The sequence below is a fragment of the Anopheles marshallii genome, assembly GCF_943734725.1.
Source record: "Anopheles marshallii chromosome X unlocalized genomic scaffold, idAnoMarsDA_429_01 X_unloc_1, whole genome shotgun sequence".
NCBI classification, from domain to species: Eukaryota; Metazoa; Arthropoda; class Insecta; order Diptera; family Culicidae; genus Anopheles; species Anopheles marshallii.
The window spans coordinates 490,283-562,371 of NW_026525668.1; the positions used below are offsets into that span (position 1 = coordinate 490,283).

Here is a 72,089-nt window from a genome sequence, read left to right on the forward strand (position 1 = left end):
GGACTCTTTGACGGATGGATGGCGAAAGAATACTTTTGACCATATCATTTTCAAGTAAGTTTGACAGTGATGCCAAACTGAACTATTTTACGTTTTGGTACGTATTACTTTTCAACACCCCAACTCGGGCTAAAACGTAAATTCAAAAATTTTGATTAATCGCATGAAACATACATTCCTAAGCCAGTGTATAATTTACACTGACGGTAATAATTTCCACAACTAATCTCTTGGTAAAAGATTTTTATAGTCCCCCCCCATAGGGTTCGAAGCTACCCTGAAACGTTTCACGCACATCAAAGGGTGGTTCGGTCATGCGATGTGACAAATTAAATGTCAACATGGTTTGTTTACATTTACGTTTTAATAAATATCGGCGGTTTAAAGCGGAAATTTAAAAGCAACAGAGTGTATTACTTATGCAAATTTATTGCGTGCCACAAATTACGAGAGGTATTTTATTTTCAAATTGCATGCTCAATTAACGCGGCTTGTGGTGAAAATAAGTGACTCGTTTTTAACGCATGTAATGCATTTTCTTTCAGCATTGGGTGTAGCAATGTGTTTTATATCCGAGCACGGTCAAACCGAGAAAACCTGCTTGCGCAAAATGACTTGGCTAATGTTTATGCTAACATATCAGGAAGAGATATAGCTTCAGGTCACCGGCTGTTAGCCAACGCTCGACGACGGGATGCTGCTGAATCTGTGAAGAAATTAAACTGAAAAGTTCTGCGTGAAGGATCCTAGCGGTTGATGGTCACCAGACCAGCACCGATCGATCGATCGCTATTGTACTGCTGTAGAAATGCTCCTACCGCAATATCCGATGAGCCGGAAATAAGCCTTTGGAGTTCTTTAACGGATCCGTTCCGCTACAAGCCACATTCGTTTGGACAAATTAAGGTAAGTTAACACGGATAAGAGCTTTAGCCAAATTTTCCTTGCATCCGGTGAAGTTTACGTATAACGTTTTATTTTTTTAAATTTCGACGCACTAAACAGACACAGCACGCAGTTGTTTCAAAGAGAATGCATTGCGAATGAAGACAAGTGCGGCGGAAAATCGTCGCAGTTCTAACAATGCAGGACGACCATAATCAACTGTAGTCGGCTAACACTTTTGTAAGTTCAGTACATGGCCGTTCGATTTGAGATGCCAAAACCGAATTATAACAAGTTTCGATGCTCCTTTTCAGTGGAGGAAGCAAACATCATCAACAAACACCACCAGAACATTGAGATTTGCTAATATACCGTCCATGAAGCGCTCAAATGGCTGGGTTGCGTCGCACAATCCAAATTGTATCATCGTGAATTCGAAAATCCTGAACGGAGTAATACCGGCAACCTTGAAATGGACACTTTCTTCGACCGGAACGAAGTGGTATGTAAATCATGGGTATTTGCAACGGGTCTCGAGTTATTTTTAAGCGTTTTCCAGCGATTGATGGACCAGTGGTTTCAATGTGATGCAGCCTGATGATGTGGCCTAGCATTGGAAATTATTTACTTATCGTAATTCGATTACACACTTCCAGGTTAACGGATGATTCAGGCTAGGTTCAAATCTTGCCTGTTTCATATTCCGCATGCACAGGGGACATATACACAGAGTAACACTTATTTATACTCTATATGAAGACAGGTCTTTTCGCTTTAGATCGGTCCTCCGATGGCCGACAGGCATCTTATAGCTTGCGTCGGTGTTCCGCCATTTCGCATTGCTCCAAAAAACAGTTGCTGTTTGCTCCAAAAAGAAAACAAACTCGCAAAAAACAAATAATACTCCTTTGCTGTAGGAAACCGATGAAAAACTGTACGCTTGGTTGGAAAATCTTAGAAGGTGTTTTAAAAATTAGAAGTCATAAATGCACACTAATGGAAGAAAAAGTGATCGCAGTAGTGGTACAATGGTTCACGAAATTGAAGGATGTTTATTATTAGCGTAGTACTTGTTTTACTTTTTTTCTCTAAGTGTTCCAAAGCTACAATCTTACTGCTTTATGTTAGCACTAAGCTCTTACGACAATTACAGGTATTACAAATTACAAATATTACATGGCGTAACATCACATTTTTCCTGAAGTGTACCGAGTATCCTTTTTCATTTCATTTCATTCATTCATTTTTTATTCGATCTAGCCATTTGACAGCATAAGGATGTCCTGGGAAGTATCAAAATTGGTCTTGTCCTTAGGAGTGTAAATCAAAGTCAAAGGAAAAAAGGTAAGGAAACACGATTACTCGTTCGGAATGTTGAATAATACTAATTCTTTATTCATGGTTATACGTAGCCACGCGGGTGCGATGCAGGTTTAGCTGCGTCGATACTACTGATACGCTGATGGAGAAGAGCGGTCTCGAGCTTAATCCGATACGATGTACTGGTGCTGCAGATCTTCAACTTGATCTCGATTTCATCTCCATTATCACTTCGTTTATGAATGTCGAAGTATAGCTTTAAAACGGTAGGAAGCTGCTGCTATGTATTTATAGCGTGTAATGTGTTTAAACTATCAGCTACTGTTTGTCTGTAATGTATTGTATTGTATGGACTGTCTTTCCTTGGGATGAAGTTAATAATTAAGCTAAATCTTTAATTGCATTATCAAAAGACAATTTGTAACATGATAATTTGATTTGACCGTTTTTTACCATTTAAATGTTAATTTAACAATATTTGAATATATATTTAGCTTGTAGCTATCACTCTCGTGGCTTTGGTACAATGAAATTATTTTTGATACAATCCATAATTCGAATTTGCATTTTACATCCGAAATATTCTAAACTCACGCAATCTTCCATACCATCCTTGATGTAAATTTTTAATCAAAGAGCATGTGCAGAATACTATGCAGAGTATAATTTTGCAAATAACATTCATGATGACATGCATTGTAGCCCTGGGTATTCCATCCTTTAGTACTGTCTGGTATGGGAAACATTGTTAGATTTTAAGGATTGAATGAATTAATTTCAAACTCTACCGCTACATATGGTCCGTCATCGAATAATATGTCTGATATCTCTGGATTGTGCAAATATTGTTATATAAGCGTTTTTTTCTTCATATATCGTCTTGGTTGATAGTGTCACTTATCCGCCCAGTTACCTTGCTCTCTATCGATTGATAGTACATCGGAAATGCTGCGTCCGCGTGCGTGCTTACATACGTCTACTTTATGGGGATAGCAAACTAGTTCATATGATATGATATGATAGGATTGCAAAATTCTCATACTAGGACTGGTAGTTTCAAACGAACAGTATTGTATTAGGGTGTGCCAACAGGGCAAGCTAGGATCGGTTGTAATATGTTCAATTAGACTATGAAACTATGACAAAATATGAGAAGAAAATAAATTTAAAAAAAACATAAATTATTTCCCTTAATTTTCTGAACTAATGTCGCATCCCCAACCATAGGCCCGGCGGAGTTATTGATCTTTACTTTCAAATGTGATAGGTGAATCTCGTCGCTAGTTGTTCTTTGCTGCATATAATATATTCCGCAAGATGGAGTACTCAGATGTAATGTTGTGTTTTCAATATTTTATTACGCTTTTTTACGAAAAGCTACGAACAGCTGAAAGGCATTCCCATTGACAAGTGGTATTATCTTAAGCTTCATTCTTCCTATTGATAAACGCTATGTACCGTAAAAAACCCGTTTTGGCTAGACACAGCCCGTGTACTGCGGATGTCCACAATTTAAATACCTGGATGTTCAGTTTTTGTTTTGCCAACGCATGGAAATTCGTACCTCGTCAACCGATGAATGCTCTCGCGGAGAGCACGCGTGAGTGCTTGGTTGCATAACGCATCCAACAACAAGGTGTGGTACCGCTCCTTAATAGGATCAATACGCATCCGATTCGATGTTCGATTCGAACCAGATACCGCCTTTTGGAATTGTACGCTACCGGAATTGCTGTGCTGCTAACTTCTTGTTATCTGTAAGTATTTTTTAATTTGCAAATAAAAAACAACTTAAGGGAAATATACACGGTCCGTTGAATTTAATGATAACTGTGAAAATATATACAATTTGCGTTATTGGTCTACATTATAAGTACCTGCATAGCTATATGGCCTGGACGTCTTTCTAAAAGTAAAAAAGAATCTTCACAAGTAGGTAGGATTAAAATTTAAAAGTGTTGATAAACAAACAGATAAGACCATGGTACTTGTTTGAATATGTGTTGCAACCTGTGGAACTATTGAACTGTGCTTGAAGCCTGTAAAGAGCAGATAAATAGAAAAAGTACAAAAATAAAATCGTTTTCCCCCGATCCTGTTAGTATATGATGGCCGGTAGCACACATCATATTCCAGCCAGCACCACGAGGAGGTAGGATACGGAGTTCCAAGATAGCGGATGTATTACATGTAAACGCTAAGGCATGTAGAATACATTCGCTCTTGGCATTAGCTAGCCACCTTGAAGATAGTTGATGTATTAAAAATGTTTACGGAAGAGTAAATGAACAATTGATGGAAAACTTACCCATGTTCCTGTGTGACCGACGGTTGGATGGACGAGCACATTATCTGAAGAGAAATAGAAACATACAAATACAAACATCTCTCTAGCATTCGGTAATCAGATAATCGGCATAAAAGAAAACTTACCCAAAGTCCTGGACAGCTTTGATTGCGCGCAACACACTCAGGAAGCCGTTCTGGTCCGCCGCTTCATTTGGTACTCCCGTAGGTACGCGATAAGGGCTCCTCGGTTGGTGCCCTTAGATCTTAAAAAGGGCTTTACCCAACGCCACAGGTTTTCGATATTTTGTGTGTGCACAAAGCCATCGTCCGGATCCACGAAATTTTCGGAGTGATTGACCGCTACGTGAACATATCCGTACTGTTCGATGCCGTTGTAGGCCCTCCAACCATCAGTCACTAACGTTGTTCCCGGAGCCACATGCTGCACAATGATGCCATGCAATGTGCCAGCATCCCGTTGCTGCACCAGCTCCAGAAACACTTCCCGTGTCTCGCGGCAGATACCGCCGACCAACCAGACTTGGTTGCCTTCCGCGAAGCGTCCGCGGTTATACTTCCGCTTGGTGACGACAGATTCGTCAATCTCGACGGTCATTCCATCGCCACCAATTGGAGCCTGGTTAGTCTCGATGTATTCCGCGGATACTGCTCGAAGTATAGCGTACCATTTCGATATGGCACTTTTGCCGGCACTGCACTCCAATGCTGCGTCCGTCCGCTTCGCATCCCGCGACCACTCGAAGGTTATTTCTATCAGCTTCGATAGGGGTAGATGCGAGTTCTTGAATATACTGTCCGTACGGACAGTACACTCCCACCCGGTACAGCTGGTCGTCGGCTTGCATATCCATTTATACGAATTAGCTTTTTTGGTCGCTTTCATCTTCATGCGCCGGTTACACTTGTTGCACATTTGCTCCGACGGCAATATACCGGCTTCCTGCAACAATAGCACCAAACGCTGCTCATCCTCGGTGATTTTCTTCAATTCACTCAAACTTCGCACTGCACCCAAAGTTTCCATCGTTTTAGCTTCAAACTCGCTTGTTGGAAAATCTCGGTCTCGATCCGATATTGGTGTATGTAAGGGTTCATTCAATTATTACGTAACGCTGTTAGGAGGGGGAGGGGGTTCCTTCAAACGTTACGGTTTGTTACATTGGGGGAGGGGGGGGGGGGGGGGGGGTTCAATTTATATTACGTAACATAGAATAAGTTGTTCAGATGGCTAAATTATTGATGATTCTATTTTTCGTCATTCATCATTGCCACTGCTGCATAGTTTCGACCTTACTGGTTGGGTCTATTTTAGTTGTGTGATTTGTATTCGCACCTTTATACATTATACATTAAGTATAAATTCCTCTATAAATTTAGTCTCTGATTCTTCATTTAATATCATTATTGTTTGAATTTGTATTTGGAAAGAAGAATGGCGCCATTGTCTCGAGAATTGTCAGGCCTTGTTCTACCTCATGATCATTACGGAACGCATCATGATGAAAGACTTCGAACTATTGATTTGGAATTAGAGAAAAAGAATTTTAATTCTTTTCGAAAGAATTTTATGCAGGTGAAACGGCTACAGAAATATGGAACGATATAACATTCGATGGATTCCCCGTAGTTTCGGATTATATTGACCCAAGTTCCTCCGAGTTATCGTTTGATTCCATACTTGGCTGTGATGCAGAATGGTGTTCAGCACATGTACGCACTTCACAGTACTTTCAGCAGATAGTGAAATGTTCAAATCGCAAATGTTGCAGCACACCCAGAAGCAGCTATTTCGATATAATGCCAACGCAATTTATGTCTGCTCCGATTCGCATCAATCAAACTGCAGATGGGATTAAAGCCGAGTACCCAAGTTTGTCCAAAACGAGTGGATCGTTTGTTTCACTCTTCCTTAATAGCTCGATTAACACTGCAAAGATCCTACCTAAATCTCTTCCATCATACAAAGTGCTGCCATATGACCTATATTGCCCTTCATTACAAAAGGCGTTACAAAGCAGAGTTTGTAAAATTTGCGAAATATATTTTGCTTCACAAGTTTTGCTGAACCGTAACCAAATTTATTCCACAAAGGATCGGTTGTTAGAATCGTCGTCAGTGTCCAAACACGACGTAAATAAAAGTAAAAAGAAGGTGATTACGATCAAGGATCAGGAGGATATATGTTTGGGTTCCGATGATGAAGATTTGGGACATTTTTGCGTTACGTAATAATTGAACGGCCTCTAACTACTAGTTTGCGCGCCAATTGGCAAAGCAAGAAGGCATGACATTTGTCCGTTGAAATACAATGAAGACGATGGGCACACCTACCATCAATGAAACCCAATGTACCCACTGTACCCAATTGGCGCGCAAATTAGTAGTTACATACACCAATATCGGATCGAGACCGAGATTTTCCAACAAGCGAGTTTGAAGCTAAAACGATGGAAACTTTGGGTGCAGTGCGAAGTTTGAGTGAATTGAAGAAAATCACCGAGGATGAGCAGCGTTTGGTGCTATTGTTGCAGGAAGCCGGTATATTGCCGTCGGAGCAAATGTGCAACAAGTGTAACCGGCGCATGAAGATGAAAGCGACCAAAAAAGCTAATTCGTATAAATGGATATGCAAGCCGACGACCAGCTGTACCGGGTGGGAGTGTACTGTCCGTACGGACAGTATATTCAAGAACTCGCATCTACCCCTATCGTGAAATAGTTTTTCGGATGTAATAGAAGCTTGAGGCGACACGGACGACTTTCCTATCGAGAAGCGCAGAAACACGTGTGTATATTTTAGGTTAAGAGTTTGACATTTTTGTCTACAGTGTTTGCAAAGAAAACAGCTACACCATGTAGCTAACTGTCAGGTTGCATCCTGACACCCCTGCTCAACCGCTACAGTTAGCCAAACCAATGCTTGAGCAATGTCTACGAAAAACCGCTACTGGAAGACTCTTAGTCATCATATCCGCTTGTTGATCTGCAGATGGTATATACTTCAGACAGATTTTTCCTTCCCGTATCAAGTCTCGAAGATAATGGAATTTTACATCAACGTGTTTTAAGCGTCCAAAATCCTTCGACTCTTCAGCAATTCTTATGGACGACTGGTTGTCTTCGTAGAAACATATCGGCTCCTTAGGATCGTATCCTAAATCTCGCAACAGTCGTACCAACCACTGCTCATGACATGCAGCTACGCACAATGCTGCTAGTTCTGCCTCCGTCGATGAAAGAGAGACAACCTGTTGTTTTCGGGTAATCCAAGCAACAGTGCACCCAAAAACTTTGAACACTGCACCACTGATAGATCGCCTATCTACAGGATCATTTGCCCAGTCGGCGTCCGAAAACACTTCCATCGTCGCTGCCTCAGGGTTTCCACGAAACACTAAGCCAACATCCAAAGTTCCCTTGACGAAGCGCAAAATTCGCTTCAAGTAAGTCCAGTGTAAATCCGTTGGGCAACTTTGATATTGACTGCAAATATTAACAGCAGCTGCCAAATCTGGTCGTGTAGTCAACGTAGCGTATGTCAAGCAGCCAACCAACTCTCGATAGGGTTGATTCGTTCGATCCTTCTCTTCACCGCGAGGAAGCTTCAAGTGGGTTTCCATTGGAGTTGATGCCACCTTACAATTTTCCATTTTAAATCGCTGCAATAAGCTTTCCAAATATTGCTTCTGGCTGATCTTCATCACACAGTTTTTCAAGTCATGATCGATGTGCATACCAAGGAAGTATTTTACTTCCCCTGCATCAGTCATCTCGAACTCATGTGCCAAACAGTTCTTCACCGTCTCCACCAGCCGCAATGACGTACCAGCGATGATAATATCGTCCACATATATCAGCATGATCACCAATCCTCTATCAGTTTTCCAGATGTACATACATTGGTCGATCATACTCCTTTCAAATCTCAATCTAGATTTAACGAATGAATGAAAACGCTCATTCCATGCCCTTGATGCTTGCTTCAATCCGTACAAACACCTTTTTAGACGACATACCAAATCTGTTCCTGTTTCATAACCTTCTGGCTGACGCATATAAATCTCTTCCTGCAGTTCTCCATTTAAGAAGGCCGTTTTCACATCCATTTGATGTATAAGCATCTTCTCATGATTTGCCATTGCGAGCACAGTACGTATAGTGTCAAGTTTCGCAACAGGAGAATATGTCTCACTATAGTCAAAACCACGTCGTTGACTAAAACCACGGGCCACTAGACGTGCCTTGTACCGATCAGGTTGTCCGTTTATTCCTCTCTTGATTCGGAATACCCATTTGCTGGTGATGGCTGTACGACCCAAAGGTAATTTCGTCAAAACCCAGGTATTATTCCTTTCCAGCGAAAACATCTCATCCTGTACCGCAGCTTCCCATTTGGGCCAATCATTTCGATTTCTGGCTTCTGCCAAGGAGTTTGGTACGTTTTCCACATATGCCGTTGCACTTAATGCATATGCCGCAAACTCGACATCATAATCCTTATGCCATTCAGGAGGTTTGCGGTTTCTTTGCGGTCGTTGCTTCGCACTTGACTCCTCACTACTTTCTGGCTCAGCTTCAGTTTGATCACGGTAACCTCCCGATGCTGTTCCGCTTCCTTCAGAGAAACTCTCGAATTCGTCATCCGATTCTTCTTCAATTAATGTTTGAGGTTCATCATCATTTATCATTAACGACTCACAATTTTTATCATTTGGATCATTCTCAGCTGCAGGATACATAAAAGGTGCTTTTCGTTCAAAAACCGGTTCGTATCGCTTAGATTCATCAAATATGACGTCACGTACAACCACAATTCGCTGGGATCTTTCGTTCCATACACGGTATGCGTTATGGGAATATCCAACAAAAATTCCCTTCCATGACTTCGCGTCCATTTTCTTTCGGTGCTCCTTCGGAATGTGTACAAATACGCTACAACCAAATGTTCGTAAGTTAGTAATATCAGGTCTCTTACCTTCCCACATTTCGTATGGTGTAACACCAGATGGAATCGCACATGATGGGCTCCGATTCGTAAGATATGCTGCAGTTTGTATTGCCTGACCCCAAAATTTCTTGTCGATACCACTATCCTCCAGCATAGAACGTGCCTTTTCCACTAGAGTTCGATTCATACGTTCACTAACCCCGTTTTGTTCTGGAGTGTAGGGAACCGTCCACTCTACGTAGATGCCTCGTTGTTTGCAAAACCTCTCGAACATTTTGCTTCGATATTCTCCACCGTTGTCACAGCGAAGTCGACTTATTTTCTGCCCAAATTTTGCGGTTACTTGAGCTTCATATTCCTTGAACATATTGAATACTTCATCTTTTGATTCGATGAGAAACACCATTGTGAAATGCGACCAATCATCAATGAAGGTAACAAAATACTTCATACCACATATTCCAATTGGAGTTATTGGTCCACATACATCAGAATGGATCAGTTCCAGTACCCGTGACGATCTTTTTCCTTCGCGTATTGAAAACGGATTTCTAGTTTGCTTACCAAGCAAACACGGTTTACACATGAAATAATTCATGTCTTTGAAATCTTTCGAATCGCATGGCATTTTTACTCCTAATACCATTTGCTTACGAAAAAGATGTTCAAGGCTTTTACCGTTCAAGTGTCCATAGCGACGATGCCATAAATCCATATTTTCCGGTATACGACCATGTGTCAACATCACTTTGTTTCTGTCGAAATTCGATCTCCAGAACTTGAGCTCGTACAATTGTCCTTGTAGAGAACCACACGCTATGATGTCAGATCCACAATGAATTTTTACTTCTCCGTTCGAATACTCTACACGCATACCTGCCTTGTCCACACGCAATACCGAAAATAGGTTGCATCTCAGCTCAGGAACAAATAGTACATCGTGAATGGTATATGTAGCATATTTACCATTCTTAAGCGTTATTACTTTCACTGTACCGGTGTATTCTGCAACGATTGTTTCACCGTCCTTCGCAATTGCTATTTCGACTGGATTCTGCAACGGATGCAACTTTTCGAATAGCGTCTTGTCGTTTACCAGATGATCCGAGCATCCTGAATCGATATACCATCGTATACGATTCGACTCAATGGGAACTGTATTTCCCCTGCTCACACCCACGAAACTTACGCTTTTATTTGATCCACCACCATGGTTTTCTGCATCAGCGAAATTTGCTCTCGGTTTCGCATGTGCAAACATTCTTTTCTTATCTTGCCGATCTTTTAATATGGGACATTCAGTGCGTTTGTGCCCAAACTTTTTACAATAGAAACACTTCAGTTTATGTTTCTGGGCTTTTCCAGCAAACGCCATGGAATCGTTCTTCTCGCTCATTTCTCCATTATTTTCTCGCTTCAAACTCTCGCTGAGAAGACGAGCCTTTACAAAGTCCAGCGTCATTTGTTCCGGAGGCAGTGTTTCTATGACAGTCACTAGCTGTCCATATGAACTCGGCATGGTTTGCAACAGGTAAAACACAACCAAACTTTCTTGTAGTTTGATTCCGGTTGCTTCCAAATCATGCACCATCCGCTCGAACCCGAGTAGGTGCGCTTGGAGAGAACCTGACTCCACAAACTTCATCGCTGAAAGCTTTTTCATAATATAGAACTGGCCACATGTTCCTTGACGTGCGAAAAGGTTTTCCAAAGTGGTCCAAATCTCTCGCGGGGTCTGTTTACCTTTTATATACTCCAACTGTGAGTCGGCAATATTCCGCACCAAAACCGATTTGCATTTAGCATCCTTCTTTTTCCTCTTCTTCAGCTGGTCCTCCTTGGTTTTCTTTACCTCAGCCGAATCAGTAGCCAATACTTTGCATTCCAAAGCCTTTTCCGCTTCAACACGAATGCAATCAATCAGATCCAGCTCCTCCAGCAACACTTCCGTCCGGAAGCTCCAGTTGCTGAAATTCGTACCATCGAAAAGATACACTTTCTTTTCTTCTTCCATTGGATCAACAGTATTCAGGGAGACTACGATGAGAAAAAAAATAAACAGATGAACTAGGTTTGGGTTATACTGGGCCCATAACCTGAAATAGTTTTTCGGATGTAATAGAAGCTTGAGGCGACACGGACGACTTTCCTATCGAGAAGCGCAGAAACACGTGTGTATATTTTAGGTTAAGAGTTTGACATTTTTGTCTACAGTGTTTGCAAAGAAAACAGCTACACCATGTAGCTAACTGTCAGGTTGCATCCTGACATATCGAAGCTGATAGAAATAACCTTCGAGTGGTCGCGGGATGCGAAGCGGACGGACGCAGCATTGGAGTGCAGTGCCGGCAAAAGTGCCATATCGAAATGGTACGCTATACTTCGAGCAGTATCCGCGGAATACATCGAGACTAACCAGGCTCCAATTGGTGGCGATGGAATGACCGTCGAGATTGACGAATCTGTCGTCACCAAGCGGAAGTACAACCGCGGACGCTTCGCGGAAGGCAACCAAGTCTGGTTGGTCGGCGGTATCTGCCGCGAGACACGGGAAGTGTTTCTGGAGCTGGTGCAGCAACGGGATGCTGGCACATTGCATGGCATCATTGTGCAGCATGTGGCTCCGGGAACAACGTTAGTGACTGATGGTTGGAGGGCCTACAACGGCATCGAACAGTACGGATATGTTCACGTAGCGGTCAATCACTTCGAAAATTTCGTGGATCCGGACGATGGCTTTGTGCACACACAAAATATCGAAAACCTGTGGCGTTGGGTAAAGCCCTTTTTAAGATCTAAGGGCACCAACCGAGGAGCCCTTATCGCGTACCTACGGGAGTACCAAATGAAGCGGCGGAACCAGAACGGCTTCCTGAGTGTGTTGCGCGCAATCAAAGCTGTCCAGGACTTTGGGTAAGTTTTCTGTTAATGCCGATTATCTGATTACCGAATGCCAGAGAGATGTTTGTAATTTGTATGTTTCTATTTCTCTTCAGATAATGTGCTCATCCATCCAACCGTCGGTCACACAGGAACATGGGTAAGTTTTCCATCAATTGTTCATTTACTCTTCCGTAAACATTTTTAATACATCAACTATCTTCAAGGTGGCTAGCTAATGCCAAGAGCGAATGTATTCTACATGCCTTAGCGTTTACATGTAATACATCCGCTATCTTGGAACTCCGTATCCTACCTCCTCGTGGTGCTGGCTGGAATATGATGTGTGCTACCGGCCATCATATACTAACAGGATCGGGGAAAAACGATTTTATTTTTGTACTTTTTCTATTTATCTGCTCTTTACAGGCTTCAAGCACAGTTCAATAGTTCCACAGGTTGCAACACATATAACATATATATAATTATATAAATATATGGTAAAAGATTTTTATAGTCCCCCCCATAGGGTTCGAAGCTACCCTGAAACGTTTCACGCACATCAAAGGGTGGTTCGGTCATGCGATGTGACAAATTAAATGTCAACATGGTTTGTTTACATTTACGTTTTAATAAATATCGGCGGTTTAAAGCGGAAATTTAAAAGCAACAGAGTGTATTACTTATGAAAATTTATTGCGTGCCACAAATTACGAAAGGTATTTTATTTTCAAATTGCATGCTCAATTAACGCGGCTTGTGGTGAAAATAAGTGACTCGTTTTTAACGCATGTAATGCATTTTCTTTCAGCATTGGGTGTAGCAATGTGTTTTATATCCGAGCACGGTCAAACCGAGAAAACCTGCTTGCGCAAAATGACTTGGCTAATGTTTATGCTAACATATCAGGAAGAGATATAGCTTCAGGTCACCGGCTGTTAGCCAACGCTCGACGACGGGATGCTGCTGAATCTGTGAAGAAATTAAACTGAAAAGTTCTGCGTGAAGGATCCTAGCGGTTGATGGTCACCAGACCAGCACCGATCGATCGATCGCTATTGTACTGCTGTAGAAATGCCCCTACCGCGATATCCGATGAGCCGGAAATAAGCCTTTGGAGTTCTTTAACGGATCCGTTCCGCTACAAGCCACATTCGTTTGGACAAATTAAGGTAAGTTAACACGGATAAGAGCTTTAGCCAAATTTTCCTTGCATCCGGTGAAGTTTACGTATAACGTTTTATTTTTTAAAATTTCGACGCACTAAACAGACACAGCACGCAGTTGTTTCAAAGAGAATGCATTGCGAATGAAGACAAGTGCGGCGGAAAATCGTCGCAGTTCTAACAATGCAGGACGACCATAATCAACTGTAGTCGGCTAACACTTTTGTAAGTTCAGTACATGGCCGTTCGATTTGAGATGCCAAAACAGAATTATAACAAGTTTCGATGCTCATTTTCAGTGGAGGAAGCAAACATCATCAACAAACACCACCAGAACATTAAGATTTGCTAATATACCGTCCATGAAGCGCTCAAATGGCTGGGTTGCGTCGCACAATCCAAATTGTATCATCGTGAATTCGAAAATCCTGAACGGAGTAATACCGGCAACCTTGAAATGGACACTTTCTTCGACCGGAACGAAGTGGTATGTAAATCATGGGTATTTGCAACGGGTCTCGAGTTATTTTTAAGCGTTTTCCAGCGATTGATGGACCAGTGGTTTCAATGTGATGCAGCCTGATGATGTGGCCTAGCATTGGAAATTATTTACTTATCGTAATTCGATTACACACTTCCAGGTTAACGGATGATTCAGGCTAGGTTCAAATCTTGCCTGTTTCATATTCCGCATGCACAGGGGACATATACACAGAGTAACACTTATTTATACTCTATATGAAGACAGGTCTTTTCGCTTTAGATCGGTCCTCCGATGGCCGACAGGCATCTTATAGCTTGCGTCGGTGTTTCGCCATTTCGCATTGCTCAAAAAAACAGTTGCTGTTTGCTCCAAAAAGAAAACAAACTCGCAAAAAACATTTAATACTCCTTTACTGTAGGAAACTGATGAAAAACTGTACGCTTGGTTGGAAAATCTTAGAAGGTGTTTTAAAAATTAGAAGTCATAAATGCACACTAATGGAAGAAAAAGTGATCGCAGTAGTGGTACAATGGTTCACGAAATTGAAGGATGTTTATTATTAGCGTAGTACTTGTTTTACTTTTTTTCTCTAAGTGTTCCAAAGCTACAATCTTACTGCTTTATGTTAGCACTAAGCTCTTACGACAATTACAGGTATTACAAATTACAAATATTACATGGCGTAACATCACATTTTTCCTGAAGTGTACCGAGTATCCTTTTTCATTTCATTTCATTCATTCATTTTTTATTCGATCTAGCCATTTGATGAGCATAAGGATGTCCTGGGAAATATCAAAATTGGTCTTGTCCTTAGAAGTGTAAATCAAAGTCAAAGGAAAAAAGGTAAGGAAACACGATTACTCGTTCGGAATGTTGAATAATACTAATTCTTTATTCATGGTTATACGTAGCCACGCGGGTGCGATGCAGGTTTAGCTGCGTCGATACTACTGATACGCTGATGGAGAAGAGCGGTCTCGAGCTTAATCCGATACGATGTACTGGTGCTGCAGATCTTCAACTTGATCTCGATTTCATCTCCATTATCACTTCGTTTATGAATGTCGAAGTATAGCTTTAAAACGGTAGGAAGCTGCTGCTATGTATTTATAGCGTGTAATGTGTTTAAACTATCAGCTACTGTTTGTCTGTAATGTATTGTATTGTATGGACTGTCTTTCCTTGGGATGAAGTTAATAATTAAGCTAAATCTTTAATTGCATTATCAAAAGACAATTTGTAACATGATAATTTGATTTGACCGTTTTTTACCATTTAAATGTTAATTTAACAATATTTGAATATATATTTAGCTTGTAGCTATCACTCTCGTGGCTTTGGTACAATGAAATTATTTTTGATACAATCCATAATTCGAATTTGCATTTTACATCCGAAATATTCTAAACTCACGCAATCTTCCATACCATCCTTGATGTAAATTTTTAATCAAAGAGCATGTGCAGAATACTATGCAGAGTATAATTTTGCAAATAACATTCATGATGACATGCATTGTAGCCCTGGGTATTCCATCCTTTAGTACTGTCTGGTATGGGAAACATTGTTAGATTTTAAGGATTGAATGAATTAATTTCAAACTCTACCGCTACATATGGTCCGTCATCGAATAATATGTCTGATATCTCTGGATTGTGCAAATATTGTTATATAAGCGTTTTTTTCTTCATATATCGTCTTGGTTGATAGTGTCACTTATCCGCCCAGTTACCTTGCTCTCTATCGATTGATAGTACATCGGAAATGCTGCGTCCGCGTGCGTGCTTACATACGTCTACTTTATGGGGATAGCAAACTAGTTCATATGATATGATATGATAGGATTGCAAAATTCTCATACTAGGACTGGTAGTTTCAAACGAACAGTATTGTATTAGGGTGTGCCAACAGGGCAAGCTAGGATCGGTTGTAATATGTTCAATTAGACTATGAAACTATGACAAAATATGAGAAGAAAATAAATTTAAAAAAAACATAAATTATTTCCCTTAATTTTCTGAACTAATGTCGCATCCCCAACCATAGGCCCGGCGGAGTTATTGATCTGTATTGATTGTTGATGTTGATTGTTCTTTGCTGCATATAATATATTCCGCAAGATGGAGTACTCAGATGTAATGTTGTGTTTTCAATATTTTATTACGCTTTTTTACGAAAAGCTACGAACAGCTGAAAGGCATTCCCATTGACAAGTGGTATTATCTTAAGCTTCATTCTTCCTATTGATAAACGCTATGTACCGTAAAAAACCCGTTTTGGCTAGACACAGCCCGTGTACTGCGGATGTCCACAATTTAAATACCTGGATGTTCAGTTTTTGTTTTGCCAACGCATGGAAATTCGTACCTCGTCAACCGATGAATGCTCTCGCGGAGAGCACACGTGAGTGCTTGGTTGCATAACGCATCCAACAACAAGGTGTGGTACCGCTCCTTAATAGGATCAATACGCATCCGATTCGATGTTCGATTCGAACCAGATACCGCCTTTTGGAATTGTACGCTACCGGAATTGCTGTGCTGCTAACTTCTTGTTATCTGTAAGTATTTTTTAATTTGCAAATAAAAAAAGACTTAAGGGAAATATACACGGTCCGTTGAATTTAATGATAACTGTGAAAATATATACAATTTGCGTTATTGGTCTACATTATAAGTACCTGCATAGCTATATGGCCTGGACGTCTTTCTAAAAGTAAAAAAGAATCTTCACAAGTAGGTAGGATTAAAATTTAAAAGTGTTGATAAACAAACAGATAAGACCATGGTACTTGTTTGAATATGTGTTGCAACCTGTGGAACTATTGAACTGTGCTTGAAGCCTGTAAAGAGCAGATAAATAGAAAAAGTACAAAAATAAAATCGTTTTCCCCCGATCCTGTTAGTATATGATGGCCGGTAGCACACATCATATTCCAGCCAGCACCACGAGGAGGTAGGATACGGAGTTCCAAGATAGCGGATGTATTACATGTAAACGCTAAGGCATGTAGAATACATTCGCTCTTGGCATTAGCTAGCCACCTTGAAGATAGTTGATGTATTAAAAATGTTTACGGAAGAGTAAATGAACAATTGATGGAAAACTTACCCATGTTCCTGTGTGACCGACGGTTGGATGGACGAGCACATTATCTGAAGAGAAATAGAAACATACAAATACAAACATCTCTCTAGCATTCGGTAATCAGATAATCGGCATAAAAGAAAACTTACCCAAAGTCCTGGACAGCTTTGATTGCGCGCAACACACTCAGGAAGCCGTTCTGGTCCGCCGCTTCATTTGGTACTCCCGTAGGTACGCGATAAGGGCTCCTCGGTTGGTGCCCTTAGATCTTAAAAAGGGCTTTACCCAACGCCACAGGTTTTCGATATTTTGTGTGTGCACAAAGCCATCGTCCGGATCCACGAAATTTTCGGAGTGATTGACCGCTACGTGAACATATCCGTACTGTTCGATGCCGTTGTAGGCCCTCCAACCATCAGTCACTAACGTTGTTCCCGGAGCCACATGCTGCACAATGATGCCATGCAATGTGCCAGCATCCCGTTGCTGCACCAGCTCCAGAAACACTTCCCGTGTCTCGCGGCAGATACCGCCGACCAACCAGACTTGGTTGCCTTCCGCGAAGCGTCCGCGGTTATACTTCCGCTTGGTGACGACAGATTCGTCAATCTCGACGGTCATTCCATCGCCACCAATTGGAGCCTGGTTAGTCTCGATGTATTCCGCGGATACTGCTCGAAGTATAGCGTACCATTTCGATATGGCACTTTTGCCGGCACTGCACTCCAATGCTGCGTCCGTCCGCTTCGCATCCCGCGACCACTCGAAGGTTATTTCTATCAGCTTCGATAGGGGTAGATGCGAGTTCTTGAATATACTGTCCGTACGGACAGTACACTCCCACCCGGTACAGCTGGTCGTCGGCTTGCATATCCATTTATACGAATTAGCTTTTTTGGTCGCTTTCATCTTCATGCGCCGGTTACACTTGTTGCACATTTGCTCCGACGGCAATATACCGGCTTCCTGCAACAATAGCACCAAACGCTGCTCATCCTCGGTGATTTTCTTCAATTCACTCAAACTTCGCACTGCACCCAAAGTTTCCATCGTTTTAGCTTCAAACTCGCTTGTTGGAAAATCTCGGTCTCGATCCGATATTGGTGTATGTAAGGGTTCATTCAATTATTACGTAACGCTGTTAGGAGGGGGAGGGGGTTCCTTCAAACGTTACGGTTTGTTACATTGGGGGAGGGGGGGGGGGGGGGGGGGGTTCAATTTATATTACGTAACATAGAATAAGTTGTTCAGATGGCTAAATTATTGATGATTCTATTTTTCGTCATTCATCATTGCCACTGCTGCATAGTTTCGACCTTACTGGTTGGGTCTATTTTAGTTGTGTGATTTGTATTCGCACCTTTATACATTATACATTAAGTATAAATTCCTCTATAAATTTAGTCTCTGATTCTTCATTTAATATCATTATTGTTTGAATTTGTATTTGGAAAGAAGAATGGCGCCATTGTCTCGAGAATTGTCAGGCCTTGTTCTACCTCATGATCATTACGGAACGCATCATGATGAAAGACTTCGAACTATTGATTTGGAATTAGAGAAAAAGAATTTTAATTCTTTTCGAAAGAATTTTATGCAGGTGAAACGGCTACAGAAATATGGAACGATATAACATTCGATGGATTCCCCGTAGTTTCGGATTATATTGACCCAAGTTCCTCCGAGTTATCGTTTGATTCCATACTTGGCTGTGATGCAGAATGGTGTTCAGCACATGTACGCACTTCACAGTACTTTCAGCAGATAGTGAAATGTTCAAATCGCAAATGTTGCAGCACACCCAGAAGCAGCTATTTCGATATAATGCCAACGCAATTTATGTCTGCTCCGATTCGCATCAATCAAACTGCAGATGGGATTAAAGCCGAGTACCCAAGTTTGTCCAAAACGAGTGGATCGTTTGTTTCACTCTTCCTTAATAGCTCGATTAACACTGCAAAGATCCTACCTAAATCTCTTCCATCATACAAAGTGCTGCCATATGACCTATATTGCCCTTCATTACAAAAGGCGTTACAAAGCAGAGTTTGTAAAATTTGCGAAATATATTTTGCTTCACAAGTTTTGCTGAACCGTAACCAAATTTATTCCACAAAGGATCGGTTGTTAGAATCGTCGTCAGTGTCCAAACACGACGTAAATAAAAGTAAAAAGAAGGTGATTACGATCAAGGATCAGGAGGATATATGTTTGGGTTCCGATGATGAAGATTTGGGACATTTTTGCGTTACGTAATAATTGAACGGCCTCTAACTACTAGTTTGCGCGCCAATTGGCAAAGCAAGAAGGCATGACATTTGTCCGTTGAAATACAATGAAGACGATGGGCACACCTACCATCAATGAAACCCAATGTACCCACTGTACCCAATTGGCGCGCAAATTAGTAGTTACATACACCAATATCGGATCGAGACCGAGATTTTCCAACAAGCGAGTTTGAAGCTAAAACGATGGAAACTTTGGGTGCAGTGCGAAGTTTGAGTGAATTGAAGAAAATCACCGAGGATGAGCAGCGTTTGGTGCTATTGTTGCAGGAAGCCGGTATATTGCCGTCGGAGCAAATGTGCAACAAGTGTAACCGGCGCATGAAGATGAAAGCGACCAAAAAAGCTAATTCGTATAAATGGATATGCAAGCCGACGACCAGCTGTACCGGGTGGGAGTGTACTGTCCGTACGGACAGTATATTCAAGAACTCGCATCTACCCCTATCGAAGCTGATAGAAATAACCTTCGAGTGGTCGCGGGATGCGAAGCGGACGGACGCAGCATTGGAGTGCAGTGCCGGCAAAAGTGCCATATCGAAATGGTACGCTATACTTCGAGCAGTATCCGCGGAATACATCGAGACTAACCAGGCTCCAATTGGTGGCGATGGAATGACCGTCGAGATTGACGAATCTGTCGTCACCAAGCGGAAGTATAACCGCGGACGCTTCGCGGAAGGCAACCAAGTCTGGTTGGTCGGCGGTATCTGCCGCGAGACACGGGAAGTGTTTCTGGAGCTGGTGCAGCAACGGGATGCTGGCACATTGCATGGCATCATTGTGCAGCATGTGGCTCCGGGAACAACGTTAGTGACTGATGGTTGGAGGGCCTACAACGGCATCGAACAGTACGGATATGTTCACGTAGCGGTCAATCACTCCGAAAATTTCGTGGATCCGGACGATGGCTTTGTGCACACACAAAATATCGAAAACCTGTGGCGTTGGGTAAAGCCCTTTTTAAGATCTAAGGGCACCAACCGAGGAGCCCTTATCGCGTACCTACGGGAGTACCAAATGAAGCGGCGGAACCAGAACGGCTTCCTGAGTGTGTTGCGCGCAATCAAAGCTGTCCAGGACTTTGGGTAAGTTTTCTGTTAATGCCGATTATCTGATTACCGAATGCCAGAGAGATGTTTGTAATTTGTATGTTTCTATTTCTCTTCAGATAATGTGCTCATCCATCCAACCGTCGGTCACACAGGAACATGGGTAAGTTTTCCATCAATTGTTCATTTACTCTTCCGTAAACATTTTTAATACATCAACTATCTTCAAGGTGGCTAGCTAATGCCAAGAGCGAATGTATTCTACATGCCTTAGCGTTTACATGTAATACATCCGCTATCTTGGAACTCCGTATCCTACCTCCTCGTGGTGCTGGCTGGAATATGATGTGTGCTACCGGCCATCATATACTAACAGGATCGGGGGAAAACGATTTTATTTTTGTACTTTTTCTATTTATCTGCTCTTTACAGGCTTCAAGCACAGTTCAATAGTTCCACAGGTTGCAACACATATAACATATATATATATATATATATATATATATATATATATATATATATATATATATATATATATATATATATGTAGGATGATAGAAAAAGAAAGTTCATTTATTTTCAATTGTTCATCAGTTCTTACAACCTTCCCAGTGCAGTTCCCGAACTAGACTCCTCGTCCGCTATCCTCGCTAGCTTCCTTCTTACAACCGTGTTGCCAGCCTTAGCACCAACTGTCACCAACTGTCACCAAGCACAGGGTGATTCATTTCCTACACGGCCTTTCCTGACCTCACAATTCCCCTGAATTGGACCATGGTTTCAATTGAGAAAATGCCGTAGTAGTCGCTGTCGGTCCTTCATTACTATTGATTAATTTCCTTACTTCACATCGCTCATGCGGAAGAATCTTTACCACCTCATAAGGTCCAAAGTATTTATCTTTAACTTTTCTCCCTATCGCAAATTGAGTGACGGGTATCGCTACGAGATCATTCACTATATACTTTCGATTTGGCTTACGTCGTAAGTTATAGGTCTTATGATTTTCCTCTTGCATCTTAATGATGCCCTCACATGCTATCTTCCTAAGCGCTATGCGATCATTTTCAAATTCTGTTTGCGATTCCTGCTCCAAGATATTATGTATAACGACATCTGCTTTGGTCTTCATTTTTACACCTGTTAAAAGTTCAAATGGTGTCATTCGTATGGCACGCTGCCAACTGTTATTTATCGCTACTTGAACACTGCTAACATATTTGAACCATTCTTCTGGATTCTGAACCGTTAACTTTGTCAGAGCAGGTATGACAATCCTATGAATTCTCTCCACCTGTCCATTCCCGCGAGGAACACCAGTTACAATTCTATGTAATTCGATTTCATGTTCGGTACAATATTTTTCAAACAATGCAGACGTAAATGCCGCTCCACGATCACAAATTATTCGCCTCGGATCTCCAAAAACATCTGAAATAATTTTCATCTTCTTAACCACTTCTTCCGCGTTTGTGGTTTTTGTTGGAAATAACCATACGTACTTGGTAAATGCGTCTACTACAGAGAATATATAATTATAAGACTTGCGAGTCGAAGGAATTGGGCCTAAATGATCCATATGGAAAGTATCAAGGGGCAATTCTCCTTTTGGAATGGGATTTAGTAAACCTTCAGCCTTGCCACGCTTCCTCTCACTAACAATACATCGCACGCAATTATCAACACATTTCCTTATTTTGGCGTCTATATCATCAATATAGTAATCATCCGTCAGGCGTTCTTTAGTCTTTTTCACACTGAAATGACCTTGCTCGTGGGCTTCCCTAATGATACTGGATTCGATTTTTGTTGGTACAACAACCTTTTCTTTGCCTTGTTCGCTCTTGTACAATACACCACTAATAATCAGAAAATCTCCACTACCTTCACCAGAATTTATCGCATTTTTAATTGCCGATATTTTCGCATCTTCTTCTTGCGCATTGATAATTCTTTTGCTTACCGTGAGAGATATTCGAAGTACAGTCGCCCTAGATAATGCGTCTACATGTTTCATTTTATCAGCCGTTCTATGCTTAATTTCATAATCGAATTCTGATAACACAACGAACCATCTAGTTACCCTGGCATTTGGATTAGCCTTTGCCATCGATTGTTTGAATGCGATACAATCTGTTACGATAGTTACCTTGTGCCCTAACAAGTAACATCGGAACTTCTTCAACGATTCCACTACCGCTAATGCTTCCAAATCATATGAGTGATAGTTTCGCTCCGCACTATTCGTCACACGACTGTAGAAGTAACAGGGATGAAATAACCCATCCTCCATCGACCGCTGCATCAAGATCCCAGCCAGACCTTCCTTGCTGGCGTCTGTATGGACTTCGGTCTCTAAACCGGACTTGAAAATATTCAGCACTGGATATTGCGTCAACGCTGCTTTCAGGTCTTCAAACGCCGTTTCAGCTTCAGCGTTAAACACAAGCTCAGCATCCTTCTTCAGCATCACGGTCAACGGACGAGACCTTTTGGCAAAATCCGGCACAAATTTCCGGAAATAACTCGCCAATCCCAAAAATCGCTGCAACGCTTTGACGGTTCTTGGCTTCGGAAAATTTCGCACTTTCTCGATCTTTTCTTGGGACGGTTCGATCTTCCCTTCATACACAGAATAACCGAGGTATTCAACACGCCTCTTCAAGAAAGCACACTTTTTCCAATTAAACTGCAGATTAGCCTTCGCAGCTAGCTCCATCACACGTCGCAATTTGATTAGACCTTCGTCCTCGTTTCTTGAAGGAATAATAATGTCATCGATATACGATAAAATTTCGCCCGCGTCGATCAATTCTTTGAACACTGAGTTTATAAATCGGCAAAATGAACTGCCACTTGTACACAACCCGAACGGTGCTCTCAAGAATTCATATTGTCCTTCTGTTGTAACGAACGACGTATATTTACAACTATCCGCACTAAGTCTTACGTGGAAATATGAATTTGTTAAGTCGAGCGTAGTATACACACGTGCATCGGCTAATGCATCGATTTGGTCCTCAATATTCGGTGTCGGATACTTATCACGCTCAATCCTTTTGTTTACTTCGCGATAATCGACGCATACTCGATATTTACCACCTTTTTTGGGTACAACAACAACCGCACTGGAGTATGGACTAAAAGATGGTCGTACAATTCCATCTCTTATCCACTCACCCACTTGCTCCTTCACGATCTTTTTTTCAAACGGAGCTAAACGTCGAGGTCGCGCGCACACAACTTCATCATCAAGCAATTTGATTTTCATTTCGCCTACGGTTTTGTCGTTTCCAAAAGTTTTATCACTTTGTTTTGCGCTCTCATAGTCATCTACTATGGACAATACCTCTTTCTCAAATTTACCTGGAACGTCCAACGCTTCTTCCACGACACAATCAATGTGGTGAATCCATTGTTCGTCAACTTGCGCAACATCGTTATTTTTCGCAGAAATCTCTACCACACTATTTGAAATAATGTAGTCCACTGTGTTGAGGAAATCCATGCCGATCAATACTTGTGTGTCGATCGCTTTACTTAGAACCACCAGAAAGTCGATCTTTGTTCTCACATTGCCAACTTCTGCTTCAACAGATAATTCCCCCTTAACACACTGACGTTCTCCGCCGTATCCACGAAGAATTCTATTACTGTTCTTTATTTTTCTTTGAATTGTTTGCACCACGTCTTCACGCAATAATGTCACATCACTTCCCGTATCGATCATTCCATCGAATGTGTGCCCATCAATTTTCACAGAAACTGTCGGGTATCGACCAGTGATAATGTTCACGGCTGGTTTCAACTTCTTAGGGCAAGCTGTCGAAATGTGCCCCATGTCACCGCACGAATAACACTTCGTACTTTTATCCTTTCTAACATCTTTCTTAGGAACGCCTTCCGCCATTTTACAGTTCTTTCGAAAGTGATCCGTTCCACCACAATTATAACACTTTCTGTCTTTGTCTCTCGACGTTGCACTATCTTTGCCGTAGCGCACACTTGGCAACTGCGATTTCATCGCTTGATATTTTTTGAGAAGCACTTTGAGCTCAGCAAGGCTTCCTGCACCCATTAGACAGACTTTATTTCTTGGATCATCCACAATACCCTGAACAATATACTCACAAATCGATTCCTCGTCGACTTGTCCTCTCTTCGCTAGCGCTTGCATGGCATACACGTATTCAATGTATGATTCGTCTGCCTTCTTCTTCCTTTTACGCAACGCCTCGTGTACCTCTACACTCTTGGTTTCGTCACGAAACTCTGAGGCGAGCGCGTTTTTCAGCTGCTTCCAAGAATGCAGTCCACTAGCGCATGTTATAAACAATTTGGCTGGGCCTGTAAGGAGTCGCTTTGCATAGACTAACGTTTGCAATTCAGTCCAACCTAAAAGTTTTGCGTTTTCTTCGAGGTCAGAAATGAATTGGCCTACATCATGACCTTTTCCATCACCTCCGAATGTTGGTAATGCCTCCTTGACATCAGTGAAATTGAACGTAGCAGATCGCCACGTTTGCGCATCGACGAATTCACCCACACCGGTCGAGTTAAACAGACTTTGTTCCGTACCAATTTCCACCGGCTCACATTGGTTAGCTATTCGCGCAGCTAATTCCTCCTTTGTGCCAGAAGTCGGCAGGTTTTTGGCTTCGCACTGCTTCACTAACCCGATTCTAATGAATTGTTCCACAAGTTCTACTACCTTGTCGGATACATCCATCGTTCAATTTATTGTTAAACAGGAATAATCCACAACAAATACGCGATCCAACACTCATAAATCGCGCACACAGCACACACTGCGACAACTGGGCACACCAGGGAGCACACAGCAACCCAACACCACAGCTATTCTCTGGGAGCACACAGCAACCCAACACACACAGTTTTTGCTGGGAGCACACAGCAACCCACTAACACAGCTATTCTCTGGGAGCACACAGCAACCCAACACATACAGTTTTTGCTGGGAGCACACAGCAACCCAACACACGCAGTTTTTGCTGGGAGCACACAGCAACCCACTAACACAACGCACAAAGCGTAATCACTGCTCGATATCGGAAACTGCCTTTCCCGGACGAGCCCCCATGTAGGATGATAGAAAAAGAAAGTTCATTTATTTTCAATTGTTCATCAGTTCTTACAACCTTCCCAGTGCAGTTCCCGAACTAGACTCCTCGTCCGCTATCCTCGCTAGCTTCCTTCTTACAACCGTGTTGCCAGCCTTAGCACCAACTGTCACCAACTGTCACCAAGCACAGGGTGATTCATTTCCTACATATATATATATATATATATATATATATATATATATATATATATATATATATATATATATATATATAACATATATATATAACATATATATATATATATATATAACATATATATATATATAACATATAACACATCAAACAAGTACCATGGTCTTATCTGTTTGTTTATCAACACTTTTAAATTTTAATCCTACCTACTTGTGAAGATTCTTTTTTACTTTTAGAAAGACGTCCAGGCCATATAGCTATGCAGGTACTTATAATGAAGACCAATAACGCAAATTGTATATATTTTCACAGTTATCATTAAATTCAACGGACCGTGTATATTTCCCTTAAGTCTTTTTTTATTTGCAAATTAAAAAATACTTACAGATAACAAGAAGTTAGCAGCACAGCAATTCCGGTAGCGTACAATTCCAAAAGGCGGTATCTGGTTCGAATCGAACATCGAATCGGATGCGTATTGATCCTATTAAGGAGCGGTACCACACCTTGTTGTTGGATGCGTTATGCAACCAAGCACTCACGTGTGCTCTCCGCGAGAGCATTCATCGGTTGACGAGGTACGAATTTCCATGCGTTGGCAAAACAAAAACTGAACATCCAGGTATTTAAATTGTGGACGTCCGCAGTACGCGGGCTGTGTCTAGCCAAAACATACATAGCGGTACATAGCGTTTATCAATAGGAAGAATTAAGCTTAAGATAATACCACTTGTCAATGGGAATGCCTTTCAGCTGTTCGTAGCTTTTCGTAAAAAAGCGTAATAAAATATTGAAAACACAACATTACATCTGAGTACTCCATCTTGCGGAATATATTATATGCAGCAAAGAACAACTAGCGACGAGATTCACCTATCACATTTGAAAGTAAAGATCTATAACTCCGCCGGGCCTATGGTTGGGGATGCGACATTAGTTCAGAAAATTAAGGGAAATAATTTATGTTTTTTTTAAATTTATTTTCTTCTCATATTTTGTCATAGTTTCATAGTCTAATTGAACATATTACAACCGATCCTAGCTTGCCCTGTTGGCACACCCTAATACAATACTGTTCGTTTGAAACTACCAGTCCTAGTATGAGAATTTTGCAATCCTATCATATCATATCATATGAACTAGTTTGCTATCCCCATAAAGTAGACGTATGTAAGCACGCACGCGGACGCAGCATTTCCGATGTACTATCAATCGATAGAGAGCAAGGTAACTGGGCGGATAAGTGACACTATCAACCAAGACGATATATGAAGAAAAAAACGCTTATATAACAATATTTGCACAATCCAGAGATATCAGACATATTATTCGATGACGGACCATATGTAGCGGTAGAGTTTGAAATTAATTCATTCAATCCTTAAAATCTAACAATGTTTCCCATACCAGACAGTACTAAAGGATGGAATACCCAGGGCTACAATGCATGTCATCATGAATGTTATTTGCAAAATTATACTCTGCATAGTATTCTGCACATGCTCTTTGATTAAAAATTTACATCAAGGATGGTATGGAAGATTGCGTGAGTTTAGAATATTTCGGATGTAAAATGCAAATTCGAATTATGGATTGTATCAAAAATAATTTCATTGTACCAAAGCCACGAGAGTGATAGCTACAAGCTAAATATATATTCAAATATTGTTAAATTAACATTTAAATGGTAAAAAACGGTCAAATCAAATTATCATGTTACAAATTGTCTTTTGATAATGCAATTAAAGATTTAGCTTAATTATTAACTTCATCCCAAGGAAAGACAGTCCATACAATACAATACATTACAGACAAACAGTAGCTGATAGTTTAAACACATTACACGCTATAAATACATAGCAGCAGCTTCCTACCGTTTTAAAGCTATACTTCGACATTCATAAACGAAGTGATAATGGAGATGAAATCGAGATCAAGTTGAAGATCTGCAGCACCAGTACATCGTATCGGATTAAGCTCGAGACCGCTCTTCTCCATCAGCGTATCAGTAGTATCGACGCAGCTAAACCTGCATCGCACCCGCGTGGCTACGTATAACCATGAATAAAGAATTAGTATTATTCAACATTCCGAACGAGTAATCGTGTTTCCTTACCTTTTTTCCTTTGACTTTGATTTACACTTCTAAGGACAAGACCAATTTTGATATTTCCCAGGACATCCTTATGCTCATCAAATGGCTAGATCGAATAAAAAATGAATGAATGAAATGAAATGAAAAAGGATACTTGGTACACTTCAGGAAAAATGTGATGTTACGCCATGTAATATTTGTAATTTGTAATACCTGTAATTGTCGTAAGAGCTTAGTGCTAACATAAAGCAGTAAGATTGTAGCTTTGGAACACTTAGAGAAAAAAAGTAAAACAAGTACTACGCTAATAATAAACATCCTTCAATTTCGTGAACCATTGTACCACTACTGCGATCACTTTTTCTTCCATTAGTGTGCATTTATGACTTCTAATTTTTAAAACACCTTCTAAGATTTTCCAACCAAGCGTACAGTTTTTCATCAGTTTCCTACAGTAAAGGAGTATTAAATGTTTTTTGCGAGTTTGTTTTCTTTTTGGAGCAAACAGCAACTGTTTTTTTGAGCAATGCGAAATGGCGGAACACCGACGCAAGCTATAAGATGCCTGTCGGCCATCGGAGGACCGATCTAAAGCGAAAAGACCTGTCTTCATATAGAGTATAAATAAGTGTTACTCTGTGTATATGTCCCCTGTGCATGCGGAATATGAAACAGGCAAGATTTGAACCTAGCCTGAATCATCCGTTAACCTGGAAGTGTGTAATCGAATTACGATAAGTAAATAATTTCCAATGCTAGGCCACATCATCAGGCTGCATCACATTGAAACCACTGGTCCATCAATCGCTGGAAAACGCTTAAAAATAACTCGAGACCCGTTGCAAATACCCATGATTTACATACCACTTCGTTCCGGTCGAAGAAAGTGTCCATTTCAAGGTTGCCGGTATTACTCCGTTCAGGATTTTCGAATTCACGATGATACAATTTGGATTGTGCGACGCAACCCAGCCATTTGAGCGCTTCATGGACGGTATATTAGCAAATCTTAATGTTCTGGTGGTGTTTGTTGATGATGTTTGCTTCCTCCACTGAAAATGAGCATCGAAACTTGTTATAATTCTGTTTTGGCATCTCAAATCGAACGGCCATGTACTGAACTTACAAAAGTGTTAGCCGACTACAGTTGATTATGGTCGTCCTGCATTGTTAGAACTGCGACGATTTTCCGCCGCACTTGTCTTCATTCGCAATGCATTCTCTTTGAAACAACTGCGTGCTGTGTCTGTTTAGTGCGTCGAAATTTTAAAAAATAAAACGTTATACGTAAACTTCACCGGATGCAAGGAAAATTTGGCTAAAGCTCTTATCCGTGTTAACTTACCTTAATTTGTCCAAACGAATGTGGCTTGTAGCGGAACGGATCCGTTAAAGAACTCCAAAGGCTTATTTCCGGCTCATCGGATATTGCGGTAGGAGCATTTCTACAGCAGTACAATAGCGATCGATCGATCGGTGCTGGTCTGGTGACCATCAACCGCTAGGATCCTTCACGCAGAACTTTTCAGTTTAATTTCTTCACAGATTCAGCAGCATCCCGTCGTCGAGCGTTGGCTAACAGCCGGTGACCTGAAGCTATATCTCTTCCTGATATGTTAGCATAAACATTAGCCAAGTCATTTTGCGCAAGCAGGTTTTCTCGGTTTGACCGTGCTCGGATATAAAACACATTGCTACACCCAATGCTGAAAGAAAATGCATTACATGCGTTAAAAACGAGTCACTTATTTTCACCACAAGCCGCGTTAATTGAGCATGCAATTTGAAAATAAAATACCTCTCGTAATTTGTGGCACGCAATAAATTTGCATAAGTAATACACTCTGTTGCTTTTAAATTTCCGCTTTAAACCGCCGATATTTATTAAAACGTAAATGTAAACAAACCATGTTGACATTTAATTTGTCACATCGCATGACCGAACCACCCTTTGATGTGCGTGAAACGTTTCAGGGTAGCTTCGAACCCTATGGGGGGGGACTATAAAAATCTTTTACCAAATATATATATATATATATATATATATATATATATATATATATATATATATATATATATATATATATATATATATATATATATATATATATATATATTTATATATATATATATATATATATATATATATAACATATATATATATAACATATAACACATCAAACAAGTACCATGGTCTTATCTGTTTGTTTATCAACACTTTTAAATTTTACCTTTTTTTTTTATTTTTTTTAAATTTTTTTTTAAATTTTTAAATGAAGACCAATAACGCAAATTGTATATATTTTCACAGTTATCATTAAATTCAACGGACCGTGTACATTTCCCTTAAGTCTTTTTTTATTTGCAAATTAAAAAATATTTACAGATAACAAGAAGTTAGCAGCACAGCAATTCCGGTAGCGTACAATTCCAAAAGGCGGTATCTGGTTCGAATCGAACATCGAATCGGATGCGTATTGATCCTATTAAGGAGCGGTACCACACCTTGTTGTTGGATGCGTTATGCAACCAAGCACTCACGTGTGCTCTCCGCGAAAGCATTCATCGGTTGACGAGGTACGAATTTCCATGCGTTGGCAAAGCATAAACTGAACATCCAGGTATTTAAATTGTGGACGTCCGCAGTACACGGGCTGTGTCTAGCCAAAACGGGTTTTTTTTACGGTACATAGCGTTTATCAATAGGAAGAATGAAGCTTAAGATAATACCACTTGTCAATGGGAATGCCTTTCAGCTGTTCGTAGCTTTTCGTAAAAAAGCGTAATAAAATATTGAAAACACAACATTACATCTGAGTACTCCATCTTGCGGAATATATTATATGCAGCAAAGAACAATCAACATCAACAATCAATACAGATCAATAACTCCGCCGGGCCTATGGTTGGGGATGCGACATTAGTTCAGAAAATTAAGGGAAATAATTTATGTTTTTTTTAAATTTATTTTCTTCTCATATTTTGTCATAGTTTCATAGTCTAATTGAACATATTACAACCGATCCTAGCTTGCCCTGTTGGCACACCCTAATACAATACTGTTCGTTTGAAACTACCAGTCCTAGTATGAGAATTTTGCAATCCTATCATATCATATCATATGAACTAGTTTGCTATCCCCATAAAGTAGACGTATGTAAGCACGCACGCGGACGCAGCATTTCCGATGTACTATCAATCGATAGAGAGCAAGGTAACTGGGCGGATAAGTGACACTATCAACCAAGACGATATATGAAGAAAAAAACGCTTATATAACAATATTTGCACAATCCAGAGATATCAGACATATTATTCGATGACGGACCATATGTAGCGGTAGAGTTTGAAATTAAGACATTCAATCCTTAAAATCTAACAATGTTTCCCATACCAGACAGTACTAAAGGATGGAATACCCAGGGCTACAATGCATGTCATCATGAATGTTATTTGCAAAATTATACTCTGCATAGTATTCTGCACATGCTCTTTGATTAAAAATTTACATCAAGGATGGTATGGAAGATTGCGTGAGTTTAGAATATTTCGGATGTAAAATGCAAATTCGAATTATGGATTGTATCAAAAATAATTTCATTGTACCAAAGCCACGAGAGTGATAGCTACAAGCTAAATATATATTCAAATATTGTTAAATTAACATTTAAATGGTAAAAAACGGTCAAATCAAATTATCATGTTACAAATTGTCTTTTGATAATGCAATTAAAGATTTAGCTTAATTATTAACTTCATCCCAAGAAAAGACAGTCCATACAATACAATACATTACAGACAAACAGTAGCTGATAGTTTAAACACATTACACGCTATAAATACATAGCAGCAGCTTCCTACCGTTTTAAAGCTATACTTCGACATTCATAAACGAAGTGATAATGGAGATGAAATCGAGATCAAGTTGAAGATCTGCAGCACCAGTACATCGTATCGGATTAAGCTCGAGACCGCTCTTCTCCATCAGCGTATCAGTAGTATCGACGCAGCTAAACCTGCATCGCACCCGCGTGGCTACGTATAACCATGAATAAAGAATTAGTATTATTCAACATTCCGAACGAGTAATCGTGTTTCCTTACCTTTTTTCCTTTGACTTTGATTTACACTTCTAAGGACAAGACCAATTTTGATACTTCCCAGGACATCCTTATGCTGTCAAATGGCTAGATCGAATAAAAAATGAATGAATGAAATGAAATGAAAAAGGATACTCGGTACACTTCAGGAAAAATGTGATGTTACGCCATGTAATATTTGTAATTTGTAATACCTGTAATTGTCGTAAGAGCTTAGTGCTAACATAAAGCAGTAAGATTGTAGCTTTGGAACACTTAGAGAAAAAAAGTAAAACAAGTACTACGCTAATAATAAACATCCTTCAATTTCGTGAACCATTGTACCACTACTGCGATCACTTTTTCTTCCATTAGTGTGCATTTATGACTTCTAATTTTTAAAACACCTTCTAAGATTTTCCAACCAAGCGTACAGTTTTTCATCAGTTTCCTACAGCAAAGGAGTATTATTTGTTTTTTGCGAGTTTGTTTTCTTTTTGGAGCAAACAGCAACTGTTTTTTTGAGCAATGCGAAATGGCGGAACACCGACGCAAGCTATAAGATGCCTGTCGGCCATCGGAGGACCGATCTAAAGCGAAAAGACCTGTCTTCATATAGAGTATAAATAAGTGTTACTCTGTGTATATGTCCCCTGTGCATGCGGAATATGAAACAGGCAAGATTTGAACCTAGCCTGAATCATCCGTTAACCTGGAAGTGTGTAATCGAATTACGATAAGTAAATAATTTCCAATGCTAGGCCACATCATCAGGCTGCATCACATTGAAACCACTGGTCCATCAATCGCTGGAAAACGCTTAAAAATAACTCGAGACCCGTTGCAAATACCCATGATTTACATACCACTTCGTTCCGGTCGAAGAAAGTGTCCATTTCAAGGTTGCCGGTATTACTCCGTTCAGGATTTTCGAATTCACGATGATACAATTTGGATTGTGCGACGCAACCCAGCCATTTGAGCGCTTCATGGACGGTATATTAGCAAATCTTAATGTTCTGGTGGTGTTTGTTGATGATGTTTGCTTCCTCCACTGAAAATGAGCATCGAAACTTGTTATAATTCGGTTTTGGCATCTCAAATCGAACGGCCATGTACTGAACTTACAAAAGTGTTAGCCGACTACAGTTGATTATGGTCGTCCTGCATTGTTAGAACTGCGACGATTTTCCGCCGTACTTGTCTTCATTCGCAATGCATTCTCTTTGAAACAACTGCGTGCTGTGTCTGTTTAGTGCGTCGAAATTTAAAAAAATAAAACGTTATACGTAAACTTCACCGGATGCAAGGAAAATTTGGCTAAAGCTCTTATCCGTGTTAACTTACCTTAATTTGTCCAAACGAATGTGGCTTGTAGCGGAACGGATCCGTTAAAGAACTCCAAAGGCTTATTTCCGGCTCATCGGATATCGCGGTAGGGGCATTTCTACAGCAGTACAATAGCGATCGATCGATCGGTGCTGGTCTGGTGACCATCAACCGCTAGGATCCTTCACGCAGAACTTTTCAGTTTAATTTCTTCACAGATTCAGCAGCATCCCGTCGTCGAGCGTTGGCTAACAGCCGGTGACCTGAAGCTATATCTCTTCCTGATATGTTAGCATAAACATTAGCCAAGTCATTTTGCGCAAGCAGGTTTTCTCGGTTTGACCGTGCTCGGATATAAAACACATTGCTACACCCAATGCTGAAAGAAAATGCATTACATGCGTTAAAAACGAGTCACTTATTTTCACCACAAGCCGCGTTAATTGAGCATGCAATTTGAAAATAAAATACCTCTCGTAATTTGTGGCACGCAATAAATTTGCATAAGTAATACACTCTGTTGCTTTTAAATTTCCGCTTTAAACCGCCGATATTTATTAAAACGTAAATGTAAACAAACCATGTTGACATTTAATTTGTCACATCGCATGACCGAACCACCCTTTGATGTGCGTGAAACGTTTCAGGGTAGCTTCGAACCCTATGGGGGGGGACTATAAAAATCTTTTACCATTCGTTCATCCGTTTTAGTTCATTGTACAAAATTCATTCGATATTCCAAAATTCATTCGGTGTTGCAATACCACAGTTGATATGCCTAACATTTTGCGTCCTTAACATTTATAGCTCCTAGAGTTGTCAAGTGCGTGGTGTAAACAAAACTATGTCTGACATATTTATAATAACAAATCCTAGAAATCCCACATTCCGGCCACCAAAAGGGAATTCTTTTACTTACTACTAAATCTATAATTCATATCAATTCCTGAAACCGTTTTCTATTTAGTAGTGCTCAATCGGATAAGGTAGTAATGCAAGTCTGTCGACTGCTCTAACTATTTCCTTTCCTGATCCAGTGCGCAGTTTTTTCACTCTTACTACTCCGTCTTTACCTGGATGTAGCGCTGTTATTCGCCCTTTCGGCCACACGGTAGGTGGCATGTTGTCTTCCTTTATGGTTACTAACTGGTTTACTTTTAGTTTTACCGGGGACGCATTAGAATGCTTTGCTCTAGCCTGGAGTTGCTGTAAGAATTCTGGATACCATCGTGCCCAAATTGATTGAACATGTTTCTGCACTTGCTGATATTGTGTTAATCGATTGTTTACAACATTAGAAAAATCGACCTCTGGTATCGCTTGCATGTTAGACCCTACTAGGAAGTGGCCTGGTGTTAGGGCTTCTAAATCGGTCGGTTCATTCGATAGTGGTACTAACGGACGCGAATTTAGACATTGTTCCACCTGTGCCAGAAGGGTAAGCATATGTTCTTGCGTGATGCTGCTAACTCCTATCGTTTTTACAATGTGCCTTTTAGCTAATTTTACGGCTGCCTCCCAAAGTCCTCCAAAATGAGGTGCCCGTGGAGAAATGAATTTCCATCCGATTTCATTGTTCGCACACCAATCAAAAATCAATCTTCTATCACTATCCTCCGTTTTCAACATTCTGTAAATGCGATTCAATTCGTTTGCTCCTCCCTTGAACGTCGTCGCATTGTACGAGTGCAACTCGGCAATCCTGCCTCTACGAGCAACAAAGCGACGTAATGCTGCTAAAAACGCCGTCGTGGTGAGATCGCTCACCAACTCGATGTGTACAGCCCGTGTTGCGAAGCATACGAAGATCGCGATGTACGCTTTTGCTGGACTTCGTTTGCGGATCGTGGATTTTAAAAGAAAGGGCCCGCAATAATCTTCACCGCTTACTGTGAATGGCCTCGTTAGAGTGACTCATGATTCCGGTAGGTCAGCTACTGCCTGTTTCACTAACACCGGTCTCTGCTTGAAGCAAGTGTGGCATCGATGATACACGCTCCTGGATAGCGTGGCTAAGTAATGCGATGCTGCGAGGATAATGGGGTACTTCACATCCTTGGAAACATTTGCATTTCCCAGCAGACCAACAATGCGTAACGAACCCATTTCGTCAAGGTACGGTGACAACCATTTCAGCTTCGATTTTTCACCAACGCGTTTCCCCCGTTTCAGGTCGCTCAGCTCTTCCGCGAATGAATTCTGTTGTGCTAGCTGGTACAACCTTAGCTCCGCATTTCGCAGTTCCGTTGCCGTGAGCGTTGGAACAGCATTCTCCAACTTCGTCATAGGTGACAATTTCTTGCACCTGCTCGTTGATGACTTGCCTTCCCGACTGCAATTGATGAAACGCAGACAATATCCCATCACTCGCCTCAGCTTGCTGTATGATGAAAATCGTTCGAAGAATTTGTCACGGAACTCACACTTCGCTGTGACAATTAGTGATATCTTAAGTCGCTCTTCGATGTCTCCGTCGTTCTTCTTGGGCAATGGAACAGGTTGTGCCAACAATAAGGACCATGCCACCCACGTTCACACTTCAGAAAATCACTCGGCTTCAATCCTCGTGAAATGTCATCCGCCGGGTTATCACAGCCCGGAACATGACGCCAGTCTGTGATTCTCATCTCCTCCTGTATTTGGGCCACTCGGTTGGCCACAAATGATTTCCATCGACGTGGAGGATAGTTCAGCCAGTACATGACTGTCATTGAGTCGTACCAACAGATTGTCATTGTAGATGACGTTATCGCTCGACTCACCTTTTGGAACAGTTGCACCGCTAATCGTGCGCCGCGCAACTTCAATCTGGCAATCGCATGTGTATTTGCCAGAGAAACGACCTTTGATTAGGCAGCTAACAAACGTACTGTAGTTGAACGCATCGATTCTGCCCGCACATAACAGCAAACTCCGTAAGGATTTTGTGATGCATTGGCAAAGATATGTAATTGAATGCAGACTGTCTCAGACTGGGATACAAAGCGAGGCACTCGTAATTTGCGTAGCAAATATAGTGTTGAATGGAAACCTCTTCATGTAGCTCGCCTGGTAATGTACGATCCCAGTCCCAAGCCTTTCCATTGTCCTTCAAACTCCATAAACGCTGTAGGAAGACCTTAGCCAGGATGATTGTCGGACCCAGTAAACCAAGAGGGTAAAATATACTTGCTGTTAATGACAAAGTAAGACTTCTCGTCAACACTTCAGCCGGTGGTGGGAGATTCACTTTGAAGGAAAACATGTCATTGACGGGTTCCCACACCAGTCCTAACGTTGAGACTGTCTGACCATCATTCCATTCATGCAACGATTGGATTGCTAGATCCTCCTGCGGCACATCTCTTACTGCTTCAGGAACATTTGACGCCCACTTCTTCAATGAAAACCCTGCTGAATTTAGCATTTGCGAAATTTGTCTCCGCACTTCGATGGAACCGCCTCTGTCAGGTCTGTTACACCGGTCAAAAGATCATCTACGTAGAAATCGTGTAAAACTGGATCAACCGCCTTGGGATAGTAATTCTTGTGACCATGTGCAATCTGTTGCAACGTACAAGTAGCCAAGAATGGCGCTGATGCAGTACCGTAGGTCACTGTTTGTAATTCGTACGTTGCTATCGGGTCGGTAATTCGTGATTCGGTAACGAATGCGTAGTAGTTTGTGATCACTTTCAGCATGACGAACTTGTCGATACATCTTCTCGACATCTGCTACTAAGGCTATTGTGATATTACGTATTAAAAGTTAAACTAAAAAGAGTCACCAGTTTAGCTTTTCACCTGTATTCTTTTATATTTCACGTTTTACTAGCGCAGCGTTTTCCCTCAGTATGTTTCTCGGGCAGCGTTTCCCCTTAGTACGATAAAATCAATCTGACCTTAGGTTTATCCTAAACCGGTATTTATATCAATTCCTTAACCATCTAATCCTAGCTTACCTTATTTACTTCCTATGTATGCTTCTAATGTTAATTTATCCTATCCTTATCTTTAACTATTTATTTATCCTATTCTAACCTATGCTGCTTTTCTTTTACCAATCACAACTGCTTCGTTAGTACAGTTCAAGTACATATTACCATAGTTCTGCTATAATAATTCTGTAATCCTAACTTTCGTAATTCTACTATAATATACCTATATTTTATTTTAATACAATATTATGATTGCCTAATGTGCAGGTGCCACACCTTCCCCCTTTTAAAAATATAAAAATCATATGTAATAGATTTTTATCATTTAACTAACCTATTCTTATGGACAGTACTTTCCTTTTTGCTATGTTTGTTTATTATAGTACAATTTGGTTGTTGTATTTTAGAAACTGTGTATGGACCTAAATATAAAGGATCTAATTTTTTCCTGTTCTCGTTTTTGAAATACACTTCGTCTCCTGGTTTAATCGAAAGCGTGTTGATACTGCTGTTTGCAGCCGTCTGTCTTTTCTCTTTATGCTCAATGAATTTTTCCCGTGCTACTTTGTTTGACTTTTGTATTTTATATTTCAGTTCATTATAATATTGATCATGATTGTATACCGGTTCTATTTTGTGAGTCACTATATCATATGGAAGATTTGCTTTTCTTTCGAATAATAGCTCGAATGGCGTGTAGCCAGTATCTGTGTGCGCTGTGGTGTTATACGTTAATTCAAAGAATTTCACCCAGTCATCCCAATCATCTCCATGCTCGTTTGTAAATGATCTTAAATATTCGTTCAAAGTCCTATGGTTGCGTTCTAAAGCGCCTATGGTTTGTGGGTGATAAGCAGTCGCAAATGTTTGCTTGATTCCTAGTATTTTTGCCATTTTTGTCAACACCTCGTTGTTGTATTGTAATCCTCGATCGGACCGCATTTTTTTAAATTTTCCATATTTTAATATAATGTTCTCTACGATCGCCCTCGCTATTGTGTTAGCCTCTTTATTTGGTATTGGTATTAAGATTACATATTTAGTGAGGTCATATTGTATAGTAACAGCGTACCTGTTATGCTTGGGTGTTTTTGGAAGAGGGCCCACCGTGTCTATTGATACTACTTCGAATGGTCTCAATGGCGTCGTTGTCACTACGGATTTTTCTATTGTGTGGCGTGTTATCTTGTTTATTTTACATATTTCGCAGTTTTTTACAAACATTTTTATATCTTCTTTCATGTTTTTCCACTTGTATTTATCTCGTATTTTTAAGTACAAGCGATATTGACCAACATGTCTGTAGAGAATAGAGCATTAAAGAAAAAATGAGAGAGGAAGTTGTAGAGAATAGAACAGTAATAAGAGAGTATGTTCATGAGAAATTTAAGAAACCTCAAGAATAAGAAAGAAAGAAATGAGAATTCGTCTTGAGCGCTCATGTGCAAAGGGATTACAAATGAGCACAAGAGAGGATCTGTGGGAGAACGACAAAAGATCCTTTCGGAGAGAGGAATGAGTACTAATTAGGAAGAGAGTAAAAAAAACAGGCAGTTTTTTGGACAGACGTTTTAGGCAACGGTTCAAAGATAGCAGCGTGGATTGAAAGTAATAAAAAAAAAAAAAAAGATATATCGGAGAAAGAATGGACGAAAGTCACGACAATGTCCTCCCGAGGGTAACATATGATAATTGTTTAGAATTTCCTTTACTTCCTCCTAACCCACTTGGGCGGCGCGAAAGCAATAATCTCGCAATCGGAAATGGCTCTGTTTGCGATTTCCTTTATGGTTTGAGGCGAGTATTGGGTAAAAATTTCGTCTTCCATGGAGATAGCTAATTTATCTTTATATAGCTTTTTCGAATGAGTACATAATCTTAGAAGAGCAGACTCGAGCGCCTGACTTCCATCTTGTTTTATTTTGAACATTGTACTGCATAGCTCCTTGTCCTATAGTTGCTGTTGAAAAGTGTTATTTTAATTGCATCTTCATTTATCTTTGATTGTATTTTTAATAGCTTATTGACCTCTGAAGCATTATCTGTATTCCAAAATGATGGCGTATTTATGGTTTCACTTCTGTCATTCCGTGTTATTGTATTTGTTTCGTTTCTGTTGGTTCTACTCATTGCCCTAGTCTTTACTATCAACGCTTGGTTGTTTTTATTCTCGCATGTACATTCTTGCAATGATTTTAGATGTTCAGAAGTAATTATGATTCTAGACAGAGCGTCAGCACCAACATTAGTTTTACCGACTACGAATTCTACTTCAAAATCAAACTCCTCCAGGTCCAATCTCATTCGCGTAAGTTTGGAGGTTGGATTTTTCATGTTGAACAAAAATACTAGCGGTCTATGATCAGTACGAATTTTAAATTTTCGACCATAGACATAGGGTTTAAAATAATTGATAGCCCAATGTATAGCTGTCAATTCTTTTTCTATGGTTGGTTTATTTTTCTCGCCTTTGGTAAAGCTTTTAGAAGCAAATGCCACTGGGTGGTCATCTCTGTCATACATTTGTGAAAGAATGGTCCCGCATGCTGTATCCGATGCATCGGTAGTGATAATAAAAGTTTTATGTTTTCGTGTAATGTTCGTGATATCTTGTGATCAAGCCAATGAAAGAAAAACTGTGTACGCATGGATTTACGAACTTAACTATATTTAAACGTAAAACAGATAGGAACTCAACAGGACGCGCGCGCACCGACCGATAGCACAGCTCTCTTGAAATTGCGCCATTGCTCTCCTTCTACTCGTGCCTTGGGACCGTTGACCTGCCGAGCTGATCCTTCACCTACACATCGACACGTTGACAGCTTGACTGTCAACGACGAGCAACTGGTCTAATCAGCTCGGTCAGGTGGATCACAACAAAAAGCTTTTGAAAAATCAGGTTATTTAAGAATCATTGGTGACAAAAGATTGTTGCGCAAAGCATCAAAAGCGTTCTGACATTCGTATGACCAATTAAATAATTTCCCTTTCTTAAGTAATTCGTTTAAAGGTTTTGCAATTGCTGCAAAGTTACGGATGAATTTGCGATAATAATTGCAGAAGGCAACAAATCTTCTAACTTCGTCTGTGTTACATGTTAGTTTTTGATTACATCGAATTTAGATTCGTCCGGGTAAATGCCCTTGTCTGTAATTTTGTGACCAATGTAAGTAACTTCTGTTTGGAAAAATTTACATTTTTGAGGGTTTAATTTAAGGTTGTACTGACGTAGTCGATCAAACACTCTTTTTAGGTTTTCAAGGTGATGCCTAATAGTACATCCTGTAATGATGATATCGTCGATGTAAACGAAAGCACTCTCTCGGGTTAATCCTGCCATCGCTATTGTTATCATTCGCTGAAAACTGTTGGGGCTCACATTTAGTCCGAACGGCAACCTTTTAAATTGGTAGTGGCCTGAAGCGGTGGAAAACGCAGTATATTTTCTCGATTCTTTATCAAGGGGTATGTGATTTTGTCTACGACAAGTCTCCATTTTTTCTCTGCTTCTGATTTTTTTGGAACTAGTAATATCGGAGAATTATAGGATGAGACCGAATGTTCAATAGTATCGTCTCTTAACATTTTGTCGACCTGATGCGTTATTTCATTAGCTTGAGCGTGAATTTGTTTGTAATTCGAAATATAACATGGTATGTTATCTTTTAACTGTATGGACTACTTATAATAATAACATAGGCGGATAAAGGTTTTCCGTACAAGCTTACACACGTTTATTTTATAAGCGACGCCAACTCTGCCGCGCAAACCATACGCTGTCACACAACTGACAATCACATAACGCGTTTATACAACCACATTCGTTACTTTCAATATAAGATATTGTTTACTCTAACACCCCCGCTCAATATCATGAATGTGCCAATCCTAGAGAAGCCCGATGCTTCTGGACTAAACCTGCTGGCAAGCCCTTCGTCATCACATCTGCTGTTTGCTCGCGTTGGGATGTATTGAACGATTATACTCCCCCGCTGAACCTCATCACGGATGAATCGATGTCGAACATCGACGTGCTTCAACCGTCCAGTGTCTCGTTCTTCTTCAACAACCCTTATCGTGGATTGGTTGTCCTCATAATAGACCACAGGACCCTCCGGTTCTATCGATAACTCCTTCAGCAGACGCACCAGCCAAGTTCCATGGCATACTGCGGTGCTCAAGGCCACGAGCTCCGCCTCCGTCGAAGATAGCGAAATGGTAGACTGTTTCTTACTCAACCAACTGACGACACCACCACACACTCGGAAGACATATCCACTGATTGAACGCCTATCTAGCGGATCATTCGCCCAATCCGCGTCGGCGTATGTGTTAGCGGCCAAACCCAGGTCAGGCCACGCGAAGGAGAGGCCTTCCGAGTCCTTAGTTTAACCGCAAAACAGGATAGTTGAGTTTCTGCCCAAAGAGGGGTTACTGTCGCCAATTGTTCATTAAACTTCCCGCTAGTGTTCTCGGTACGTAGGAACCTATGCCGCGAAAGTGGAACAATCCGATAACAGCAACTTTTCGGGTGGGTCAGAAGACTCGGGTGAGATTCAAACAAAGCCTTAGGAGAGACCAAGAAAATTCAACTGAAAGTCGAGACGTTCTCCGTTCAAGTTCTGAATTAAATCTGATTTTATTAACAAATTTCTTTTCCTTATATACTAACAATGTTTGACAGTATTTGTGTATTATTTATGCGTATACGCCTACGCATTATGGTGGTATTGGTTAGTTCGGTCGCGTTGGTCTTATCGTCTATCCTTTATTCTAAATAAACACATGGCTGGTGGTCCGTTTCGGTTCCTCGTCCTAAACATTGAAAGCAGCTCATTGCGCTGCACATGCGTTCCTTTCCCAAGCTGTTTATTGCACTTGAGTCGGTTGTTTTAGCTTCCCTTAGACCTCCTTCGCATTATTTATTTACCAATGCTTATCGTTGGTATCGTAAACACAGACCATTCCAAATATTCTCAGTTTATTTGGTCTGGCTCAACGATCCCACGCGATAAGTTACAATTTTTAAACAAATATTCAAATCTAAAGTTGCGACCGCAACATTCTCCTCCTCGTAATTGATGCCTATTAATTACGCCTAATTTTAGGTTTGAATTTGGGTTTGTTTAATCCGTTTTCTTTTTCAATATTGTAATCTGGGTACAGACGCTCGTCGTTTTGCATGCAACTTAACTCTATTTCGTTAGTTAGTTTTTCTTCTTCTGCTTTGATGATGTCTTCATGTACCGTTTCGTCCTTCATTGCCGACTTTCTCCAGTTACTGCGGTGGGATAGAAGGTTGGTGAGAGAATCCCAGAATGAAGCTAACAGCTGCCACCCGAGACCATAGATGTCGTATAGTATTTTCCCATGGATCACCGTGTCAATTACAAATTTTACTATTCTGCCCATCAGGTAGATTCCGATCGCAGTTGACGTCACGTTGCCCAACCAGGTTGACCATATGATCAATTTGGACCAATATCTGTTGAAGGCGTTGTCGATTATATTTTCTGTAACTAGCGCGTCAAATGAATATCCTTGCAGATTAGGATGTTGCCCAGATATAATTTTATGCATTACTGATGATGCGACCTTTCTGTCGCCCTGCTCATAAACCATGCTTTTCATCTTCTCCAAACTATCAGCATCGTATACTCCGCTTTTCATTAAGCTTGGTAGCGGTGTGTATGACCAACTCGTCAGTACGTCTGTAGTTAATTGCTTTGGGGCTGTTGTTTCTCGTAATCTTTGATCGGTTGTGTACCATCGTCCACCAATCATAAATTTCGCTGGTAGTAAAGGAGTGCAATCAATTTCGGTACCTCTTAATTGCAGGATTCTTGTTACTGGTGCCATGAACATCGAGCGATTGTTATATTTTACTGGAATTTCTTGATAACAATCCGTCTTGCTTTCGTATGTTACAAATACTGGCTTGCATTCGAGGATATACAGGACTTCCGCGGCTACTATTGCTGTGTAGCCTGAACTCTTCACTATGTTCGAGACGAATTCGCTTGGACTTACTCTTGCCAATGTGAGCTTTGTTTCCATTAGTGCTTTGTCGATCTTGCACATTTCTGTTATTACATTCGTGTATACTTCGTTCAACTTTTGGCCAAGATAATTTTCCACCAGTGTTATTTTGGAGTTGAAGTATGTGAACAGATTTCTATTTTCGGTTCTAGGTTTCTACCGATGTTTGCTTTTCGGCTGAATGGGGATCTATAGCCGTTTGCTTCTAGCACGAAGATTCTTGGATGATCTGTCAAGTATCCGTCAAATCCACATATTTGCGTTCTATCGCGTGCTCTAATTGAAAACATATTAGTTTCCGAAAGCAAAGTGTATACTGCATTTGATCTGGTTCCTAGCTGATCGTTGTCAACGGTTTTGTTGACATTTCCTTCGTAAATAGTCTCAAATTCTGTTTCCACGCATAGTTGCTTCATATCCACCTCCCACGTCATGTAACCGAATTCCACGTCAAGACACCATCCAGTTGTGTATGTGCAGATAATACCATTTCTTAAATTAATTTGGTTATTTTCAATATCTGCTATTGCAGTATAGTCATACATACTTATTTCATATTCATAATAGACTAATGCGTCTTCCCAGGTGTAGCTTGATGTGGTATATACTCCTCCTTTGCAGGAGGTTCCTTTAAGACTTCCTATAACTAACAATTCGCCTCTTGTAGTACTATTCTTTCTTAATTCCATAACTTTGTGGTTATCCGATAATCTGATGATTCCGGTCGTTTGAGCCTGTTGGCATTCCTCAAGCTTAAATTCCCTGACGATGTACGCGTAACCTTGTTCATAATCGGAGGTATGTGAAAATGCTCCGCAGTGTCGTATCGATCGTTTTATGATAACCTTACATTGATATACATGGACACTTGTTTTAGGACTTCTTTGCAATACTTGAATCTTTGTTTCAGTGGTCGTTAAATTTCTTGCTTGTGGGACACACGATGCTACGTCCATTAAAGAGTAGCTAGTAATGTTTATATCATTATTTGCACAATCGTATGCAATTAATCCCCTCATTTCTGATCCAAGTATTGTGGCAGTAAAGAACATTAGAATAAGCATTGCAATAGTTTGCAAATGAAAACTCATTGCCTTTTGTCTTTTTGCTTGAACCTTTTCAGCAGTTGTTTCCAATGATCTTTTTATTTGTTTTTTATGTAGTAAATGTTCTTTTGGCTCAACGTTTATAGCTGCTATTTTTACTGCAGGACGTTTCAAAATTGAACCCTTTGTTTTTACTACTACTGATCGAACTTGCCCATCTGGAGCCGTATTAGTTTGAATGATTTTCCCTTTTAACCATTTACCCGGAGCTGTATTGTCGTCTGTCAATACTACGATATCTCCTACCTTCAGAGGTTCTGTTTTGCTAGTCCATTTATTTCTTTTTATTAGAGTTGGCAAATACTCCTTCTTCCATCGATCCCAAAATGTTTTTGAATGGTGCTGAATTCGCACGTAATCTTTTCTATTCAATTGATTTGTTAAGATTGGGTTCGGTGGTATATTTTCTGCTGACCTACCAATTATAAAGTGAAATGGTGTTAATACTTCGTCTTCATCTGTAGACAAAGGTATATCCGTGAGAGGTCTTGAATTAAGCATATATTCTATTTGAATCAGCGTCGCTCTCAATACTTCAGCAGAAGGCTTTCTATGCTTCCATTCTTCTGCCATAAATCTTAACGCTCTTTTTATTACTTGTATTAGTCTTTCCCATACTCCCCCAAAATGTGGCGCTGAGGGAGGGTTAAAATGCCAATCAATTTGGTATTTTGTAGCAGCTTCTTTCCCCATTTTCTGGTCGATTTCTTGCACCAGATTTTTCAATTCTTTTTCTGCTCCCACAAAATTCGTACCGTTATCGCTATACAGGTGGGCTATTTTACCTCTTCTATGCTGGAAATTCTTAAGACACACAAGAAAACTGTGTCTAATTTTTCCGCTAATTCGATGTGTACTGCTCTAGTAGACATGCTCGTAAATATTGTACCCCATCGTTTTTCTACGGACCTTTTAACTGCTATTTCTAAAGGACCAAAGTAATCCACTCCAGTGTGCAGAAATGGAGGGTTGTACGGTTGTGCTCGAAATATTGGCAAAGGGGCCATAAGAGGTGATGTTGGTGCCGCTGAACGTAAAATACATTTTTGACAGCAACTTTTTACATTCTTCAATACTAGTTTTAATTTTACAATCCAAAATGTTTGTCTTATGGCTGCGATAACGACATTATCTGCCTGATGCAGATATTTCTCATGATAATTACGCACGATAAGTTTCGTGATTCTTGTCTTTTGGGGAAGTAGTATGGGCTTACGAGCGCTCTTCGTAATGGTAGTTATATTTTCGACGTAAAATACATTTTTGACAGCAACTTTTTACATTCTTCAATACTAGTTTTAATTTTACAATCCAAAATGTTTGTCTTATGGCTGCGATAACGACATTATCTGCCTGATGCAGATATTTCTCATGATAATGACGCACGATAAGTTTCGTGATTCTTGTCTTTTGGGGAAGTAGTATGGGCTTACGAGCGCTCTTCGTAATGGTAGTTATATTTTCGACGTAAAATACATTTTTGACAGCAACTTTTTACATTCTTCAATACTAGTTTTAATTTTACAATCCAAAATGTTTGTCTTATGGCTGCGATAACGACATTATCTGCCTGATGCAGATATTTCTCATGATAATGACGCACGATAAGTTTCGTGATTCTTGTCTTTTGGGGAAGTAGTATGGGCTTACGAGCGCTCTTCGTAATGGTAGTTATATTTTCGAGGCATCCACATGACCTCATAACCCCATCTTTATCTAAATATGGCATAAAACACCTAATATTGCTCTTGTCTGATACGGTTTGTCCGTTTGTTAGAGCTTTCATTTCTTCGGGAAATCCTTCCCATTGAGCCTTTTTAAGAAAATGAATCCTCGCAATCTGGGTGTCTTTGTTGGTTATAGTTTTTGTAAAAGATCCTTTATCTTTTATATAATCGACAAACTTTTTTAAGTATGTCGCATGGGCTAATAATCTTTCCCAGGTTGAGTAATTTTCCCGCAAGCGGATCGTAGGCAAGTCGACCGGAGTAAAGCTGGAAGAGATTGATGTCGTCTGCTATCTGCTATTGACGATGGGGCCGACGTACGCAACGGTGATAACAGCACTGGAAACGATGCCGGAAGAAAAGCTGTCGCTGGAGTTCTGCAAATGCAGATTTTTTGATGAGGAAATTAAGCGGAGCAGCGATAACAACAGCAAGTCGAATGGATCAGCAGTGGAAGCGGCTGCATTCAGCGGATCAGGAAAACCGCATGGGGGAACACAATATCAGAAGAAGAAAAAGAAGTTTACGAACTGGAAGTGTTTCAGATGCCACCAGACTGGGCATAAGATTGCGGATTGTCCTGAAGATAGGAAGAAGAAGAAAGATACAACAACATCGGGTGCGCATTTTGGAACAGCTGGAAACAACATTTGTTTCATGAGCAGTGACAATGACGGACTACCCAAAACGAGATGGATTATCGATTCCGGATCTTCAGAGCATTTAACAAATGATCGTGGTTTGTTTGAGAAGCTGTTGCCATTGAAGGAGTAAATGCGTATTGCAGTAGCAAAAGAAGGTCAGTTTATAGTTGCTAAGCAATATGGTAATATTCCCGTGCGCTGTGTATTAAATGGAAAAACGATTTCCATACGTTTGCAAAACGTGTTGTATGTTCCAGAGGCACAGGTGAATTTGCTATCTGTTCGTAAAATGGAGATGGCCGGATTAAGCGTGATATTCGCTGATGGTGTTGTTATAATCAAACGTAACTCAGAGGTCGTTGCAATGGGAACGCGTCGTGGAAAATTATATGTCATAGATTTTCATCAGAATGAGTTACAATCAGCATTATATTCGGGTGGCCGAGTGCCCAAGGATCTCACATTGTGGCATCGTAGATACGGACATCTTGGTGCAAGGAATCTGCAAATGCTTATCGGGAAAAATATGGTCGATGGATTAAATATAAATAAATCTTCATCGTGTGGCGATTATTTGTGTGAGTCGTGTGTCATAGGAAAGCAAACGCGGAAACCATTTGCTTCTCGAGAGGGTCGACAATCTACACGAGTGCTCAGTGCGAGTGGACAGTTCCATATACTCCCGAGCAGAACGGCGTAAGCGAACGTATGAACCGCACTCTTGTTGAGAAGGCGCGATCCATGTTGGAAGACAGCGGTATCAGTAAAGTGTTTTGGGGAGTTGCTATCCAGACGGCAGCATTTCTGATCAACCGTAGTCCTGCTAGTGCGATTGATGAGCTGAAGACACCATATGAAATATGGGAAAGAAAGAAACCGAATGTCCGAAGCATGAGAATTTTCGGTTCAACGGTGTTCGTCCACATACCGAAGGAGCGAAGAAAGAAGTTGGATTCGAAATCCTGGAAAGGGATCTTTGTGGGGTACTCTCATAATGGATATCGAGTGTGGGACCCCAACTGCAAAAAGATCGTTGTTGCTCGAGATGTGGTCTTCTTGGAAGGAGAACGTACGACTGTTTCAACTGTAAATCCGAAACCAGACAGCAGTGCTGATGTTATTCGTAATGTTCGATATGACGTCGATGATGAGTCGGAAGCAGAAAGTAACATCGATGATATTTCCAATGATTCAGGCGGTAATTCTGAGGAAATATCAGGCGACGAACAGAATGTGAAGACGAACGACGATACGAACGAGACATTCGGCAGCTGTGAGGGAATATCCGAATCCGAAGAGAAGGAAGAACAAGCTGAAGACATCGAGGAAGCGGTAGAGGTTCGTAAGTCACATCGAACCCGTAAATTTCCAAGTTGGCAAGAAGACTATTTCACGGGTTACACTGGATACGCCATGAATGCAACAGCCTTTGTAGAAAATATCCCAAGTTCGCTCGCAGAAATGAAGCAACGTCCTGATTGGCAGAAGTGGAAAGCAGCTATCCACGAGGAAATGAACTCCTTAGAGCGAAACAAAACATGGACGTTAGTGAAGCTTCCGGAAGGACGTGTGCCGATAACATGCAAATGGGTCTTCAAGGTGAAGGATAACGACATAGATGGCGAGAAACGGTACAAGGCGAGACTTGTAGCTCGAGGTTTTAGCCAGAGATTTGGGTTTGATTACGAGGAAACCTACTCTCCAGTGGTACGTCTGGATTCTGTACGAGCAATGTTGGCTATAGCTAATCAGCAAATGATGACAGTGCATCAGATGGACGTCAAGACGGCTTTTCTCAACGGAGATTTGGAAGAGGAAATCTTCATGGCTCAACCAGAAGGATTCAAGAAAGGTAAGAATCTAGTCTGTCGTCTCAACCGTTCTTTATATGGTCTCAAACAAGCATCGAGAGCATGGAACAAACGATTCCACACATTCGTGGAAAGACTAGGATTCACCAGAAGCTTGAATGAACCATGCCTTTACGTCAAGGGTTCTGGGAGCAACCAAGTCATTCTTGCTTTGTACGTGGATGACTTATTGATAGCCAGTCGTAGGCTAAACATGGTAGATGCGGTGAAGAGTTGCCTAAGGAAGGAATTTGAAATGACGGATATGGAAGAGGTGCGTACATTCCTTGGTATGAGGATTGACCGGAATGTGGAAGAGAAAACGCTGCGAATTAGTTAGAAAGGTTTTCTCGAAAGCCTGCTTCGTCGTTTCAACATGGCAGATTGCAAACCGTCGTCTACACCGATCGAATACCGTTTACACCTGAAAAAGGGAGAAGAAGCTGAACGTACTAAGAAACCGTATCGAGAGTTGATTGGTTGTCTCACGTACGTAACATTGACATCAAGGCCTGACCTATGTGCAGCCGTAAATTATATGAGTCAGTTCCAGAGCTGCCCAACTGAACTGCATTGGACTCATGCTAAACGGATACTACGTTACATCAAAGGGACTCTGGATTTAGATCTAGTATTCTGTGCGAAGGACACGGTATCGGTAGTGGAAGCATACGCTGTTGCGGTCGCAACTTTAGATTTGAATATTTGTTTAAAAATTGTAACTTATCGCGTGGGATCGTTGAGCCAGACCAAATAAACTGAGAATATTTGGAATGGTCTGTGTTTACGATACCAACGATAAGCATTGGTAAATAAATAATGCGAAGGAGGTCTAAGGGAAGCTAAAACAACCGACTCAAGTGCAATAAACAGCTTGGGAAAGGAACGTATGTGCAGCGCAATGAGCTGCTTTCAATGTTTAGGACGAGGAACCGAAACAGACCACCAGCCATGTGTTTATTTAGGAAAGACGATAAGACCAACGCGATCGAACTAACCAATACCACCATAATGCGTAGGCGTATACGCATAAATAATACACAAATACTGTCAAACATTGTTAGTATATAAGGAAAAGAAATTTGTTAATAAAATCAGATTTAATTCAGAACTTGAACGGAGAACGTCTCGACTTTCAGTTGAATTTTCTTGATCTCTCCTAAGGCTTTGTTTGAATCTCACCCGAGTCTTCTGACCCACCCGAAAAGTTGCTGTTATCGGATTGTTCCACTTTCGCGGCATAGGTTCCTACGTACCGAGAACACTAGCGGGAAGTTTAATGAACAATTGGCGACAGTAACCCCTCTTTGGGCAGAAACTCAACTATCCTGTTTTGCGGTTAAACTAAGGACTCGGAAGGCCTCTCCTTCACGTGGCCTGGCCTGGGTTTGGCCGCTAACATTGGTGGCTCCAGAGAGGAATAAAACTACAAGTTAGGGCTATAGAGAGCAAATTACGCACCAGTAAAATCGTGGGTTCTGTATAGAAACGCATCCACATTACTTTGATCGCTATTAAAGAAAACACCTACTTTGAAGAAAAGGTGATAGTCTAGGACTGAGATAATTCTCAAAAGATAAAGAACATACCTACTTTGCAGAAAAGGTATCAGTTCTAGGGGATAGGAGGATAAAAAGAACCTTCTATAGGCAAACACACCTTAAGTTTTCCGTCAGGAAGGCTAACCTGTGTTAACTGGGCGTAGGGCACACAAGTAATTGTCCTGTAGGAAAAACCTATTCCGCAAGGGAAGTAAGACCCAGTCAGAATGTCCAAGAAAAATCCCAGCACAATGGATGCAAAAGGGAAAAAATACTTTACGATCAATGAGAACGGTAATTGCAGACTCTGCCACCGGCCGGATGAAGCTGAAGAAACTATGGTAGCATGCGATGAGTGCGATAGATGGTTCCACTTATCATGCGTAAAACTGGATAAGATGCCAGCAAAAGGGGACAAATTCATCTGCATCAAGTGCAATGTGGACCGCTCACAAGGGTTACCAATTCACGATGCTTTAGTCGAAGCACTGAAGATTAACAACATAGGTGAAAGCACCTACATAAAGCGAACGACGCTAATAAACCTTCCATACTTTGATGGAAAGGCTAAAGACTGGCCCAAATTCAAAAAGGCTTCGATGAAACAACGAAAGAAGCCCAGTTTAGTCAGCTGGAGAACATGAACCGGCTGCAAAAGCATTTGAAGGGTGATGCGGAAAGAAGCGTTAGACCGCTGCTTTTGGATCCGCAAAATGTGAGTTCTATAATGAAAAGATTAGAAGAACTATACGGTCGTCCAGAGCAGGTATATCAAGACCTTTTAAGAGACATTACGAAAATTCGTATGGATAATACTAAGGTTCCTGAACTGAGCGACGCATTAGAAAACCTCGTGACAAACATTCAAGTCATGAGAAAAACGGCATACCTGTATGATCATCGATTAATAGATGACTTAACTTTGAAATTGCCTACTCACCTTCAAACCAAATGGATAGAGCATAAAAAGATAATAGAGAAGGATGAAATAGTAACTCTGATGCATCTATCCAGTTGGCTTATGCCAATAGCAGCAACAAGAAGACTGCTTCCCAAACGAAATGATCGACAATCGATCAATATGCATGATGCAAAGCCATCACCAAGCATAACCAGAAATAACCCAGAACAGCCACAGAGGCAACAAAGTTTTGTAAGAAATAGGGAACATAGAAGAAATCCCCAACAAGGCCCAAATAATCGGCGTCCGGTTATTAGAAGACCATTATGGTCACCAAAATGTCCTATGTGTACTGGATCGCACCTATTGCCACAATGCGAACAATTTAAAAAGAAAAGTGTTCAAGAAAGGCACAACATAGCATTTCAAAAACGTCTATGCTGCAATTGTTTAAAAGGCAGCGGACATAAGGCACAAGATTGTCAAAGTACGCCGTGCGGAATACAAAATTGTACAAGGAAACACCATCCTTTGTTACACCGCAACGAAACAATAGAAACGGTTAACTATCATCAAGCTAACCGCAAGATATATTATCAAATCGTACCGGTAAAATTGATCTATGGCACCAAAGTAGAAAAAACATTTGCATTTCTAGATACCGGATCTTCGCTCACATTAATTGAAGAAGAAATAGCCAATAAACTGAATTTGGTTGGCGAAAATGATCCACTTACGATGAAGTGGACTCAAAATCTATCGGTACAAGAAAACGATAGCAGACGTGTAAGTTGCCTTATACAAGGAACTGACACCAGGAAACATTGTCTGAAAGAAATTAGAACAGTAAAGAATCTAAAGTTGCCAGAACAAACTATAAATGTCGAAGAAATATCAATGAAATATCCCCATTTAAGACACATACCGACCCAACCGTATAAAAATGCCAGACCGACCATTCTTATTGGTCTGAACAATAACCAGCTTTTAATGCCCCAGAAGAAAGTAATGGGTAAACCAGAAGAACCCGTTGCTATTAAAACAAAATTAGGTTGGATTATTTTCGGAGTGGACTTTATGAATAACTATGATGAATTGAATCATATTATGATCCACAAACACGAAGAGTTAATGAACGACATGATAAAAGAATATTTTTCCACTGAGGACTTCGGTGTTAAAGCATCAAAGACAATTTTGTCCCAAGAAGAAGAGCGATCGAAAGAAATAATCGATAAAACGCTCAAAGAAGAGAATGGGAGATATAAAGTAGGACTCCTATGGAAAACAGAAAACATATGTTTTCCCGATAGCTATAACTACGCCTTTCGTCGCCTAGAATCACAAGAAAAACATTTGAAAAAAGATCCTTCTCTGAAAGAGTGGATAAGAAATACATTTACAGAATATGTCGAGAAGGGATATCTGCGAAAGCTATCCAAACAAGAAGCGGAGAAAAAATCTCCGAAAACCTCCCGCACTTCATCCTCCCGCACTTCATCCTCCCGCATTCGGTTCATTTTACCTCCCGCACTTCATCGTGGTGAACCGAAACAAACCTAAACCAAAACCGCGTTTAGTTTTTGACGCAGTGGCTAAGGTTCAAGGTATCTCTTTGAACTCTCAACTCCTAAAAGGTCCGGACGAGATGGCCTCTTTATTCGGCGTGTTAGTGCGTTTCCGTGAAGGAAGTATTTGTGTAACTGGTGATATTAAGGAAATGTTTCACCAAGTGAAAATTCGCCAAGAAGATCAGGATGCGCAAAGAATATTGTGGAGAAACAGTGATAGTCAGAGAGAACCAGATACCTACGTTATGCAAGTAATGACATTCGGTGCTACATGTTCACCAGCTCGTGCGCAAATCGTAAAAAATCGAAACGCTGAAAAGTATAAAAGTGACTACCCTCTGGCACTGAAACCCATATTAAATCAACACTACGTTGATGATTATCTGGACAGCTTTTTTACGCTTGAAGAAGCTGTGTCGACAACATGCCAAGTAATAAAGGTACACGAAAAAGGAGGTTTTCACAACCGGAATTTCACATCAAACAAAAAACAATTGTTAGACTCAATTTCCGGTGATCGTGTAAGTAAGCAGACCACAATAGTGCCAATAGAAGAAAAAGATTCTAGTGTGGAGAAAATATTAGGAGTTCAATGGAATACATTAACCGATACGTTCGGATATAAAGTATGCCTACCCGAGTATTCGGAAAGTATGAAATTAACTAAAAGACAATTATTAAGCTCAGTTATGAGTATTTTTGATCCTCTGGGTTTAATAAGTCATTTAACTATACAAGGAAAAATCCTAATGCAGGCTGCGCATGTATCCAGCGCTTCCTGGGATCAGCAGCTACCAGAGCACTTAATAAGCAAATGGTTATACTAGAGAAAATTGGTTTACTCCGCAAGTGATTTGGCTATTATCAGGCCTATAGTAGCAATGAAGCCAAAATCTATCGAACTACATACATTCGTTTGAAATTCAAACTATTTCTGATTCGCGCACTTTTTGGTGGCGAAACCAACCGGACGCTAAAAAACACTGGTTTTTAAGCACCACTTCCGGTGGAGTGCACACACACACACGCACTATATGTCAAAAGATGCGTCTTTCCATGACGCATCCAACGAACCCTTATTTGTAAGGATCGGTCCTCTGTTCACCTTATAAACTGCGAGAAACCGGTCCACGAAATAGTCCCGTCCCTTGATAGGTGGTGCGGTGAAACTTGGGTGAAGAGTCCGCGGCCAGGATCGGGGGCCGGACACGTAGAACCAAAGCCCTGGCGCTCTTGGTTTGGCCGTTATTTCGAATTTTCGTTTTTTGGTTTTTTCACACGCACCCACTACGTCCACAGTTGGCATGTGCTACGACTCTACGGGTGCCCCCCATAGAGCCACGCGCCGACGGAAAGTTTTGCCGTACCTCAATGTATGGGAGGAAACGGCACCAGAAACGCGAAAACCTCCGACTTTGGGAGCTTATAACTCCGCTAGTTTTTCACTTACACAAACGGCAGACCACTCAAACGAAGCGGCTTGTTCTCAATCAACCGTTCTGAACTATTTTAGTTCTGATTCGCGCACTTTTTGGTGGCAATACCAACCGGACACTAAAAGACACTGGTTTTTAAGCACCACTTCCGGTGGAGTACACACACACACACGCACTATATGTCAAAAGATGCGTCTTTCCATGACGCATCCAACGAACCCTTATTTGTAAGGATCGGTCCTCTGTGCACCTTATAAACTGCGAGAAACCGGTCCACGAAATAGTCCCGCCCCTTGATAGGTGGTGCGGTGAAACTTGGGTGGAGAGTCCGCGGCCAGGATCGGGGGCCGGACACGTAGAACCAAAGCCCTGGCGCTCTTGGTTTGGCCGTTATTTCGAATTTTCGGTTTCTTTCAGGGTTTTTCACACGCACCCACTACGTCCACAGTTGGCATGTGCTACGATTCTACGGGTGCCCCCCCCGTAGAGCCACGCGCCGACGGAAAGTTTTGCCGTACCTCAATGTATGGGAGGAAACGCCACCGGGAACGCGAAAACCACCGACTTTGGGAGCTTATAACTCCGCTAGTTTTTCACTTACACAAACGGCAGACCACTCAAACGAAGCGGCCTGTTCTCAATCAACCGTTCTAAACTGTTTTAGTTCTGATTCGCGCACTTTTTGGTGGCGAAACCAACCGGACACTAAAAAACACTGGTTTTTTAAGCACCACTTCCGGTGGAGTGCATACACACACACGCACTATATGTCAAAAGATGCGTCTTTCCATGACGCATCCAACGAACCCTTATTTGTAAGGATCGGTCCTCTGTTCACCTTATAAACTGCGAGAAACCGGTCCACGAAAAAGTCCCGCCCCTTGATAGGTGGGGGGGTGAAACTTGGGTGAAGAGTCCGCGGCCAGGATCGGGGGCCGGACACGTAGAACCAAAGCCCTGGCGCTCTTGGTTTGGTCGTTATTTCGAATTTTCGTTTTTTTTGGTTTTTTCACACGCACCCACTACGTCCACAGTTGGCATGTGCTACGACTATACGGGTGCCCCCCCATAGAGCCACGCGCAGACGGAAAGTTTTGCCGTACCTCAATGTATGGGAGGAAACGGCACCGGAAACGCGAAAACCTCCGACTTTGGGAGCTTATAACTCCGCTAGTTTTTCACTTACACAAACGGCAGACCACTCAAACGAAGCGGCCTGTTCTCAATCAACCGTTCTAAACTGTTTTAGTTCTGATTCGCGCACTTTTTGGTGGCGAAACCAACCGGACACTAAAAAACACTGGTTTTTAAGCGCCACTTCCGGTGGAGTGCACACACACACACGCACTATATGTCAAAAGATGCGTCTTCCCATGACGCATCCATCGAACCCTTATTTGTAAGGATCGGTCCTCTGTTCACCTTATAAACTGCGAGAAACCGGTCCACGAAATAGTCCCGCCCCTTGATAGGTGGGGGGGTGAAACTTGGGTGGAGAGTCCGCGGCCAGGATCGGGGGCCGGACACGTAGAACCAAAGCCCTGGCGCTCTTGGTTTGGTCGTTATTTCGAATTTTCGTTTTTTTTGGTTTTTTCACACGCACCCACTACGTCCACAGTTGGCATGTGCTACGATTCTACGGGTGCCCCCCCATAGAGCCACGCTCCGACGGAAAGTTTTGCCGTACCTCAATGTATGGGAGGGAACGGCACCGGAAACGCGAAAACCTCCGACTTTGGGAGCTTATAACTCCGCTAGCTTTTCACTTACACAAACGGCAGAACACTCAAACGAAGCGGCCTGTTCTCAATCAACCGTTCTAAACTGCTTTAGTTCTGATTCGCGCACTTTTTGGTGGCGAAACCAACCGGACGCTAAAAGACACTGGTTTTTAAGCGCCACTTCCGGTGGAGTGCACACACACACACGCACTATATGTCAAAAGATGCGTCTTCCCATGACGCATCCATCGAACCCTTATTTGTAAGGATCGGTCCTCTGTTCACCTTATAAACTGCGAGAAACCGATCCACGAAATAGTCCCGCCCCTTGATAGGTGGGGGGGTGAAACTTGGGTGGAGAGTCCGCGGCCAGGATCGGGGGCCGGACACGTAGAACCAAAGCCCTGGCGCTCTTGGTTTGGTCGTTATTTCGAATTTTCGTTTTTTTTGGTTTTTTCACACGCACCCACTACGTCCACAGTTGGCATGTGCTACGATTCTACGGGTGCCCCCCCATAGAGCCACGCTCCGACGGAAAGTTTTGCCGTACCTCAATGTATGGGAGGGAACGGCACCGGAAACGCGAAAACCTCCGACTTTGGGAGCTTATAACTCCGCTAGTTTTTCACTTACACAAACGGCAGACCACTCAAACGAAGCGGCCTGTTCTCAATCAACCGTTCTGAACTATTTTAGTTCTGATTTGCGTACTTTTTGGTGGCGAAACCAACCGGACACTAAAAAACACTGGTTTTTAAGCGCCACTTCCGGTGGAGTGCACACACACACACGCACTATATGTCAAAAGATGCGTCTTCCCATGACGCATCCATCGAACCCTTATTTGTAAGGATCGGTCCTCTGTTCACCTTATAAACTGCGAGAAACCGGTCCACGAAATAGTCCCGCCCCTTGATAGGTGGGGGGGTGAAACTTGGGTGGAGAGTCCGCGGCCAGGATCGGGGGCCGGACACGTAGAACCAAAGCCCTGGCGTTCTTGGTTTGGCCTTTATTTCGAATTTTCGGTTTTTTTTAGGGTTTTTCACACGCACCCACTACGTCCACAGTTGGCATGTGCTACGTCTCTACGGGTGCCCCCCCATAGAGCCACGCGCCGACGGAAAGTTTTGCCGTACCTCAATGTATGGGAGGAAACGGCACCAGAAACGCGAAAACCACCGACTTTGGGAGCTTATAACGCCGCTAGTTTTTCACTTACACAAACGGCAGACCACTCAAACGAAGCGGCCTGTTCTCAATCAACCGTTCTAAACTATTTTAGTTCTGATTCGCGCACTTTTTGGTGGCGAAACCAACCGGACACTAAAAGACACTGGTTTTTTAAGCACCACTTCCGGTGGAGTGCATACACACACACGCACTATATGTCAAAAGATGCGTCTTTCCATGACGCATCCAACGAACCCTTATTTGTAAGGATCGGTCCTCTGTTCACCTTATAAACTGCGAGAAACCGGTCCACGAAATAGTCCCGCCCCTTGATAGGTGGGGGGGTGAAACTTGGGTGGAGAGTCCGCGGCCAGGATCGGGGGCCGGACACGTAGAACCAAAGCCCTGGCGCTCTTGGTTTGGCCGTTATTTCGAATTTTCGGTTTCTTTCAGGGTTTTTCACACGCACCCACTACGTCCACAGTTGGCATGTGCTACGATTCTACGGGTGCCCCCCCCGTAGAGCCACGCGCCGACGGAAAGTTTTGCCGTACCTCAATGTATGGGAGGAAACGCCACCGGGAACGCGAAAACCACCGACTTTGGGAGCTTATAACTCCGCTAGTTTTTCACTTACACAAACGGCAGACCACTCAAACGAAGCGGCCTGTTCTCAATCAACCGTTCTAAACTGTTTTAGTTCTGATTCGCGCACTTTTTGGTGGCGAAACCAACCGGACACTAAAAAACACTGGTTTTTTAAGCACCACTTCCGGTGGAGTGCACACGCACACACGCACTATATGTCAAAAGATGCGTCTTTCCATGACGCATCCATCGAACCCTTATTTGTAAGGATCGGTCCTCTGTTCACCTTATAAACTGCGAGAAACCGGTCCACGAAAAAGTCCCGCCCCTTGATAGGTGGGGGGGTGAAACTTGGGTGAAGAGTCCGCGGCCAGGATCGGGGGCCGGACACGTAGAACCAAAGCCCTGGCGCTCTTGGTTTGGTCGTTATTTCGAATTTTCGTTTTTTTTGGTTTTTTCACACGCACCCACTACGTCCACAGTTGGCATGTGCTACGATTCTACGGGTGCCCCCCCATAGAGCCACGCGCAGATGGAAAGTTTTGCCGTACCTCAATGTATGGGAGGGAACGGCACCGGAAACGCGAAAACCTCCGACTTTGGGAGCTTATAACTCCGCTAGTTTTTCACTTACACAAACGGCAGACCACTCAAACGAAGCGGCCTGTTCTCAATCAACCGTTCTAAACTATTTTAGTTGTGATTCGCGCACTTTTTGGTGGCGAAATCAACCGGACACTAACAAACACTGGTTTTTTAAGCGCCACTTCCGGTGGAGTACACACACACACACGCACTATATGTCAAAAGATGCGTCTTTCCATGACGCATCCAACGAACCCGTATTTGTAAGGATCGGTCCTCTGTTCACCTTATAAACTGCGAGAAACCGGTCCACGAAATAGTCCCGCCCCTTGATAGGTGGGGGGGTGAAACTTGGGTGGAGAGTCCGCGGCCAGGATCGGGGGCCGGACACGTAGAACCAAAGCTCTTTCGCTCTTGGTTTGGCCGTTATTTCGAATTTTCGTTTTTTTTTTGTTTTTTCACACGCACCCACTACGTCCACAGTTGGCATGTGCTACGGGTATATACGGGTGCCCCCCCATAGAGCCACGCGCCGACGGAAAGTTTTGCCGTACCTCAATGTATGGGAGGGAACGGCACCGGAAACGCGAAAACCTCCGACTTTGGGAGCTTATAACTCCGCTAGTTTTTCACTTACACAAACGGCAGACCACTCAAACGAAGCGGCCTGTTCTCAATCAACCGTTCTAAACTGCTTTAGTTCTGATTCGCGCACTTTTTGGTGGCGAAACCAACCGGACACTAAAAGACACTGGTTTTTAAGAACCACTTCCGATGGAGTGCATACACACACACGCACTATATGTCAAAAGATGCGTCTTTCCATGACGCATCCAACGAACCCTTATTTGTAAGGATCGGTCCTCTGTTCACCTTATAAACTGCGAAAAACCGGTCCACGAAATAGTCCCGCCCCTTGATAGGTGGTGCGGTGAAACTTGGGTGGAGAGTCCGCGGCCAGGATCGGGGGCCGGACACGTAGAACCAAAGCCCTGGCGCTCTTGGTTTGGTCGTTATTTCGAATTTTCGTTTTTTTTGGTTTTTTCACACGCACCCACTACGTCCACAGTTGGCATGTGCTACGATTCTACGGGTGCCCCCCCATAGAGCCACGCGCAGATGGAAAGTTTTGCCGTACCTCAATGTATGGGAGGGAACGGCACCGGAAACGCGAAAACCTCCGACTTTGGGAGCTTATAACTCCGCTAGTTTTTCACTTACACAAACGGCAGACCACTCAAACGAAGCGGCCTGTTCTCAATCAACCGTTCTAAACTATTTTAGTTGTGATTCGCGCACTTTTTGGTGGCGAAATCAACCGGACACTAACAAACACTGGTTTTTTAAGCGCCACTTCCGGTGGAGTACACACACACACACGCACTATATGTCAAAAGATGCGTCTTTCCATGACGCATCCAACGAACCCGTATTTGTAAGGATCGGTCCTCTGTTCACCTTATAAACTGCGAGAAACCGGTCCACGAAATAGTCCCGCCCCTTGATAGGTGGGGGGGTGAAACTTGGGTGGAGAGTCCGCGGCCAGGATCGGGGGCCGGACACGTCGAACCAAAGCCCTGGCGCTCTTGGTTTGGCCGTTATTTCGAATTTTCGTTTTTTTTGGTTTTTTCACACGCACCCACTACGTCCACAGTTGGCATGTGCTACGACTCTACGGGTGCCCCCCCATAGAGCCACGCGCCGACGGAAAGTTTTGCCGTACCTCAATGTATGGGAGGAAACGGCACCGGAAACGCGAAAATCTCCGACTTTGGGAGCTTATAACTCCGCTAGTTTTTCACTTACACAAACGGCAGACCACTCAAACGAAGCGGCCTGTTCTCAATCAACCGTTCTAAACTATTTTAGTTGTGATTCGCGCACTTTTTGGTGGCGAAATCAACCGGACACTAAAAAACACTGGTTTTTTAAGCGCCACTTCCGGTGGAGTACACACACACACACGCACTATATGTCAAAAGATGCGTCTTTCCATGACGCATCCAACGAACCCGTATTTGTAAGGATCGGTCCTCTGTTCACCTTATAAACTGCGAGAAACCGGTCCACGAAATAGTCCCGCCCCTTGATAGGTGGGGGGGTGAAACTTGGGTGGAGAGTCCGCGGCCAGGATCGGGGGCCGGACACGTAGAACCAAAGCTCTTTCGCTCTTGGTTTGGCCGTTATTTCGAATTTTCGTTTTTTTTTTGTTTTTTCACACGCACCCACTATGTCCACAGTTGGCATGTGCTACGGGTATATACGGGTGCCCCCCCATAGAGCCACGCGCCGACGGAAAGTTTTGCCGTACCTCAATGTATGGGAGGGAACGGCACCGGAAACGCGAAAACCTCCGACTTTGGGAGCTTATAACTCCGCTAGTTTTTCACTTACACAAACGGCAGACCACTCAAACGAAGCGGCCTGTTCTCAATCAACCGTTCTAAACTGTTTCAGTTCTGATTCGCGCACTTTTTGGTGGCGAAACCAACCGGACACTAAAAAACACTGGTTTTTAAGCACCACTTCCGGTGGAGTGCATACACACACACGCACTATATGTCAAAAGATGCGTCTTTCCATGACGCATCCAACGAACCCTTATTTGTAAGGATCGGTCCTCTGTTCACCTTATAAGCTGCGAAAAACCGGTCCACGAAATAGTCCCGCCCCTTGATAGGTGGGGGGGTGAAACTTGAGTGAAGAGTCCGCGGCCAGGATCGGGGGCCGGGCACGTAGAACCAAAGCCCTGGCGCTCTTGGTTTGGTCGTTATTTCGAATTTTCGTTTTTTTTGGTTTTTTCACACGCACCCACTACGTCCACAGTTGGCATGTGCTACGATTCTACGGGTGCCCCCCCATAGAGCCACGCGCCGACGGAAAGTTTTGCCGTACCTCAATGTATGGGAGGAAACGGCACCGGAAACGCGAAAACCTCCGACTTTGGGAGCTTATAACTCCGCTAGTTTTTCACTTACACAAACGGCAGACCACTCAAACGAAGCGGCCTGTTCTCAATCAACCGTTCTAAACTATTTTAGTTGTGATTCGCGCACTTTTTGGTGGCGAAATCAACTGGACACTAAAAAACACTGGTTTTTAAGCGCCACTTCCGGAGGAGTGCACACACACACACGCACTATATGTCAAAAGATGCGTCTTTCCATGACGCATCCAACGAACCCTTATTTGTAAGGATCGGTCCTCTGTTCACCTTATAAACTGCGAAAAACCGGTCCACGAAATAGTCCCGCCCCTTGATAGGTGGGGCGGTGAAACTTGGGTGAAGAGTCCGCGGCCAGGATCGGGGGCCGGACACGTCGAACCAAAGCCCTGGCGCTCTTGGTTTGGCCGTTATTTCGAATTTTCGTTTTTTTTGGTTTTTTCACACGCACCCACTACGTCCACAGTTGGCATGTGCTACGACTCTACGGGTGCCCCCCCATAGAGCCACGCGCCGACGGAAAGTTTTGCCGTACCTCAATGTATGGGAGGAAACGGCACCGGAAACGCGAAAATCTCCGACTTTGGGAGCTTATAACTCCGCTAGTTTTTCACTTACACAAACGGCAGACCACTCAAACGAAGCGGCCTGTTCTCAATCAACCGTTCTAAACTATTTTAGTTGTGATTCGCGCACTTTTTGGTGGCGAAATCAACCGGACACTAACAAACACTGGTTTTTTAAGCGCCACTTCCGGTGGAGTACACACACACACACGCACTATATGTCAAAAGATGCGTCTTTCCATGACGCATCCAACGAACCCGTATTTGTAAGGATCGGTCCTCTGTTCACCTTATAAACTGCGAGAAACCGGTCCACGAAATAGTCCCGCCCCTTGATAGGTGGGGGGGTGAAACTTGGGTGGAGAGTCCGCGGCCAGGATCGGGGGCCGGACACGTAGAACCAAAGCTCTTTCGCTCTTGGTTTGGCCGTTATTTCGAATTTTCGTTTTTTTTTTGTTTTTTCACACGCACCCACTACGTCCACAGTTGGCATGTGCTACGGGTATATACGGGTGCCCCCCCATAGAGCCACGCGCCGACGGAAAGTTTTGCCGTACCTCAATGTATGGGAGGGAACGGCACCGGAAACGCGAAAACCTCCGACTTTGGGAGCTTATAACTCCGCTAGTTTTTCACTTACACAAACGGCAGACCACTCAAACGAAGCGGCCTGTTCTCAATCAACCGTTCTAAACTGCTTTAGTTCTGATTCGCGCACTTTTTGGTGGCGAAACCAACCGGACACTAAAAAACACTGGTTTTTAAGCGCCATTTCCGGTGGAGTGCACACACACACACGCACTATATGTCAAAAGATGCGTCTTCCCATGACGCATCCATCGAACCCTTATTTGTAAGGATCGGTCCTCTGTTCACCTTATAAACTGCGAGAAACCGGTCCACGAAATAGTCCCGCCCCTTGATAGGTGGGGGGGGTGAAACTTGGGTGGAGAGTCCGCGGCCAGGATCGGGGGCCGGACACGTAGAACCAAAGCCCTGGCGTTCTTGGTTTGGCCTTTATTTCGAATTTTCGGTTTTTTTTAGGGTTTTTCACACGCACCCACTACGTCCACAGTTGGCATGTGCTACGTCTCTACGGGTGCCCCCCCATAGAGCCACGCGCCGACGGAAAGTTTTGCCGTACCTCAATGTATGGGAGGAAACGGCACCAGAAACGCGAAAACCTCCGACTTTGGGAGCTTATAACTCCGCTAGTTTTTCACTTACACAAACGGCAGACCACTCAAACGAAGCGGCCTGTTCTCAATCAACCGTTCTAAACTGCTTTATTTCTGATTCGCGCACTTTTTGGTGGCGAAACCAACCGGACACTAAAAAACACTGGTTTTTAAGCACCACTTCCGGTGGAGTGCATACACACACACGCACTATATGTCAAAAGATGCGACTTTTCATGACGCATCCAACGAACCCTTATTTGTAAGGATCGGTCCTCTGTCCACCTTATAAACTGCGAAAAACCGGTCCACGAAATAGTCCCGCCCCTTGATAGGTAGGGGGGTGAAACTTAGATGAAGAGTCCGCGGCCAGGATCGGGGGCCGGACACGTAGAACCAAAGCCCTGGCGCTCTTGGTTTGGCCGTTATTTCGAATTTTCGTTTTTTTTTTGTTTTTTCACACGCACCCACTACGTCCACAGTTGGCATGAGCTACGATTCTACGGGTGCCCCCCCCATAGAGCCACGCGCCGACGGAAAGTTTTGCCGTACCTCAATGTATTGGAGGAAACGGCACCGGGAACGCGAAAACCTCCGACTTTGGGAGCTTATAACTCCGCTAGTTTTTCACTTACACAAACGGCAGACCACTCAAACGAAGCGGCCTGTTCTCAATCAACCGTTCTAAACTATTTTAGTTCTGATTCGCGCACTTTTTGGTGGCGAAACCAACCGGACACTAAAAAACACTGGTTTTTAAGCACCACTTCCGGTGGAGTGCATACACACACACGCACTATATGTCAAAAGATGCGTCTTTCCATGACGCATCCAACGATACCTTATTTGTAAGGATCGGTCCTCTGTTCACCTTATAAACTGCGAGAAACCGGTCCACGAAATAGTCCCGCCCCTTGATAGGTGGGGGGGTGAAACTTGGGTGAAGAGTCCGCGGCCAGGATCGGGGGCCGGACACGTAGAACCAAAGCTCTGGCGCTCTTGGTTTGGCCGTTATTTCGAATTTTCGTTTTTTCAGGGTTTTTTCACACGCACCCACTACGTCCACAGTTGGCATGTGCTACGACTCTACGGGTGCCCCCCCATAGAGCCACGCGCCGACGGAAAGTTTTGCCGTACCTCAATGTATGGGAGGAAACGCCACCGGGAACGCGAAAACCACCGACTTTGGGAGCTTATAACTCCGCTAGTTTTTCACTTACACAAACGGCAGACCACTCAAACGAAGCGGCCTGTTCTCAATCAACCGTTCTAAACTGTTTCAGTTCTGATTCGTGCACTTTTTGGTGGCGAAACCAACCGGACACTAAAAAACACTGGTTTTTAAGCGCCATTTCCGGTGGAGTGCACACACACACACGCACTATATGTCAAAAGATGCGTCTTTCCATGACGCATCCAACGAACCATTATTTGTAAGGATCGGTCCTCTGTTCACCCTATAAACTGCGAGAAACCGGTCCACGAAATAGTCCCGCCCCTTGATAGGTGGGGGGGTGAAACTTGGGTGGAGAGTCCGCGGCCAGGATCGGAGGCCGGACACGTAGAACCAAAGCCCTGGCGCTCTTGGTTTGGCCGTTATTTCGAATTTTCATTTTTTGGTTTTTTCACACGCACCCACTACGTCCACAGTTGGCATGTGCTACGATTCTACGGGTGCCCCCCCATAGAGCCACGCGCCGACGGAAAGTTTTGCCGTACCTCAATGTATGGGAGGAAACGGCACCGGAAACGCGAAAACCTCCGACTTTGGGAGCTTATAACTCCGCTAGTTTTTCACTTACACAAACGGCAGACCACTCAATCGAAGCGGCCTGTTCTCAATCAACCGTTCTAAACTGTTTCAGTTCTGATTCGCGCACTTTTTGGTGGCGAAACCAACCGGACACTAAAAAACACTGGTTTTTAAGCACCACTTCCGGTGGAGTGCACACACACACACGCACTATATGTCAAAAGATGCGTCTTTCCATGACGCATCCAACGAACCCTTATTTGTAAGGATCGGTCCTCTGTTCACCTTATAAACTGCGAGAAACCGGTCCACGAAATAGTCCCGCCCCTTGATAGGTGGGGGGGTGAAACTTGGGTGGAGAGTCCGCGGCCAGGATCGGAGGCCGGACACGTAGAACCAAAGCCCTGGCGCTCTTGGTTTGGCCGTTATTTCGAATTTTCATTTTTTGGTTTTTTCACACGCACCCACTACGTCCACAGTTGGCATGTGCTACGACTCTACGGGTGCCCCCCCCAATAGAGCCACGCGCCGACGGAAAGTTTTGCCGTACCTCAATGTATGGGAGGAAACGGCACCGGAAACGCGAAAACCTCCGCCTTTGGGAGCTTATAACTCCGCTAGTTTTTCACTTACACAAACGGCAGACCACTCAAACGAAGCGGCCTGTTCTCAATCAACCGTTCTAAACTATTTTAGTTCCGATGCGCACTTTTTGGTGGCGAAACCGACCGGACACTAAAAGACACTGGTTTTTAAGCACCACTTCCGGTGGAGTGCACACACACACACGCACTATATGTCAAAAGATGCGTCTTTCCATGACGCATCCAACGAACCCTTATTTGTAAGGATCGGTCCTCTGTTCACCTTATAAGCTGCGAGAAACCGGTCCACGAAATAGTCCCGCCTCTTTGTTGGTGGGGGGGTGAAACTTGGGTGAAGAGTCCGCGGCCAGGATCGGGGGCCGGACACGTAGAACCAAAGCTCTGGCGCTCTTGGTTTGGCCGTTATTTCGAATTTTCGTTTTTTTTGGTTTTTTCACACGCACCCACTACGTCCACAGTTGGCATGTGCTACGACTATACGGGTGCCCCCCCCATAGAGCCACGCGCCGACGGAAAGTTTTGCCGTACCTCAATGTATGGGAGGAAACGGCACCGGAAACGCGAAAACCTCCGACTTTGGGAGCTTATAACTCCGCTAGTTTTTCACTTACACAAACGGCAGACCACTCAAACGAAGCGGCCTGTTCTCAATCAACCGTTCTAAACTATTTTAGTTCTGATTCGCGCACTTTTTGGTGGCGAAACCAACCGGACGCTAAAAGACACTGGTTTTTAAGCGCCACTTCCGGTGGAGTACACACACACACACGCACTATATGTCAAAAGATGCGTTTTTCCATGACGCATCCAACGAACCCTTATTTGTAAGGATCGGTCCTCTGTTCACCTTATAAACTGCGAGAAACCGGTCCACGAAAAAGTCCCGCCCCTTGATAGGTGGGGGGGTGAAACTTGGGTGAAGAGTCCGCGGCCAGGATCGGGGGCCGGACACGTAGAACCAAAGCCCTGGCGCTCTTGGTTTGGCCGTTATTTCGAATTTTCGGTTTTTTTTCAGGGTTTTTCACACGCACCCACTACGTCCACAGTTGGCATGTGCTACGATTCTACGGGTGCCCCCCCATAGAGCCACGCGCAGACGGAAAGTTTTGCCGTTTGCGCAGAAGTTGCTTTGACGGTCGTGTTATCGCAGGTAAATTGACGCTTTACGCAGAACTGATCTCCATGTAGCGAGATATTGCATCTAGTATCGCGACGCATTGAAGTAATGTCTCCGAAAATGTATGATCACCATTCAGCCACTCTGTGTACGTTAAGTGTAGTTATTCTTGCCTCCTCCTGGCAAAAAAAGAAGACCCACATACGTAAATGTCGTAGGAATCCTTCTTCTTCAAAGGGTTTAAAGTGTGTTATCCAGTATCGAGTAAAATATGATAGTGAGCTTTCTGTATACGTGAGTTGGCGGCGGTGCATTTTCCATCCGCCTTTGAGCGAATAAATATGGTACACACATGAGTGCGCACACCCGTGCACAGGTACACACAATCAAGGAAAGCGTTTTGCGGTTTTAAGGATCGCGTAAAAAATGGCACAAATAATGTATTGGACACGTGTGTTTGTCCTCCTGGCGAAAAGGGTAGAAGACACAAATGCACGACCCCAGGGAGTAATAGTGGTTTGTCCTTTTGAAAATCATGCAAATAATAAGGCAATATAAGTTGCACATATTGGTTGACAAAACATTGTATTGATTGGAAATCAGCTGACTGCGCGTGTGGTTTAGCAAGCGCGGAAGCGAAACAGGTAGCAATGAGGTAAGCGGACGCAAACGCGCAGCCGAGACAGAGAGAGCCAGTGGCGCTACACCCGTTTGTCGCTTTAAACACTTCTGAACACGGTTCGTCCATAGCGACGGTCGGGTGCAGCACCACTGATCGTGTAGTGGTTTCTCTCGCGGTGCTCTCGCTCGCTTCGCACGCTTTGCTCGCTTCGCACGCTTCGAGCCAGTGGCGCTACACCCGTTTGTCGCTTTAAACACGTCTGAACACGGTTCGTCCATAGCGGCGGGCGGGTGCAGCACCACTGACAGGGTAGCGGTTTCTCTCGCGGTGCTCTCGCTCGCTTCGCTCGCTTTGCTCGCCTGGCTCGCTACGCTCGCTTTGCTCGCTTCGCTCGCTCTGCTCGCTCACTCGCTTTGCTTACTCGCATCGCTCCCTTTCGCTTACTCGTACATCAATTTCCTATGGTCACGCGGCATCGTTACATCCAACGAAATTTTATATATAGACTAGTTAAGGCCCGGTAGTACCTACCGTACCTAGCGGATGCCCGCAAACTCCAGGATGCATTTGAATTCTAGAATGCATGCAAACTACAGGATCTATGCTATGGATCCAGGGTGCCAATAAAATGCAGACTACATGCAAACTTCGGGATGCCAATGCCATCTTGTGATATAGCTGTTGGTTCTTATTCTTTAGTACCGTATTCTTCTGCAAGAGAAACATTTGGGCCAAACATTTGAGATCCACACATTGATCAATCCGATTAAGCGATCACGGGTGGCATGGGATTACAGTTGAATGTAATGAAGAGGTTTGTTTGTCACCATGGCATCCTTGTGCATCGTGCTCGTTTGCACCGGTAACGGCCATCGAAGGATGGAACCGAAGTAATATGTGTTTCCGTGGATTGAATAGTACGACAAAGCGCTATGCTGCCGTGCTTCCCATGTGTACTCTACAATTCCCCAAAACGATGGCCTGGTAGGGGGCAGGCTCGACATAGATTTATGCCTAAGCGGTCGACTACTACTAACCGCATTTCCGTGGTATCATTTTTGTTTAAAAATATAGTGTCTGATCGCCAGGTAGAAGTAATCCACAACGGCTTTAGGGCAGCTTTTTAGTATTCGGATAGATAGATTCCAGTAAACTATCTGCGGTTCATAGCGTACTGTGCTTAGCCCATTTCTGTATGTGCTATTTGTGTACGACTGCAATGGAAACCTCCCTTCTGAGGGACATTTACTGTATGCGAATGACATAAAAACTTGCCTTTTTATATCTGCTCCTTAAGCCTGCGTATGTCATCTTGATCTGTTCTTCTGGTGTGAGTGGTGGCAATGGTTTAGTTCCTTGTCCCAATTACTGATCCTCAAATTCCTTTTGTCGCCTATTACATAAATTCAACACGACCTTCTCTTTCTATGTTGCAGTTGTCCTACGTATGCAGGTTGTGAAAAATCTAGGAGTATGATTAGATGAAGCTCTAACCTTCAAAGAACAGATTAACAGTGTAATAAGCAAAGCAAGCATGCCCAAGGCATGTTGTGTCGATTGTTCAATGATTTCCAAGATCTCTTCTGTTTCCGTGCTGTTTACGTGTTGCTGGGTGAGGCGTCATACGCGAATACGCCAGCGTGATTGGGGCTCCTACCGGTAGCACTAATCCAGAGAGTGTAGAGACGGTTCACTTGTGTTGCAAAGATTTTAGAAGCATAAATATGCCAATATCTGAAAAAAATGTTCGCTGGACATTTTTGCATCTTCCGGAGCTTAAGGCAACCGGCACGGAAACGGAAACGGCACCAGAAACGCGAAAACCTCCGACTTTGGGAGCTTATAACTCCGCTAGTTTTTCACTTACACAAACGGCAGACCACTCAAACGAAGCGGCCTGTTCTCAATCAACCGTTCTAAACTGTTTTAGTTCTGATATGCGCACTTTTTGGTGGCGAAACCAACCGGACACTAAAAAACACTGGTTTTTAAGCGCCACTTCCGGTGGAGTGCACACACACACACGCACTATATGTCAAAAGATGCGTCTTTCCATGACGCATCCAACGAACCCTTATTTGTAAGGATCGGTCCTCTGTTCACCTTATAAACTGCGAGAAACCGGTCCACGAAATAGTCCCGCCCCTTGATAGGTGGGGGGGTGAAACTTGGGTGAAGAGTCCGCGGCCAGGATCGGAGGCCGGACACGTAGAACCAAAGCCCTGGCGCTCTTGGTTTGGTCGTTATTTCGAATTTTCGGTTTCTTTCAGGGTTTTTCACACGCACCCACTACGTCCACAGTTGGCATGTGCTACGATTCTACGGGTGCCCCCCCCCATAGAGCCACGCGCCGACGGAAAGTTTTGCCGTACCTCAATGTATGGGAGGAAACGGCACCGGAAACGCGAAAACCTCCGACCTTGGGAGCTTATAACTCCGCTAGTTTTTCACTTACACGAACGGCAGACCACTCAAACGAAGCGGCCTGTTCTCAATCAACCGTTCTAAACTGTTTTAGTTCTGATTCGCGCACTTTTTGGTGGCGAAACCAACCGGATGCTAAAAAACACTGGTTTTTAAGCACCACTTCCGGTGGAGTGCACACACACACACGCACTATATGTCAAAAGATGCGTCTTTCCATGACGCATCCAACGAACCCTTATTTGTAAGGATCGGTTCTCTGTTCACCTTATAAACTGCGAGAAACCGGTCCACGAAATAGTCCCGACCCTTGATAGGTGGGGGGGTGAAACTTGGGTGAAGAGTCCGCGGCCAGGTTCGAGGGCCGGACACGTAGAACCAAAGCCCTGGCGCTCTTGGTTTGGTCGTTATTTCGAATTTTCGTTTTTTTTGGTTTTTTCACACGCACCCACTACTTCCACAGTTGGCATGTGCTACGATTCTACGGGTGCCCCACCCCATAGAGCCACGCGCCGACGGAAAGTTTTGCCGTACCTCAATGTATGGGAGGAAACGGCACCGGAAACGCGAAAACCTCCGACCTTGGGAGCTTATAACTCCGCTAGTTTTTCACTTACACAAACGGCAGACCACTCAAACGAAGCGGCCTGTTCTCAATTACCGTTCTAAACTATTTTAGTTCTGATTCGCGCACTTTTTGGTGGCGAAACCAACCGGACGCTAAAAAACACTGGTTTTTTAAGCGCCACTTCCGGTGGAGTGCACACACACACACGCACTATATGTCAAAAGATGCGTCTTTCCATGACGCATTCAACGATACCTTATTTGTAAGGATCGGTCCTCTGTTCACCTTATAAACTGCGAGAAACCGGTCCACGAAATAGTCCCGCCCCTTGATAGGTGGGGGGGTGAAACTTGGGTGGAGAGTCCGCGGCCAGGATCGGGGGCCGGACACGTAGAACCAAAGCCCTGGCGCTCTTGGTTTGGCCGTTATTTCGAATTTTCGGTTTCTTTCAGGGTTTTTCACACGCACCCACTACGTCCACAGTTGGCATGTGCTACGACTCTACGGGTGCCCCCCCATAGAGCCACGCGCAGATGGAAAGTTTTGCCGTACCTCAATGCATGGGAGGAAACGGCACCGGAAACGCGAAAACCTCCGACCTTGGGAGCTTATAACTCCGCTAGTTTTTCACTTACACAAACGGCAGACCACTCAAACGATGCGGCCTGTTCTCAATCAACCGTTCTAAACTATTTTAGTTCTGATTAAGGCCCGGTAGAACCTACCGTACCTAGCGGATGCAAAAAACTCCGGGAAGCATATGAACATCCGAATGCACATGAACTCTATGGTGTGTACAATCTATAGGATATGCGCAAACTAAGTACCACAGGATTCCAGAATGTCTGCCAGAAGATTATCGATATGATACCCAATACACCCATACCCTTGTTCTTTATGCGTAACTGTGAACATACAAAAATATGCGCAGTACAAACGGATGTAAATAATCAATGTAATCGGGTGCTGTTAACAATGGTTTAAAATGGAAAAAGTGGTATAAAAATCAGGTATGTATGTAATAATATTTTCGTTGTGTTACAGCTGACTGTAGTTTGAGTAGCGAAGTAAGCGAATTATGTATCCCATGCGAACAGTCAACCGTGTCGGTAGCGTCATGTATGTATCAAAACTTCTACCGTACACGAATCAATACGTGTTCTTAAAACTTGTTTATTAGCAATATACATAATGTGATAGAATGTACCCGTTACAGCTGACAATAGTTCATTTGGCAAAGAAGAGGAAGAAGAAATCCCATGCGGACAGCCCATTCCGGTGACATTAAGTAAATGGCAAAACCCAATCGTACTGAGTTATAGACCTTTTATTAACAATAATGTGTTCGTTTTTTTTGCAGGTCCTTACAGTTCATTTTGTAATGAAGCGGAAGAAGAAATCCCTTGCGGACAGCCCATTCCGGTGACATTAAGCAAATGGCAGAACCCAATCGTACTGAATTATAGACCTTTTTTTAACAATAATGTGTTCGTTTTTTTTGCAGGTCCTTACAGTTCATTTTGTAATGAAGCGGAAGAAGAAATCCCTTGCGGACAGCCACCTGTTGTACCGGTGGCATCATGTAAGTAACAGAATCTAATCTTACAGTCACGTAAATTATTGTTAAGTGCTTTGCTTCTAAACTACATATTACTTTTTTTTAGTGGACAGTGCTTCCAGCGATTTCATACCGTGCGCCCAACCACCATGCACTTCGCAGTGCTGTGCAGTTCGTAACGAACCCTCTCCGTGTCCTGTTTGCCCACCGGCAGTGTCATGTGAGTTGCAACAATCTTAACCTTTTAACCATGTTTGTTAATGTGCGTGTGTGTGTGTGTGTGTTTTTTGTTTACTCGATTTTCTTAGCAGTTGAGTTTTCATACGGAAGTTCGCTATTCCAGGGAAATGATACGACGGAATGCGGGTTTGCATGTAAGCATAGGAAAACAGTACACAATTTTTGTGGTAACAATATGACTGCCATAGTAGTCTAAGTAATCCGATATGGTTTTCTTTTTTCCGTATATTACAAACGCAGCAAACGATTTTTCCACGTTTGTAGGCGAACTTCTACATTGGCAAACGTCAACCCGCCTGGAGCAATCAGAAGGACAGGAGTGTGAGTGTATACGTATGTTTACAAAACAGTTGCGCATTATGCTCTGCTTAATAAACGTTTATAATTTTCTGCACCGTATATTTTTGCAGCATTCCCTCGAGGTCATCCTTCTTGAAAGGAAGAAACGATTGACTTTTCTCGTAAGTAAAATTCTATTACCACCACCAGGCACCAGGCAGCAGCACAATAGGC

The 72,089-nt window shown here is 42.8% G+C and overlaps 4 protein-coding genes across 4 annotated transcripts; 2 read left to right on the forward strand and 2 right to left on the reverse strand.

The window, feature by feature from the left end:
* Nucleotides 1–4,675: 4,675 nt before the first annotated feature.
* LOC128716768 (uncharacterized) lies at nt 4,676–5,539 on the reverse strand. Its single transcript, XM_053811377.1, has one exon. The coding sequence runs from the start codon at nt 5,537–5,539 to the stop codon at nt 4,676–4,678; it is 864 nt and encodes a 287-aa protein (XP_053667352.1).
* A 1,423-nt stretch (nt 5,540–6,962) lies between these two features.
* LOC128716753 (uncharacterized) lies at nt 6,963–15,071 on the forward strand. The gene is made up of 4 exons (XM_053811362.1): nt 6,963–7,225; nt 11,720–12,376; nt 12,496–12,503; nt 14,908–15,071. Exons 1-4 carry the CDS (start codon nt 6,963–6,965, stop codon nt 15,069–15,071), a joined length of 1,092 nt encoding a protein of 363 aa, XP_053667337.1.
* A 2,198-nt stretch (nt 15,072–17,269) lies between these two features.
* LOC128716769 (uncharacterized) lies at nt 17,270–18,133 on the reverse strand. The gene has a single exon (XM_053811378.1). The coding sequence runs from the start codon at nt 18,131–18,133 to the stop codon at nt 17,270–17,272; it is 864 nt and encodes a 287-aa protein (XP_053667353.1).
* Nucleotides 18,134–19,557: 1,424 nt separating this feature from the next.
* On the forward strand, nt 19,558–46,768 carry LOC128716754 (uncharacterized). The gene is made up of 3 exons (XM_053811363.1): nt 19,558–20,459; nt 20,579–20,586; nt 46,242–46,768. Exons 1-3 carry the CDS (start codon nt 19,558–19,560, stop codon nt 46,766–46,768), a joined length of 1,437 nt encoding a protein of 478 aa, XP_053667338.1.
* Nucleotides 46,769–72,089: the final 25,321 nt, after the last annotated feature.

Excerpts from the sequence above, each read along its gene's own strand:
- LOC128716769 (XM_053811378.1), bottom strand. The coding sequence starts at position 18,133 with ATGGAAACTTTGGGTGCAGTGCGAAGTTTGAGTGAATTGAAGAAAATC.
- LOC128716768 (XM_053811377.1), bottom strand. The coding sequence starts at position 5,539 with ATGGAAACTTTGGGTGCAGTGCGAAGTTTGAGTGAATTGAAGAAAATC.
- LOC128716754 (XM_053811363.1), top strand. The coding sequence starts at position 19,558 with ATGGAAACTTTGGGTGCAGTGCGAAGTTTGAGTGAATTGAAGAAAATC.
- LOC128716753 (XM_053811362.1), top strand. The coding sequence starts at position 6,963 with ATGGAAACTTTGGGTGCAGTGCGAAGTTTGAGTGAATTGAAGAAAATC. Across the intron at positions 7,226-11,719 it reads AACTCGCATCTACCCCTATC|GTTGCATCCTGACATATCGA; the intron begins GTGAAATAGTTT and ends GCTAACTGTCAG.